Source organism: Thamnophis elegans, chromosome Z, assembly GCF_009769535.1.
Source record: "Thamnophis elegans isolate rThaEle1 chromosome Z, rThaEle1.pri, whole genome shotgun sequence".
Classification (NCBI taxonomy): domain Eukaryota; kingdom Metazoa; phylum Chordata; class Lepidosauria; order Squamata; family Colubridae; genus Thamnophis; species Thamnophis elegans.
The window spans coordinates 13,190,271-13,262,359 of NC_045558.1; the positions used below are offsets into that span (position 1 = coordinate 13,190,271).

General features: G+C 40.2%; 2 protein-coding genes across 4 annotated transcripts in view; one reads left to right on the forward strand and one right to left on the reverse strand.

Annotated features, from left to right (window-relative positions):
- Positions 1-4,295, reverse strand: part of ESYT2 (extended synaptotagmin 2) — a 67,205-nt gene extending 62,910 nt beyond the window's left edge. Inside the window, exon 1 of the mRNA XM_032237989.1 lies at positions 3,870-4,295. Coding sequence (XP_032093880.1) covers positions 3,870-4,199 — 330 coding nt within the window. The 5' untranslated portion in view covers positions 4,200-4,295. The remainder of the gene's footprint in view (positions 1-3,869) is intronic.
- A 6,693-nt stretch (positions 4,296-10,988) lies between these two features.
- Positions 10,989-49,258, forward strand: WDR60 (WD repeat domain 60). 3 transcript variants are annotated; one of them, XM_032237528.1, is made up of 25 exons: positions 10,989-11,207; positions 13,604-13,657; positions 15,557-15,998; positions 16,471-16,526; positions 18,266-18,583; positions 18,955-19,016; positions 25,045-25,105; positions 26,103-26,171; positions 26,291-26,356; positions 27,526-27,763; positions 29,893-29,995; positions 31,106-31,235; positions 32,091-32,202; positions 32,830-32,915; positions 33,756-33,885; positions 34,609-34,781; positions 35,139-35,301; positions 36,778-36,891; positions 39,682-39,743; positions 41,016-41,067; positions 42,060-42,120; positions 43,371-43,470; positions 43,705-43,836; positions 46,336-46,559; positions 48,784-49,258. In XM_032237528.1, the coding sequence occupies exons 1-25, from the start codon at positions 11,193-11,195 to the stop codon at positions 48,953-48,955; spliced, it is 3,195 nt and encodes a 1,064-aa protein (XP_032093419.1). In that variant the 5' UTR covers positions 10,989-11,192; the 3' UTR covers positions 48,956-49,258. The 3 variants fall into 3 exon arrangements, with proteins under 3 accessions (XP_032093419.1, XP_032093420.1, XP_032093421.1); XM_032237529.1 differs by lacking the exon at positions 13,604-13,657; XM_032237530.1 differs by lacking the exons at positions 10,989-11,207; positions 13,604-13,657; positions 15,557-15,998; positions 16,471-16,526 and having other exon boundaries at positions 18,498-18,583; positions 18,955-19,020.
- Positions 49,259-72,089: the final 22,831 nt, after the last annotated feature.

Here is a 72,089-nt window from a genome sequence, read left to right on the forward strand (position 1 = left end):
CCCCTTCAGAGCCATGTAAAGTAAGTTGTGAACACCTGGAGAAAATCACTCAGATTGGAACCCAGGTGTAGTGCAGGTCCATGTGAGATGCCTGGGGAAACCTTCTGCCCGGTTACTGGCAAGTTTGGTCCTTTGGACCTGATGAAAGGAAGAGTCTTCAGTACTATCAATGCACCATCCTGGTGGGTGAAAGACTTCATGGCAACCAGGCGAGTTTAGGCCAGTGAACCTTTTCAGCATTGAGTGCCCAAACCAAATCATGTGTGCGCACATTGCACCAGAAACCCAAACACCATCTGCCCGGTGCATATGCATACAGCGACCATCTGCTCTTCTGGTTTCCGTCATGTGCATGCTAACTACCCAGCATGTGCATGGTATCCGCGCATGCCAGAGCACCAGAAACCCGAAGACCAAGTGGTCTTAGGGTTTCTGGCACTCCAGCACACATGAAGACCAACTGGGCAGCACGCACGCACATTCCAGAAACTAGAAGAGCAGGTGGCCAATGTGCGTGCCCACAGAGGGCTCTGAATGCCACCTCTGGCACGCGTGCCATAGAATCGCCATCATGGGTTTAGACAATGATACATTCTTTACTGCAGGATGAGACATTTTCAAGATCTTTTAAGGAGGACCTGGTTTGCCCCCTCCTTAAAAAAAAAAAAAACTCTTTACCCCAGCAATTTTCATCCAATCTCCCATATTCCCTTTTTAGCCATATTCCAGGCCGAGTTATAGGTCAGAAACAGCATTGGTCACACTTGTGAATGAAATCCATATCCCCATTTTGGTCTTCCAAAAGGCCTTGAAGACATGGCTGCGCCAACTAGTCTAGGGCCCCAATGAGAATGTGGCACTTTAGAAGTGGTTAACGGAATACACGTAGTCCTCGACTTATTCATTCAGTTCATTTAGTGACCATCTGAAGTTAAACAACACTGAAAAAAGTGATTTACGACTGTTTTTCCCATCTACCTACTGCAGCATCCTCATGATCAAAATTTGGATGCTTGTTGGCAACTAGTTCATATTTATGATGGTTGCAGTCTTCTGGGGTCATTTGATCACCTTTGGCAACCTTCTAACAAGCAACGTCAATGGGAAAGAAGATACACTTAACTATGGAACAAAGGGTTGTAAAATGGGACAAAATGTACTTAAAATGTCTCACTTAGCAACAGAAATTTTGGGCTCAATTATGGTCACAAGTTGAGGACTATCTGTAAATAATACCCTACACCTCCTTCCAATGTGCCCTTTACTCCCTCCCTTGCCATCATGTTTAGTTTTATTTTAAATGAATTTTAAATGTATTATCCTTATTTATCATTTTAATCTTTTAATTTTAATTGAATGTCTGTAATCCATCCAAAATAGTCTCTGGCAAGATAGGTGGTGTACAAGTTTAATAAATAAATAATAAAATCAATCGTTTATGTTTGATTTTTCTTAGAAAGCTTTTTGTAAGATATAGAGACCAGACCTCAGATCAAGGAGAACATGAACCACTCATAAAATTCTAATACTGAGTAAAAAGACTAGCTTTGTTCCACTTCCAAATAAATTGACACAATGAGAGCAAAAAAATGACTCAGCTCTCCAAAGAACCTCATCCAATCAGACAGGTCTGGAACCAATGTTGAATTGATATAAGGACCTCTTATGGAGGGATATGGTATCTATTGTTCTCAACCAGAACTGCTAACCAAATATTATTTCCCTGTTTATACACTCTGTAAAACAGAGGTCTCAAATTCACGGCCTGGGGGCCAGGTGCGTTTCTTGCTGGCCACGCTCACCCCCGTTTTAGTGAAGGGGGGGGGGAGTCATGATATGTCACACAATGTGACGATGCGAGTTTGGCACCCCTGCTGTAAAATATAAAAGATTAATATCTACACAAAACCAGCTATGCATTCCTTTTTTACAGAGATAATCTTCTACTGCTTATCACATTTGACTCTATCTTCTTCATCTCTTTTCTTGACAAGATATGTTTCAAAGAGAAAGTAGTTGCTCTGAACATTAGAATTTCATTTCATGGGGCTACAGTTTGAGAATGTCATTAGTTCACTTGTGAGCGAACAATTTTTTCAAACAAACAGCAAACAGCCCTAACTGTAAACAATTCCCAAATGTTTAATGATAGCATGAAAAACCTATGTGTCATATTTAAGTTGTATTAATCTTTTATAATCTTTTAATATTAAAAAAGTGAAAGCAGTTCTTGAATTTTTTCTTGCACAATAATGTTCCTAGTGTCTGTTAGGGAAGGCACACCCACTAATTACTCACATCTCATGCAGCAACTAAAAGAATGGGGAAAGGAAGAGTCTGGAATAAAAACAGTTATTCAGAAAACTTATGAACTTCATGCTAATGTGCAGATAAACAGCCAGGTAGCTGAGATCAAACAGGTGTCATCCAAAGAATGTGGTGCATTTTCTTTTTCCACAATTTCAGAGGCAACATCTCTTTGGCATGGCTGGCTAACAGGACAAAGTTTAAACGTTATTTATGCATTTATTTATTCAATTTCTATAGCCCATCTCAGCCAACTGATTCTGGGTGGCTTATAATTGTATATTGTACAGTGTGTAGAAAAAACCTCAAGACACCCCCCCCCCGCCCAAGACAAATTTCACATCCTATGACATACATGAGGCAATAGTTCGAAGTTGCCTCAGTGCTCTTAACAAGAGACTCAAAATAAATATTGTGTTGTATCTGACCTGAAAACAAAGACAACCAGTGAAAAGTTATTTATCAGGAAGGAAATAAATACTGCCAAAATCATGAGCAACAGCACATGGTATGTATGATCCTCATCTCTAAATATATTGAAAACCAAATATGTTGTCGTGGGTCAGGCGCCTGCATGATTTCAATCACCTAATGATTGTTTCATGGACAGTAGGAAAAAAAGCATACATACATCCATTTCCTCTTACCTCTGCAACCCCCGACAGCACCTAGTTGGCATGGTACTTAATCAATATAGAGCTGGAAGGGACCTTGGAGGTCTTCTAGTCCAGGCCCCCTGCTCAAGCAGGGGACCCTATAACAGTGTTTCTCAACCTTGGCAACTTGAAGATGTCCGGGAGTTCAACTCCCAGAATTCCCCAGCCAGCGAATGCTGGCTGGGGAATTCTGGGAGTTGAAGTCCGGACATCTTCAAGTTGCCAAGGTTGAGAAACACTGCCCTATAACATTCAGACAGGTGGCTGTCCAGTCTTTTCTTTTTAAATAAAAAAACCCTCTTCCCAGAAAACTTAGGACCACCCACCCAACCTCTCCACAGGGGGTTGAAACAGTTGATGACAGGGAAGACTTTTTCAAGAGGCAGATTAATTTCCAGAAAGGCCAAGAAGGTGGGTCTAGTAACCCAGTTTAACCCTGGTTTAACTTCAACCAGCCTTTTCCTAAATTTCAAACCCTCCAGACATGTTGAAATATAGTCAGGAAACAAATTCCAAGGCAGGCTCAGGAATTCAAGAGGTGGGGAAAAGGGAGCAACTCTCAACCTCTTGGCACAAAACAGCCACCCTGCTTAAAAGCGAGGAAAAAGCCTGGCTGCGCCTCCACCGCGGGAGGCTCCTGTTGCTGGGTCAGCCGCGTTTTTTAGCCAATGCTCCCAACTTTCTGCGTCCTGACCAGCGAGGCTCAAAAACTAAGGCTGGCTTTTCCTGTGGCCTCGGCCCGACCGTTGCTCAAGCCCGACCCTCAAACATTCCCGCGGGGTGACCTAAGGGGAACAGGAGACCCTCGAGCCAGGACCCGCTTTCCGTCCGGGAAGCCTCACAAAACGGAAGGCGAGGAAGCGCTAACTTCCCTTCACAGACAACCCGGCGGAGACTTTCACTCACCCAGGCGGGAAGGTCTCCGGTGGAGACGGAGAGCCGCACCGCCCGCTCCTCGTTTTCTAGGAAGGCGAGAGCCCGGCCCAAGCGGGAGCTCTTTCCGCCCCGGTGCCGCTGCACCCAGAAGAGGCACAACAAGGCGACCAGGACCCAGCTGAAGCTCAGCCCCAGGTAACCCAGTAGGTAGATGGGGAAGACCAGCGCGAAGCTCCGCGCGAACTGCGACAGGAGCCCCGGCAGGTCGACGCTGAGCAGCGGCGGCGGAGGCGGCGGCGGAGACTCGGGTCCCGGGCTGGCCCCAGGGGCCGCGGCAGGCTGAGCCCCTGCGCCACTCATGTTCTCCCCGCGGCGGCGGCGGCTCCTCTTCGTGGAGCGGCTGCCGCTGAGGCGCTGTCGGAGGGCGGGAAGCGAGAGAGGGCGCGGTCCTGGCTAGCAGAGGCGTTTCCACAGAGCTCCCTCCCTGCGCCCGCCTCTCAGTTGCTGAGGGACATCCCCGCCCCAACCCCGCCCCCTTGCCTTTCCTTCGGATACGCCCTTCCGGCTTCTGAGGGAGGCGGAGCTTGACGGGCTCGGAGCGAACCATTCTCAACAGAGGGGGGGACGGGGAGGGGCTGGCAAGGATAGAAGGGAGAACCCGACCTCTCTACTGGGAAGGTAGGCATTTCCTACTGGGTCAGTTCCCCCCACCCCCGCCTTTCCCTAAAGCGGCTATGCATTTAGTCCCAGGAGTTTAATTGATCTGGGATAATTAGATCGTTGCTCAACACGGTCTCATTCTCTTTGGGTCGGCCCACTGTTTTTCAAACTTGGCAACTTTTCAGATGGGTGGACTTGGCTGGTGAATTCTGGGTGTTGAAGTCCACAGATCTTAAAATTTTACAAGTTTGAAAATCACTGGCCCCAGTCCTTGCCTATACAGCAGAGGTGGTATTATTCAGCAGGTTCTGGCCAATTCTGGAGAACCAGGAGCGGAAATTTTGAGTAGTCCAGACAACCGGTAAATACCACCTCTGACTGACCCTGCCTCCATCTATTCTCTGCCTCCCGAGTCCCAGTTGATTGGAACGAAATGAGGATTTTGAAGTAACCTTCCCCTGGAGTGGGGTGGGAATGCAGATGTCACATTATCCTTTCCCTGCCCCAGCCACCAAGCCTAAAGTGACCAGATTTTCAGATTGGTAAAGAGAGACACCTTTGACCGGGGCGGGGGGGGGCGGGGGGGGGGGAGAGGGGATTAAAATTTTTATATGGAGCAACAAAAATTTTCATACAACGCAAAAATAGTATTGTAGTATTTTTTTTATTTCAACATAATTACAAATTATAAATATAAATTGTAACTGTTGCCAAACATCAAAATTTTGATCGCGTGACCATGAGGATGCTGCAACGGTTGCTAAGTGTGAAAATGGTCGCTAAGTGTGAAAAATGGTCATCAGTCACTTTTTTCAATGCCACTGTAACTTTGGTCACTAAGCCCATTATACCACCTTTCTTGCCACATTTCTTAAGTGAATAACTGCAACTGGTATTTTGTATTTTGGATAGAATCTTTTTTTAAATAGCCTAAGACAATTTAAAAAAAGAATCCACACAGAATAAATTGAAGTAAAACATTTCAAACTATTCTTTCTATGCACAATATATTTCAAAGTATTGTGCATAGAATTTTTAAACATGGTTTCACTTCAATTTATTTTGGATAGAATCTTTTTTTAAATAGTCTAAGACAATTTAAAAAAGAATCCACACAGAATTTTAAAAAATCCTATGCACAATAAATAAAATATTATTTTAAAATACATTAAAAAATAAAAGAAAAAACCAATCTCACTTACCAGCAGGCTTGCATTCCAAGTCAACCCAGAATGATGTAGATGTTAATACAAAGAACTGAGCAAATTGAAATGGTGAAATTAATCAGGGAAATATTTTTCAAAGAAAAGTTTTTTGTACACGAGCAGACCTCCAACCTCTGTGCCCCTCCCTTCCGGAAAATCCAGGAATTAACACTAGCGACCTCTATAGCTAAGTGTTTCCTGCAGCTCTATGGTACTTGGTCATTTTTTCTTATAAAATGAGGTAAAAGGGGCATGGGGGGGTGTCCGTTTTCTTGCTTTAATGTTTTAATTATATCTTCAATGAAAGTACTGAGACAGAGAGAGAGGTTAGACAGGGTGTCTTTTGTCTTGCCCCGGTTAGGATTTCTTAAGCAAATCCACTGGGCTTTCAACATGAAGCCAGAAAATCTGGACTTTTTAAAAACGGCTTGGGACATGGGACAAATTGTTATAAAGCGTGATTGTCCTGCTGAAATTGGGACGTCTGGTCACCTTAACCAAGCCACACTGCCCACCAAGCCATGCCCACAGAACCGGTGGTAAAAAAAATTGAATCCCACCACTGCTATAAAGTACCCACCACTGGACCCGCATATTTATCTAGTGTGAAGTTTTTTAAAAAGTAGATTCTCATCCATGCATCATGCTTTTTTCAATTATAATGTAATTCGCTTGGGGATTACCATTTTAATTGGAATATCTAAAAGTAATACGACCTATTTTTCTCTCAGAATAATCACCCTATAAAAGGAGATTGTTTATTATATCTATTATATTTAATCTCTATCAAATTTTTGCATCATCCATCTCACACAAGTGACTATGGGTAGTTTACAACAACATAATAAAACAATATAAAACAAGTGGACACTTTAAAACAACAAAGTTAAAATTTTACACATTAAACGTGAAAAATGAACATTTAAAAATTAGATTGAGAAGGAACAACTGGCTCAAAATCACTGGGTGAGCGTTCATGGAGGACACTAGTAATTGGGTCTCCTAGTGGTTCTTAGTATTCCATTAATCTTGGCTTGCTAACATTTTGGTCCAATATGGGGGGTTTCCTACAATTACAATTATCTATAATTGCACAATAGATTTGCTAGATTAAGCTAATTTTCTGCTTTCAGAGGATGCAATCAAAAAAATCTAGACAAAAAGGAACTGGTTAGCAATGTGAACTTGCAATGTGTAGCAGAATTATCATTTTTTTGCTTAATCTTATAAAGATAAAAATAATTGGTTGCATGGGTAATAAGACTGTGGTAAATCAGTTCCATATTATTTCCAAGAAATATGAAATGCTCACAATAAAGTCAATTCAATTTGATGAACGCTTATTCATGAAGTGTTGTATGAGCTAATCATTGCTGGTTGTAAGCAATATTAGTTTGGGGTACAAAGACAGCCAATTCAGTTTATATGACTTAATTTGTTTTTACCCAGCTACTCTGATTTATATCCAAACTATGATAAACAAACTGTGACTTACAAGAAAGAGGAAATCCATTCATTATTTGATCCTCCCAGATATCTTGAGACTACTGTTCCCAGATCCAGCAGCAAGCAAATATTTCCCACATATTTGGAGGGCCCCAACTGAGGAAAATCAAAATATTCAAAAGACGATGATAAATAGTTGTCTAATTAATTAATGTAGCCTTTTTTTCCCTTGTGGATCTGCATACAAATTACATTTGTCAACTTATTTTTATTCAACATATTCTTAAATCCACATTAATCCTTGGGTTTTACTTAGAACAATTCTCTTCTCTGAAGGTTTATAATCTCAAATAATTTGGTGCAGGAAATTAATTTACAAACTAATTAATTTGTAATTTATATGGCAAATTCATAAAGTGGATGTATGAAGTTTACAGTGTGTTACACTGCTTTTAATACCACTGCCTAGATTTAAATAATCTCTTAGTAGCTGTGTTAACATGAATTTAAAAACAGATTAAAAAGGCACATGTATTCATAAAGGAAAATAAAAATGTTCTTAGTCAGAAATTACTTTATTGAAATCTTATGGATATGTTCAAACAACACAGTCGTGTTTTATTTAACTGTTGGCAGGATTCTCGCAAGGCAAAATATGTACAAATGCATTTTAAAACATAACCATCATTGCAAGCAAGTAAAAACAGTGAAAATGGAATTATATTTTTAAAACTACTCAGTCAATATATGTTGTGAATCCTAGCCTAGCCAATGTCATTACTGGTACGGGTAATCCTTGATTTGTTACTACAATACTATCTCTGTTCCAAGATCAACAAATGGTGTGGAACCTGTTGTAGGAAAACTACACTACATCATCAATTGTCAATGGGCACCAAGCAGTTCCTGAAATAAATTTAAGCAATTGAAAGCATAATCAGGACATTGCAAAAGCAGTTCTCCCAAGAGGGCACTTCATCTGTACATTATTGTCAAAATGTTCTCAGGTTACTAATTCCAGGAATGATTGTTTTTCTCATTTTTTCCCTGTCAATTTCTTCAGTACCTAAGCTGGTGTTTTCAATTTTAACAAATTTAAGATATGTGAATAACAACTCCCAGAATTCTAGCATGGCGGACAAGGGAATTCTGGGAATTGAAATCCATTTATCTTAAAGTTGCTAAGGTTGAAAAATGCTTACTTAGGCATTTAGTTTTCTCTAAATGAAAAGGATATTAAAACTCAGTTTATTGAATCAATATTTTTTTTCTGCCACAATCTTACATAAGTAGCAATAGCAATAGCACTTAGTCTTATGTACCACTTCTCTAAGCAGTTTAGAGTATCAGCATATTTTCCCCAATAATCTGTATCCTTATTTTACCGACCTCAGAAGGATGGAAGTCTGAGTCAACTTTCTGCCTATCAGGATAGAACTCCTGGCAGTGAGTAGAATCAGCCTGAAATACTACATTCTAACCACTGTGCCACCATGGTTACAAAGATTAGAATTAATGCATTATTTTAGCATTCGCCATATGACTTTAAAAAAAGTTAAACATCATGACTTGTAAACGAAATATTTCTTTCCTTCGAAATATGACAACCAATTGTTCCAATTATAACGATATTTTTGACCCTCCCGTATAAATTCAGACAGCTTTATTTGAATCCACAATCTCATTAGTATTTGCTATAGGATATTTCCATCTCTAACCTTTGCCACTGTAATTAACAATGATGTTTTTGTGCACAAAATGTAAACAATATTTTCAGCAAAAATCTGTCAGGGAATCAGGTGTAAGGAATATATCAGACTATACCCCCCCCCACCCCAAACCCCTTGTTTTATGAAATGCAAAAAGCTGGGGCTCACAATTATACACTTAATATGCGCCTTGAAATTGTTTTTGACTCTGTATTCTCCTAGCTCTCTTTTCTCACCATGTTCTTAGCATACCCTGGACCACTGACCATCTACTTTCATTACTGTTGGTATTGTTTTTTCCTTCCATCTTTTCCATGAATATAGATTTCCCTAGAGAATGGTCTTCACATAATGTATCCAAAATTGAATCTATAAAGTCACTGTGTGAGTAAGATGGACAATTTCTAAATTAGATACATAAATAAATGAAATAAAATCTGTATTAACTACCCCAAAGGTGCTTTTTCAAAAAGCAACTGGGCTTTCTTATTTTTATTGAAAAGTTTTGAAAGAAAAAAGGCTTTTACAAATATTTACCTCCCCTCCCCCACCCTCCCCCAATCCCCCCCAATCTCCCCCCCCCAAACTTCCCAGAGCAAATACAGGGTATAAATCTTTAACAAAGATGTTCTAAAATAAACTTTTAAAAAGTTAGTATCATCTTTCATTTGAGCTTTAACTCCTCTTTTGTTAGGCTAACTCTAAACAGATTATATCATTCCTTGCTTCTTCAGTCATAAACTATCTGGAATTTCTTAGTCTTGTATTTATTTTGAATATAATCAATCCATCTTCTCCACTCTAGTTTATATTTCTCATTTGAGTGGTCTTTGAGATATGCTGATATTTTAGCCATCTCTGCTAAGTTTATAACTTTTAATGTCCATTCTTGAATAGTAGGCAAATCTTCCTTCTTTCAGTATTGCGCCACCAACAGTCTTGCTGCCGCTTTTAAATGCAAAATCAAGTTAGTCTCTATAACAGTACAATCAGTAGTTATACCTAACAGGAATAACTGAGGGGTAAACTTTATCCTTTTTAAGAACATTTTGCATAATCCACCATATTTTTATCCAAAATGCTTTAACCTGGGCTTTCTTATTGGTTTTTTTGGAGATGTTTCACTAAAGCTTCTTGGATGGGAAGTGAAACATCTTCAAAGAAAAGCAGGAAAGTCCAGTTGCCTCTTGAAAAAGCACCTTTGGGACAACTGTGACCCAGATGACTGAGAATCTCCTTATACTTGCATTAACTAGTTGTCCTAGTTAAATTTCTGGGATTATTATGCACTAAATTGTTCAAATGTGAATTGATAATGAAATTGCATCCTACATTAGGTTAAAAACTCGTTTGTTATTTTGTGGGCCAGTATAATGTGTAAACAGGATGGCAGTTTAGCCTTATGAGAGGTCCTTGCTGCTCTTCAGCCTCACTTCATTGAGGAATTTGTGAAATGTAAATGGCTTCATCAGTATACATGGAAAGTGAGACCCTGTAGCTTCTGGGTTATACAGATTCTTTTCAAGATAATTGCCATATTCTCTGGACTAGATTTTAATGGCACAAGATGTATTAAATAAATGTATTAGCACTTAAGCACGTTCCAGTTGAATTTATTTCAGTGGTTATAACAGTAGTATGCTAAATTTGGGAGTTGGAACCAAATTTCCGAATCTGGGAAATTACACCTGAGAGACTTATGAAAGAATCTCTTTGTAGACATTAATTGTGATAAAAGAGATTGTGTCCTATAGTTAAGAGTAACACTGTTCAAACTATGTATCTTTTCTTTTATGTACACAGAGCATATGCACCAAAGACAAACTCCTTACGTGTTCAATCACACTTGGCCAATAAGGAATTCTCTTCTCTTCTCTTACATCTTGATATGGTATTTCCTCCATATTCATATATATATGAAAAAACCTCATTGCTTTAAGCACCAGAAGGATCCATGTCCCCCTCCCCTGAATAACTATCAGAGCATTCCTTTTCGAATTTTTAGCCATGCCATTTATTTTCCCCCACTCTTTTATCTTAAAGCTCCAAAAACCATCCTAGAAGAGGCAAAGAGAGCCACTACTTCATTTCCCCGAATCCTTTGCGGCCGACGATCTCGTTTGTGTCCGTCCCGTCCCCCCCGTTGCTCATTCTATTGGTTCCCGGGATCGACTCGACCTATCGGCTATGATCTTGCTTTGACTTGTTGCCAAGGAAAACTGCAACAGGGTTGCCTAGGTTTCCTAACGCAGCTGCGGCCTGCAGATTTTTCCGAGCCCGAAAGCCTGGCAGGCATCGGGTATGCTTGCGACCCGCGACCGTGAAGGGCTGCGATGGAAAGCGATAAGGTGAGCGGCGGTTCTTATGCAAAGGCGGGAAAGGAGGCGGCGGGGGAGGAGAGGAGCTTCTTTGCAGCTTGCTCGTGAAGGGCTCCATTTGCCTGGCCTGGGGAGAGGAAGCTGCCTGGTTTTCGCCCCGCAGGTTAGGCAAGGCTAAACAAAAAATAAACATTGCTGTCCCGCGGCGCATCTCTTGCACGTAGTACGTAGCTTGTCCAGCTCCCACCGCGATTCACTTTTTACTAGGTGGGAGTATCGTGTGAATCGCCCTAAGACCTCTGCTGAACCGTGCATCCTAATCTGTATGTTTGTTTTGATAAACTAGTAATTCCCACAACAATGTGAACTTATTTGCTAAGACTGTACTTCTGTTGTTCTCATCCTTCCTAGTATCTCTTCCCACTTATGACTATAACCATGTTGCTTGTATCTTTAACATTTATCTTGTTTTATTTGTTTCCTAGTATGATTTGATTGCTTATTAGTAACCCATCACTAAGAGTTGTTGTATCTTATGATTCTTGATGAATGTATTGTATTTTATCTTTCTTTATGTATACTGAGAGCATATGCACCAAAGGCAAATTCCGTGTGTGTCCAATCACACTTGGCCAATAAAGAATCCTATCCTATCCTATTCCTATTCCTATTCTAGTTCTATTCCTATTTCTATTGTTAAGCATACTGTGGCTTAGTATAATGCATGAACTAGATCTCTGTCCAGCTGCATAGACTTATCCAAAGTTACGCCAATCCTCCTGATTGATTTCTGAGCAAGTGTGAATGGGATTCAGCTGCATGCAATCTGTTCACATCACTGCCAAACTTACAGGTAGTTGACTTACAACTATTCATTTCATGACTGCTCAGAGTTACAATGGCACTGGAAAAAAAGGTGATTTATGTCCATATTTCACACTTCCCCATGGTTATATGATCAATTCAGAAGCTTGGCAACTGCTGTTATGTATGTATGACAATTGCATTGTCCTGGGGTCTTGTGATCACCATTTATGATCTTCTGACAAGCGAAGTCAATGTGGAAACAAGATTCACTTAACAACTGCAGTGATTCACTTAACAACTGCGGTAAGAAAGGCTGTAAAATGGGGCAAAACTCAATAAGTGCCTTGATTAACAACTGGAATTTTGGCTTTAATTGTGGTTGTAAGCTGAGGACTACCTATAGCTTGGGCCGAATATGGTAAATGAATTTAGGAACCCTACAAAGCTGTGTGTTTTGCAAAACGTCTTTTTTTGTTTAAGAAAGTCTAGCTTCCTTTTTCATTGCTATAAACAAACCCAATACAGTAGTGTTTCTCACACTTGGCTACTTTCAGATGTGTGAACTTCAACTCCCATAATTCCACAGCCCCTGCTGGCTTGGAAATTCTGGAAATTTAAGTCCACATAGCTTAAAGTTACCAAGTGCAAGAAACACTAATTTATAATACTGTGTGTACACTATACAAAATCAATTGCGATCTATGCAAAAGTTAATAATTTAGTGTTAATTGCAGTTTAGCATCATAGATTCAAAAGTGAATTTCATTGAGTTGGTTTTCCTAAATCGCTGATAATATAATGATAAGATGCCAATTTTAGATCCAACTAGACCTTTCTAAAAGGGACACTGTGGCTCAGTGGCTAAGACACTGAGCTTGTCGATCAGAAAGGTCGGCAGTTTGGTGGTTCAAATCCCTAGTGCCGCATAATGGAGTGAGCTCCTGTTCCTTGTCCCAGCTTCTGCCAACAAGTTCGAAAACATGTAAAAATGCAAGTAGAAAAAATAGGAACCACCTTTGGTAGGAAGGTAACAGCGTTCTGTGCGCCTTCTGCATTTAGTCATGCCGGCCACATGACCATGGAGACATATTTGGACAGCGCTGGCCCTTTGGCTTTGAAATGGAGATGAGCACTGCCCCCTAGAGTCGGGAACGACTAGCACATATGTGCGTGACCTTTCTAAAGCATACTCAGATATTTCCTTCTACTCATGTTTCTACTCATGCAATACTATTAGCAAGGAGTGCTGGCTGACTGGCCCTTGAAGAGAGCCTTTTCTGCCATGGCACCTTCCATCAATTTTTTTTTCTGAGTGTGAACTTTGTTTCAAATTTCCAGTCCTTCAGAATTCAAAAATTGCATGTTCTGAAGCACCTTTAATAAAATTAAAAAGCTATTTAATAAAACAACTCTATAACTACCAGTATCTATTGTCTTGAGGTCTTGCTATTAATCTCTTCAGCTTAAGTGAGTTTTTTGGCTTTTCTAGGTTTCTATCACTTGGCGTGCTGATAACAAAAATTAAAAGGAAACTGAACTGCTTTTATAGTTTCAGGTACTGTTAATCTATTTTCCAAGAAAGGTACACATTTTCTTCAATTTTTCCCTTCTTTTTTTAGAAAAGAACTAAAGATGATACTTGGAAATCAGATGAACTAAAAAAGCATCTTAAGGTGAACAATAATTCTACCTTAACTTTTTATTAAGTACTTGGTAGAAATACATTAAGAAATGAGGCATGCCCAAGAGCTCGGATATCATAGTAGGATTTACTTCCTTGTTTCTATGAGTATCAGCTTTGTGTCAGATTACAAATTTCTTTTGAAAGATCATACACATGTAAATTATTCAAAATTAATATTTGCATATATTTGCTATTTCTTTTTACCTCCAGCAATCAAGCCTACTGTAAAGGCAGCAAAGATAAAAGAGTAATAACCGAACAAGATGAGCATGATGTTTAAAAACAGTTTGTTTTGGCTTTCTGAAAAAATCTGAATTGAAAATGATATTCAACATTATTTATTTGAGAATAAATATATTCCATAGTATAACAGAGGATAGCTAAGGATGGAAGAGAAGGCTTTTCCTCAGTTTGAGCAACTCTTATGTTAACATATATACCAAATCATGTTTTGCTTGAACATGATTTGTTAAGTTTATATATGCTTTAGTGCTTTATGTGAATTCAGCTAATGTACATGTGTATGTACATATGCGTTATATCCAGTTTGTGTGTTATTACCTTTTTTACTATTAATCATTATATTAATTGTTGTGTGAGAAGTGAAAGGAAGGATGAGTAAAAAAAATTCTAGTCTCAGAGTTTATTTCTTAAGAGAAATCCATAGCATAGTACATTATATCTCAAAATTTGTCTATAAGTATATCATTACTTTCTTGCATGTATGCTGGAAGGATAAATATTAATATTGTGTAAATTGTTTATTGAGCGGTTACAGTAATTCTGAAAATGTCATTATCATTATTTCTTGTCATTATTCCATTTACAGTAGATGTGCAGACCCTGACTCTGCTCCCCAGATCCCAGGAAATTTCCTAAAATTGTTTTAAATTTTAACATAATGAAAAAGGAAGGGTATTAAATATAATAGAGACAAGAAAATATAGATTTAAAATTTATTCAAAAAAATCTAAATAAATTAAAATGAGGCTTAATTTTATTGTCCTGACTTGATCCATTTTGTTTTTTTCACTTTCATGCTAGTGAAAACCAAGTATGCTTTCTGGCCCAAGGAGCGGGGGAGTGCTTTCTTCTTTTTTATTATCTTTGTGTATTTCTTCTGTAATTGTGCCAAACCAAACTTTTTACAATATTGATCTTGACTCAGTGGTATAGGAATTTCTAAATTTAGGACCAGTCATTTAACTATTGTTCAAAGTTAGGATGGGCTTGACTCAGCAAAGCTACTTATAATCCATCCTAAAAATTATGACTCGTACATCCCCTTAGTCACCTGATCACATTTCAGGGGCTTGGCAACTGGCTGGCATTTACAATGGTTCCAGAGCTCTCTGCTCATATAAACATAATTTGGAACATTTTTTGCAAATTTCGGGCAAAAAAAAAAAAAGTACCTATTCAGGAGAATGGATTTGCTTAATGACCATCTGCCTTGTTTACCTACTGCTGTGACTCACTTTATCGCTTGTAAAAATGGTTGTAAAATCAAGTTTGATCACATATTGTCTCAATTTATGACTGCAATCACTTCATGATAACATCTTATAGCTGAAATCCTGTGCTGCATCGTAGTTGTAAATCAAGAACTATCTTTACTAGAATTATACTACTTGGACTTGTCTACAGTATCTGAAAAAATAATATCCAATAAATCAATCCTTGTTATAGCTACTTGAGAACTTGTGTAAGGGGAGGAAAATTAGAGGGATATCCATGCTGATTCTTATCACAATTACCATAAGGATTACCATTTTTAACACAATCAGTTGCATATAGAATTTTCCTGTTTGCAGATCTTTTCCAGAATAGAGAAGAGATACAACTTGATTGGCTGAAACTGATGTATACAAATATTTCCTTTTTTCAGGTCTCTCGATCCAATAGTCAGTCTGAAGACAAGAGGCATCATCAGCGAAAACCACGAGACAGTGGCAGAAATGATAATGAAGATCATGACGGCAACAAAGTGGCTTCAGAGGCAGATCCAGAGAAGGACAGAGTTAAAGTAAAAGAAAAATTAGGAGAAAGAATAAGATTTAAATCAAGTGAAAGACACAGAGAGGAAAGGAGGGACAAAGGAAGAGAGAAAGATCAAGCTAGAGATCACGAGAGAGAGATTAGAGCAAATCATGATGTCAAAGAAGAAAAATATGTCTCTGGAAGAAGTGGTGAAAGACACAGTGGTAAAGAGAAGGACAGGAAACCTAAGAAAGATGAACACAACCAAACATTGCCACGAAATAGTGTAGAGAGGGAAAGAGATAAAGAACATGAGAGGAGGAGGAGGAGAATTAGCAGGGATTACTCTGGTGAGTTGGTTTGCTTATGTGCTTGTTTTACAATGATTTGACTCTCCTTATTTTGTAAATGAAAATGAATTGGGGCCACTTTCAGTCAGTTATCTATTTTCTTTTCATAAAGAGTAGTTTTTCCGTAGTAGACGGAAAAGATGAAGAGTTAGTAGTGTAGTCTAATGCTTTTCGGAGGTTTAGATTACAGTTCCAGCATCTCTTACTATTGACCATGATGCTTTGGATTAATATTGGGGTGTGTGTGTAAAAATGCATTTGAAGGACTTCAGGTTGCCAGTCCTGAAGAGGAAGTTGTCACAGTTAGGTAAAGTTAGATATTTTCAGGTGGGTTTTTTTTCTGTTTTTTGTTTTTGGAATAAACTTCAGGTACTTCTTGGGAAGTTATAATGTACATTTTGTCTATCAAATAGAATAGAGTTTGTACGATTCAAGACAATCTTCTAAATTTTGGAGGTGTTATTATTTTTAGATCATTCAAAACTAAAAGATGAAGAAAGAGTGAGAAAACATCATTCAGAGAGAAAGGTAAGACAAATAAAAGCAATGTATTGTACCATCAGGTAAAATTGAAAAAATAGCTCTGTTTATAGACACTCCCTCCAGAAATCACATTGGACACAATATATTTGGGATTTTCCTTTATATAGACTTAACATCCATTTGACTTGTCATAACTTCTTATCCCTGGAAATGAAAGAAAAAATTCGGAACAGCTTCCTAAAAAATGTGGCATTTGGTCTTAACCCTAAGAAATGATGGAAAATCATTCATATTCTCTCTTTCTCTTTCTCTCTCTCTCTCTCTCTCTCTCTCTCTCTCTCTCTCTCTCTCTCTCTCTCTCTCATTCACACACACACACACACACACACACTCTCACACTCACAGACTCACTCACTCACTGTGTGTTATAAAAATATTCTGGTTATATATATGAGTATGGTTGTGATAACCAGTTTGGTGTGCTGGTTAAGATTCTGGACTAGATACTAGGAGATTTTAGGCCAGTCACTACTGTTTTCCAGTTTCTACTGGGAATAATCAAAGGGAAATATACAAAGAAAATTAAGTACATATTAACACATCTGCTAACTACAGCTAGAATAGCATTTGCCCAATGCTGGAAACAAAATAATACCCCCTCTGATGAATTAGTGATAAAGAAAACTTTGGATTGTGCAGAGATGGACAAATTAACACTGAAAAGATAAAGAAACCTCGGAATATTATGAAATTTGGAACAATTGGTACAAATGGCTGCAAAACAGGAACAAAATTAATTAAGCCAAAAAACAATATATATAAATATATATAGAACTGTGTATAAAGTGTGTAAGTATAGAAGCAAAATATTATATACATGTACAGGTATGATGACATAACAATGTTGATGTAATGACTGTAAGGTGTTGTAGAAGGGTAAAAATAATAAAAAAATCTGTCAGGGAAAAAATATAAATAATAAAAAATATTATTTCTAATCTTAAAATTTAGGAATGTTAATGATATAAATAACAATCTTCATTAACTTAATTTTAGTTTTACATACAACAGTCCTGATTCTGCATCAAAATATATTTCATTTATAAAAATATAAATGAATTCAATTTTTCTAAAGATATGCATCTTCCTCTGAGAATCAGTAAATATAGACACACTTTAGGAAAGGATACCAGTACCACCCTCATGCTGACTTTGTGCCAGGGAAAGGAGGACTTTTTAAAAATATGTCTAAGATGACTTTTTTAGACTTTACAAGCCAATACCAAGCTCAGTCTCAGAAAATGAATTTTTGTGTGGCCAAAGAAGTCGGATCTGCATATGAGAGAGATATTTATGTAGTTAGTTTATTAGAAAATGTATAAGATGATTCTGGATAAATTATAGCAACAAAACCCCAAAAACCAAACCTAACAAACACCCAGCCTTTGGCAACAACAGTCAGGTTTTCTAGCAAATTACAAGCCAGGAGGAATCCCATGGTTGCAAATTTGTAATAAATAAATATCAAAGAAAAATTTAAGGAAAGAGACTACAAAATCAGCATAATGAAGAGTCTGAACAATGTGAACAAAATGATGGTTCTAATGGAAAGTTTGGCAAAACATGAGACGGGCATAGAAATAATGAGCATATGAAAAAGTTTAATAAGTAAATGAAATAAGTTGATCTCAATGTCTCAGGTTCCAAAGTCTTGCTGAATCTGTATCCATTCAAATGTACTTGAAAATGTTTTTGAATATTTTGTTGTTGTTTTTGGCCTTTAGAAAGAAACTAGTTCAGGGGAGTTTTCAGCAAACAGAAGTGAAGAACATGAACAGAGATACAAATCATACAAGGATGAAGAATCAGATAAGGAGAAGAGAAGGCGGCACAGGGAGAGGAAAAAGCACAGATCCTTTGCAGTGGAAGAAAAGGAGAAACCTTTGAAATTAAGAAATTCCATGTCTTCTACAGAGGGGGAAGAAGATCATACACCTAAGAGACATAGAGAGAGATCCCACCACCGCGACGACAGATATCACAAAGAGAACAGGAAAAAAAGAGAGGAAGAGGAGAGTGAAAAAAAGAAGAGAGACCACAAGGTTTACTGATTATTAAGATTGTTTGCTAGTTTTACTAGAGCCAAGGTGGCGCAGTGGTTAAATGCAGCACTGCAGGCTACTGCTAGATCAGCAGGTCAGCGGTTCAAATCTCACTGGCTCAGGGTTGACTCAGCCTTCCATCCTTCCGAGGTGGGTAAAATGAGGACCCAGATTGTTGGGGGCAATATGCTGACTCTCTGTAAAACCGCTTAGAGAGGCCTGAAAGGCCTATGAAGCGGTATATAAGTTTACTGCTATTTACTGAACGGGGCTTTAAAATAACAGAGGATAAAAATAATAAGGAAAGAAATACCCCATAATACAGAATTTTATAAGTTAATGCCATTTTGTACTGTTTTTCTTATTTACAGCACAGAGAACACAGGAATGAAAGGAAAAGGGATGAAGAGGACTTACATTATCCACGTGAAAGGCATGTAAGCTGTTTAAATATCAGAGGTGCTCTGGCTGAAAATGGTGTGTCCTTCCTATGAAGTAAAGTCCACTGAACAGCCAAACTTATTTCCCAATAAGAGCCCTTAGAATTGTGCAACTTGAATTTTTATTTCCCAATTTCCTTTGCTTTCCAAAGTCTTTCCAATAATATTCAAAGGCAGGCATTTCAGTACAACATGGGCATTTTAGTGGGTTCTATCTTATTTTGGTTGATGATCCATAAAGTGAAAGATCCTAAAAAAATTATTATGGTGGTTGCTTAATTGATCAGATGTTTAGACTGGATTTGGTATTTTTATCTACCTATCAAGTCCTTCTCAAGGACTTGAGATAAGATTTTGCAATTTAATTGTCAGCGTTCCAAATATCATCCAAAATTAAATCAGAGTCCAAGGCAAAGTATTGCTCTTAAGTTCCAATTTATTAAGAGAGGCATGTTGGCACATCTATGGAAAACCCGAATCTGAAAGCTTCCTGGGTTTTCTACCCAGTTGAAAGTTCATGATCTTGCCCCCCACCCACAAGTCCATCACATGGTCCAATCTTCCACTGACATGCTGACAATTCCACCTATCCAGTTCCGGTCAGGTGCAGAGGTGCAGAGACAAAGAATGATCTTGGGCTTCTAGAAAGGGATTTTTTATTTTGACAACAACACAGTCTACTCCTTACTATTCCCCCTCCCAATTCCCCAGTAATGAAACAGGTTAGTAAAATAAGAGAGAGCGTGGCAAGCCAAAGATCCTAAAAGGAACCGACTGCAGGCCTGACATTAATAATATTAAAATGATCATAGAATATTATAGAATTCTTTATTGTCCAAATGTGATTGAACACACAAGAAATTTGTCTTTGGTGCATATGCTCTCAGTGTACATAAGGAGAATAAAATACATTCATCAAGAATAAAAAGATACAACACTTAGTGATAGTTAAGGTTACTAATAAGCTATCAAATCATACTAGGAAACAAATAAAAACAATATAAATTAAAAGATACAACCAAATATTATAGTCATAAATGGAAAGAGATAGATACTAGGAAGGAAGAGAATAATAATAATAATACATTCTAAGTAATTCTCCTGTGCGCTGCTTGGGGAATCCAAGCATGGGTTAACTTTGTCCACTAGCCTAGAGACTGAGTTATGTAAATTGAGGGCCACACCTTCTCTGACTGGACTAGTTCAGTTTTTTAATTCAGTCCAGCCTAAAGAGACCCAAAAACTTTTCCCTCTAGGTTTTTAGACAAAAGTAATCATCATTATTATTATTATTCAACTTGGATTCCCTTGGAACTCCGTTGTATGACAGCTTCTGAGCCTCTTTCACGGTAGTGTCAACCTTTCCTGCATATGGGTTTGTTCCATTTCGTTTATGGTTGCAATTGACTAGTTGACATTCCTAAAGCCTTTGGGGCGAGGGAACCTTTTGTTGATGGCGTTACCGCCTACAGCGCTATTTACTGGGAAGGTCGGTTCGCCGCCTTCGTTTGCCTTGCCGCGGTTGGGGGTCGGTTCGCTACCCCGCGTTGGCCACTTTATCTGCTACCCGCCATCGCCCCGGTCTCTTCCTTTTGCAACACGCGGAGTCTAAACGCCCCGTTGCCAGATCGCTGGAATCGCTGACCTTACCTTTGGCATCACGTACCGCCAAGAGCTGTGGCTGCGGTCGCTAGCTGCTTGCGAGGCTATTCTTCTCCATTCTGTCGGTGGCCATTTTCTTAGCAAATTTGAATTTCCCACCGCCACTGTAAGTTGCGGTGGCCATTTTGGAGCCAATTTTGCGCTCAAAACTAATGGTCTGGGCGTGGTTTTCTACTTTCCACTCACAGTGATGTAGATTTACCAGTTATCTTGCTCCACGAAGGTCGGTTCGCCACCATTCTGCTGGAGCACTCGCATGATCTCTTGCTGCCTCCGTTTCGATTGCGATCGGCATTTGCCATATCTTTCAATGTGAGCTTGAGCCTTTTCAATCCTAGTATTACCATGGCAGATCATTCTACTACCAGGGGCAGTGCTGGGACTTCCGCCTCCCCTTAGCTGTCCTCCGATGCCACTGGGGCCTCTTCCGGAGTGGGTAGGACCACCCCCAGGGCCGCTAGCCACAGATCCTGCGCTCCTTCAGCGGCGCCTGACAGGGCCACTAAGCATGCTCGTAAGGCTAAGAATGGGTCTAAGAATCCCACAACCCCCAAGCCGCCTCCCATCCTACTGCCTGAGGAACCTTCTACCTCCAGCTTAACTGGGATTCAAGGTTGGTCCCCAGACCTCCCTGTCTCTCAAGGCTTAACCACTGAAGGACCTGAATCAAGCCTTCAGGGCTCATCTGACCATTCTAAATCCAGCCCAGGCCCAGGCCCAGTTCCTTCCCATTCAGGGGCCTTGGCTACCTTTATTCCCACTGCTGCTGGCATTAGACCGGAGAACACTTCTGAATTTACCTCTCCGCTGGCCTCAGGGACATGATTGCCACTGCCATTTCTAGGGGAGTAAATTCAGAATTGCAGTGTAGGAGTCAACGATCCAGAAATTTAATTTCTACTAAAGATTTATCCACCTCTCAGGCTCATCCCCCTTCTTCCTTGCCTTCCATCTACAGCGAAGGCTCTGTTCTGGGGGAAAAAGGGGAAATTTTGGATCTAGAGCTATCAGATGATGAAGGCCTGGTCCAGGATAAAGTTCCCTTCTCAGGCCTCTTCAGGCCGGCCTGATTTAAATCCTTACTTTATAAGGCCAAGGCCACCTCCAATTTGGGGGGAGCAACCACCCAAGCTAACACCGAAGTGGGGCTTGATCCCATGGAATGCTTGTTCCCCGAACAGGTGCAGGAGGCTATTCCATTACCCAAATTGTTTTTGGACGTGATCCAAAAACAATAGTCCCAGCCCACCGCGGTCACACCACCTAGCAACAGTGACAGGAAGCTTTACGCTTCCACACCGGAATTAGTCACCATCCTACAGTTTCCTACTGTCGATCCTCCGATAGCGGCTTTGGCTTCCCCAGCCCTCATTCCATCCAAGATTTCGGAGGGCTTGAAGGCTGAGGACTGCAGGGCAGAGCTAGTTATTCGCAAAACGCACCAGGCGGCTGCCTGGGTAATGCGTGCCACTACAGCGGCCTCGTTTTTTAATAGAATTTCTTTAGTCTGGTTAGCTACAGGAGAGATTAGCTCCAGAGGATTTGAGCCTTCATCAGGATGTCAAACTGGTGGCGGCATTAGAATTTTCCTCTGATGCCACACTCAATGCGGCCAAGTTCGCATTCCGAGCAGTATCCAACATAGCTTCTCGTCGTCTCTTATGCCATTGGCAAGCAGATGGGGATTAGTTGTTAAGCAGAGTGATAGCATTCAGGGAAAAACTCTCTTTGTGTCTAGTTGTGGTGTGCAGTGCCCTATAGTCTCGTTTTGAGGGAAGGAGTTGAAACAATTTGTAACTTGTTTGTCCTTCCCTCCCCCTGAATTGTGAGCCGCCCTGAGTCCCCTCAGGGAAAAGGGCGGCATACAAATAAAGTAAAGTAAATAAAGTAAAGTAAGTAAATTTATGTCCAGTATTTGAGGGGTCTGTAAATATTTTCACAGCCCCCTTTTTGACTCGTACAGTGTACCGGTCCTCAATGGAAGGCAGGTTGGTAGTAATTGTTTTTTCTGCAGTTCTAATTATCCATTGAAGTCTGTGTTTGTCTTCTTCGGTTGCAAAGCCAAACCACTTATGGAAATGCAGGTGACAGACTCAATAATTTGTCTGTAGAACTGAATCATCAGCTGTTTTTGTCATCACAAAATACTGACTTAAGAGAGAGTGACTGGCCCAAAATCACCCATCCAGCTTTCATGCCTGAAGGAGGACTAGAACTTGTGGCTTTTAGGCCAGCACCTTAACCACTATAGAACCTTTGTAGCTAAAATTCATGCTTTGGAAATACTTTATATATTTGGAATAAATTTTGTATAGATTGATATAAAACCACTTTGATCTAGCGGTTAAGGTTTTGCTTAGAAAGCAAGGGACAGTGAGTTTTAGTCCCATTTTGGACAGTGAATTTTAGTCCCATTTTGGACATGAAGGCCAGTTAGATGATAGGAGGAAACAGTTTTAAATATATTTGCTGCCTTATTTATTAAAATACTAAAGATGGAATTTAAATAAATAAATAAGTATATAAGTAAATAAATAAATAAAATTTTATATGAGTGTGTATATATATCTGTGTGTGTGTGTGCGCGCGCGCGTATTTGTATATATATATATTCATTCTTCTGGATAAAGGCCTCTTTTATTTAAATATTTTGATTATCATATTTTAGTTGTCTTTTTTTTAGCATTTGAAGTCAATATAGCAATTTGTAATATAAAATATTTGCTTCACTTGATTCTCTGTTTAAAAGAAATGAAATCTTACACACAATTACTTGCATAATATTTTTTTTTAATTTCCATTTCATTCTATACAATCACATGTTTACTGTGCATAACCGGGGCATATAATATTGGATAATAAACACAGCCCTCACTTATATAGAAAATGCCCCCTACAATACAAACCGAATATACCCCCTTGACCCACCATACACCCTCTTTCAACCCCCTCCAACTTTCATTCTTCCTTCTCACATACCCCTCTACACCTACTTCCCCTCCCCCTCTATCTAACCCTAACCCTATCACTCCCTCTCTTAATCCATTCCCTCCCTTCCTTCTCCTCCTCCTCTCTCTCACCCTCTCCACCCTCCTTCTTCTTTCACTCAACTCCTCCCTTCGGTATACTTCTATTACCTCCAATATATTCGGTTTGTTCTGTTTTAACACTAACATTAAAAAGCCACAGTATACAAGTGCAATCATGTACTTTAGAATTTAACACATATTATGTTTCCCCCCCTCCCCCTAGATCCCCACCTCCCTTCCCTCCCCCCGACTTCCCAGAGCCCATACATGGTATAACTTTTTGACAATCACAGTCTAAAATATCTCTACATTGAACTCAGCTTCTTACTGTTACCCAAATTTTAAACAGTTTAAGTTATTACTAATACTAAGCATAAGCTATCTGGAGTTTCTTAATCCCATATTTACTTTGTGTATAATCAATCCATTTTTTCCAGTCTCATTTATATCTCTCGTTTGAATGTTCTTTGAGATATGGTGAAATTTTTGCCATTTCGGCTAAGTTTATAACTTTCAAAGTCCATTCTTGAATTGTAGGCAAGTCTTCTTCCAATATTGCGCCACCAAGAATCTTACACACAATTACATATTGCTGCTCTTTTAACCTTCTCTCTCTCTCTCTCTCTCTCTCTCTCTCTCTCTCTCTCTCTCTCTCTCTCCTCTCTCTCTCTCCTCCCTCCCTCCCTCCCTCCCTCCCTCCCTCCCTCCCTCCCTCTCTCTCTCTCTCTCTCTCTCTCTCTTTGCTGTGTCTAACTTGGTCTAAGATTAGACTAAGTAGGGATATTTTGAATAGTGTTTTTTTAATTGTGAGATAATCTGTTTGATATAAATCTTGCAATAAAATTATGAGTTGCTTTTGGTTACAAACACTAAGCATATTTTTAATCTTAAAAAAATTGTTTGAAAAATATTAGTTAAAAATGAAATAAAAAAGATCGAAGCATGTTATTTTTGAAGTGATTGTAAAGGTGATCTGTCACACCTATTGGAAACTATCTAAAATTATAGATCCTAATTTTCCTTTATTTCTTCTGCTAAACAGTAAAGTACTATTAATACTCTTTAAAATATTTGAACATGAAAAATTATGTTTTTTGTATTTGTATTAAAATGCGAACCACATATTTATGCTGAAAAATAGTTTGATGTTATTCTGGTATTTCTCACAATATAAAAGAGTCATAAATAGCAAGTTTTGTGCTATAACAATTGATAAATCCCTTATCCATATTCCATTCCTATTTTTCTTTTAAATATGTAAAGCACATATATTTTCTATAAGAACCATACTTGCTTGATGATTGTCAATATAATTCTTTTTTTTCTTTAGAAATTCAAAAGAAAAAATGAAGAAGCATGGCAAGAGTGAAAAAGAGAATGGAAAACGAGAGGTAAGAAAATTTTATTTGGCATTTGAAATGATGGAATGATATTGGAAGAACTACAAAGCAGAAACAGAAGAAAAAGAATTAGGAAAAGAGAATATAATTATCAATCAAAATAAAAGCATGGCAGAAGTTACACATTTTAAATATAATTATCAATCAAAATAAAAGCATGGCAGAAGTTACACATTTTAAAAATCCAAATAATTTCATTAACATTTTCATGAAAAATGAATTCTGTTTATTTCTTCTGCTAATGTGTGTCTTTAGAGTTTGATTAATTTAATTTTGAAAAAATAGTATTCTGAAAATTTAGGTTTATAATTGGAGAGTCAAAATTTTGCTGAAAAAAAAAAAATTTACTGTAATCCTTCTGATGTTGTAGCCAAATAAATTGGGATGTAAATACCCTGAGAACAAAATACTTTTATTGAATGTAAGGTAAAGGTTCCCCCGCACATGCATGCTAGTCGTTTCCTGTTCTAGGGGGTGGTGCTCATCTCCATTTCTAAGCCGAAGAACCAGCACTGTCCGGAGACGTTCTCCATGATAATGTGGCTGGCATGACTAAACGACGAAGGCGTATGGAGCACTTTTAATTTCCCACTAAAGGTGGTCCCTATTTTTCTACTTGCATTTTTTTACATGCTTTTGAACTGCTAGGTTGGCAGAAGCTGAGACAAGTAACCGGAGCTCACTCTGTTATATGGTGCTAGGAATTCGAACCACTGAACTGCCAACTTTCTGATTGACAAGCTCAGTGTCTTCGCCACAGAGCTACCGCATCCCTTATTGAATGTAGTTTACCTTAATTTCAAGTAAATTACTTTCAGAAAAGGATGTTTAAATATAGAATGTTATAATATTAAAGATATAATATCTCTAATAATTTTAAAGATTAGGGATTAAAAACATAGGTACGAAGATCTAACTCATTATTCAAGTTCATTGTCACATTTCAATGCTTTTCTCTTAATAGTTGTTTTGTATATTGATACATTAGCACCACAAAACTGATGGTTCATCAGCACCACGTCTCAAAAGGCAAGGAAATGAAGACGGTGGACAAAATGTGAGCATTTCATTACTGTTCTACTTTTTTTTATGCAAATGTTCCAAAAAAAATCTCATTTTTATGTTACTGCTACTTCATGAGTTAATACTACTCTTTTTTATTATTATTACTTTAAGGAACCGAAAAAGGAAAGCCTTTGTGAAGATTATAATGATTCTGTAAATTATGAAGATGATTTTGAGGTGAGTGTGAAGAAGAACATTTGAAGTGACTAAAAACAAATCATTCAAATGGGATAGGAATGGGGTAATTTCCATTCCAGATGACATCATTTCTGGTTTTAATAATTTAGGAATGTCTGAGGCAGCATTCTACGAACTAGGCGACTGTGACTTCTAATTCTGCCTCCAGGACCAAACCATCCTGCATAATTCTTTTTACAGATTTCCACATTAAATTACTTGCCAGTAATGAAACTTTCTGAGAATACACTTCAAAATATTTTGCAGTTCTAATTGGGGTTCTTGTTAATCTAGAATTTTCATCTACCTGAAAGTATAAGACAGAATTTTTTTTAGAAGAATTTATAATTGTTATTGGTGATGAATAATGAACAGTCATTCTTTTAAATCTCATTCTGAGACAAAGAGAACAGTGAGAAGGCATAGCACTATGGAATAGTGGCCCTGTAGTTTAGGTTCAAAATATATGATGGTCCACATAATATCGTTTGTAGGGATTCCTACTTTGGGCATCAACATTACTATCTTTAAAATAGCACCTTACCCAAACAAGAGTTTATCGTTGCTTGAAATCTCACAAGGCTTTGACATTCCCCACCCCCACCCCACTCATCAATTTTGCAAGATTTCTAGAGAAATTCCCTGTTGATTTCTATTGGAGTTGTTTATATTAAGATACAATGGGATTATATAGTGACCCCCAAAACCTTTAACATTAATATACTGATCAACATAAAGAAAACAATAGGGCTGCTGCTGTTGAAAACATACAGGTGGTCCTCAACTTACAACAGTTCATTTAGTGACCGTTAAAAGTTACAATGGCACTGAAAAAAAGTGAGTTATGACCATTTTTCACACTAAATTGCAGCATCTCTGTGGTCATATGATTTACATTTAGATGCTTGACAACTGACCCACATTTATGATGATTGCAGTGTCCCAGAATCATGTGAGCAATGGTGTAACCAGATTCACTTAACAACCATGTTACTTAGTTAAGAACTGCAGTGATTTGGTTAACAAATGCGGCAAGAAGAGTCGTAAAATGGGCAAAACTCACTTAACAAATTTCTCATTTAACAAGATAAACTTTGGGCTCAATTGTGGTCATAGGTTGAGGACTACCTGTACTCTAAAAAAAAGTGATCACCATTATCTTTTTGAAGGACTATGAAGATGATTTTGATGACTTTGATGATGAAGATGATGAAAGTAGCCAGAATGCAAAAAGTGAAAAAGAAGGAGCAGAAGCAGGATTACAGAAAGTTACTGTAGCTAAGAACTCAGAAGTAGAAGAAATTCAGAAAGCAATTAATGCGGAAAATGAAAAGATTAAGGCCTTCCTTCCCAACTCAAGAAAGAATGAACATCTTCCAAAAGATCATGAAAAATACCCAAGAATAGGTATGTGATTAGGTAATAGTTTAAGGTAGAAACTATTTCTTTACTTCGACTTATTTATTGCTGCTGTTGTGAAACATCCTCAATAAAGAGGAACCGCACTGTTTAAAACAAGTTTCCAATCTCTGAGAACCATGCTATGTGATTAGGTAATAGTTTAAGGTAGAAACTATTTCTTTACTTCTACTTATTTATTGCTGCTGTTGTGAAACATCCTCAATAAAGAGGAACCGCACTGTTTAAAACAAGTTTCCAATCTCTGAGAACCATGCTGGCCTTTATGGGGTAGCCCGAAAGAGAGACAAGGGCATGCCAAAAGCTTAAAATTTCCTTTCCATTGACTGAACAAAGTTTATGTCATCATTTTCCAAATACTTAAAATTTCTTCGTCCATCCCATTGAAAATTAAGATTCAGCAACAACTTGGTGTTCTGTGGGTAGCATTTAAACACGTTGGTAGGATGCATGCTTGCCACACACCAAAGATTTAACCTGGCATCTCCTAATCTGTTTCCTTTTATTGGATCTCAGATAACTTCTTCATACAGGGTCAATTCAGAATATTTCGCACTTGCAAAAGCTGAAGACTCCAATTTGAGAAAGGCTGATATAATGCTATCGCTTCTCCGATAAACAAGTTAGTTGTTCACATAACAACAGTCAGATTTCAACACCAATCACAATATTATTTAGTTAATTAATTCAATCTCATGTGTCATATTCTATATTGATTATTATTTTTAAGACACATAAACCCTTTTACCACATATCCCACTTTTTGTAGTTCAGGCTCAGATGCAAATACTAGGACTGTTGTAAATTTTTAGCAGGAGAGATTTTAGAGAAAGGATCCTCTAGCTATTAAAGAAATGAAGTTGTAGGGAATATGCATCAAAGCCTTGATTACCAATTAGTTTCCTAAATTAGCCCATTGATAAGCAGATGAAATTGCTGCCATAATTCTTTACTTAGGCTATATAATAGCAATAGCAGTAGACTTATATACCGCTTCATAGGCCTTTCAGGCCTCTCTAAGCGGTTTACAGAGAGTCAGCATATTGCCCCCAACAATCTGGGTCCTCATTTTACCCACCTCGGAAGGATGGAAGGCTGAGTCAACCCTGAGCCGGTGAGATTTGAACCGCTGACCTGCTGATCTAGCAGTAGCCTGCAGTGCTGCATTTAACCACTGCGCCACCTGTTGTTCTATATCCTGACTTTTCCTATTGTGTTCTCTTGATAAATGTCACATGTATTAATGTCTGTTCTTTTTCCTTTGTCTTCCATAGCATCATTGCACCTGTCTTTTATTTATCTTAGAACAGTGTTTCTCAGCCTTAGCAATTTGAAAATGTGGACTTCCACTCTAGCTACCCATGTTGGCTGGGAATTTCTGAGAGCTGAAGTATGCACATCTTCAAATTGCCAAAGTTGAGAAACACTGAACTAGAGATATAGCATTACATATTTTATATTCAGTAATTCCCAGCATGGGGAAACAGCATAACATGGGTCAGATTAGGCTAAAAAAAATATGGGTGGAAAGATGCCACACTTGCCAATTTGTGGCTTTTCAGACCAGTAACAAACCCTGCTTTACAGACATGAACTGATCCTAATTTAACAAAGCATTGTTATGTTTTTTTTTCATATAATAAATTTAGCAGTCACATACTAGATTTATTCAATCTAATTTGATGATTTATTTTGATTTTCTATCTGTAAATGTATATAAGTCTCTGCGTGAATAACCCGACCCGCACATTTTTAACCAAAATATCATGAAAATAAACCACCTATGGATAATCCAGACCACATTTTTTCATTTTAGTTTGGTTAAAAATTCAGGAGCCAGTTATCTGTGGATAAGTTTCTCTGCAAATGCGGAAGGGCAGGTATTTTTTAAAAATATTACCTTATATACTCTTGGAGAAGCTTCTATAGAGAAGGCAAATCTGGTTTTTAGCTGCATTTTGGCACCTAAAATTCTCAGTTTATTTGTGAGTTTACATGGTATATCAGTTTCCCTCCTAACAGAAGCACAAGCCATTTAATGGAGATAATGTGTAATAGTAAATTTGTGTAATTACACAACAATATGTACTATATTCATATACGTTGTTATGTTACAGAAAAGCAAGTTTCACTGGCTCAGTGTCCCACATCTGGAAAATTCATTGATTTCCAAATGGCCCAACAACGGCAAAATATCAGAAAAGTTGCCAATCAACAGAAGTAGGTGGCATTAATATAGATCACTACCTGTAACTATTGGGTTGTGTGTGACATCTTAATATGTTTTTGTAACATTACAATTGCTGTACATTGGACAAAGTTCAATAAAGTATTTTGTCATACATACTGTATCCAAATTGATTGAATGCAACCTATCAAAATGGTTCAAAATAAAGGAATGTTTTCATGGTTCTGGGACTTAATGATATAATAATTTTTAAAAAGCCACTGTGTGTATAGAAAAAAATTGTATTGTTTCCTAGTTCAATGATTTTTTGCTACTCTTTCCTTTCCTTATTTGCTTTGAGTATCCCCCCCTATTAAGAGAGAAAGCTGTATTTTTCTTAGTATCTAATGATTCTTGCACATCTTCATTTCACTATCAGTCATTTCTAGGACTATTTTGGGCTGTGGTATAAGATTTCATGCCTGAATAGGGGATTGGACTAGAAGATCTCCAAAGTCCCTTCTAACTCTGTTATTCTGCTATTTCAAAATCTATTTTAGAAGTGAAAAATATATCAGGTTTTTCTTTTCTAATTTTAGCTTTTTTTTACTATCTTCTGTTGCCCACATTGTTACACAGTTTCCTTTCTACAATATGTATCTATTATTAGTCCATTGCAACTTTAATATTCAGGAATATTAACTCTGACTTTTTATTGCAAAAGTACTAGAGAACCATCATTATCATATATAAAAAAGATTGTTTATACACTCATCTGCATACACACACACACAAATGCCTTAAAATGTTAAGCATTAGTGTTACAAACTTTGCACATATCTGCTATGCGGATATTCAAACCTAAATCTCTCTCTGTGCAGTGTGTGAAACGGCATAATTATGAAGAGTACTATGTAGTTCCACTCTGAAAGATGCAGAAAGCGCTTAGAAAGGAAACATTTTATATCCAGAAAGCATTTAATCAAGTCAACATTTTCATTTTGTCAAAAATATAGTGGATCGTAATAACCAACATGAAACATTTTTTGGTATAGATCCTTGATGCTGTATGCTTCTTACTTTCAGAGAAAGAATATTTCTAACCAGTGAAAGTTTATTTCTGTTTAATAGACATTTTGCTGTCTTGTGACATATTTTTCAAGGAAACGTAGCTTTGAACTTCTTCGTCTCATTGACCTGGATTTTTCAGTCAGCTTCTGTTTGTTGGATTTGCCTCCAGTAAATGAATATGATATGTACATTCGAAACTTTGGGAAAATAAACACCAAACAGGTATGAAATAAAATAATACCCCAATTATTCACATTTATTCCATTTTATTTTATTAAGAGGTGTTCATATCAACAGATTTTTAAGGTGAATAAGGGAATAGACAGATTATGAGATGACAAAATAAGAGAAAAATAGCAATACAATTCAAGAGTTGTAGATCACAGCTGGGAATAAATCTGACAACTGGTAAACACAGGGTCAAGGTGGTACAGCAATGATACAATGTTAACTCCACCCATTTTTATTTTATAGGCAACTCTGTCTGACACAAAGGACTCTGCAAGATTTCAGACCTGTCTGTCTGTCTGTGTCAAAAATGTGTGATCTATGTTGCCACTTTCTGTGATGCTTTAATACTAATGAAAAGTACAAAAAGGATTCCTGTAAATATTCCTTTAGATGTTACAAAATAATTCTCAAATGATAGCCCTTATTAGACAGCAGTTTTTATTTAGCTTTCCAAAGAAAAGGAGGCTGCCTTAAGTATATACAAAAAGGCAGCATAAAAATAGAATACAGAAATAATAAAAAGCCATTCATTCCAGTCCTGCTAGGCATCAGCATGATAGAATCCTCCATGAATCAGCATGACAGAATCAAAATTAACACGTTAAACTCTCCGTAATTCCAAACAATAACACTCCATTTCAACAATAAACAACTGTGTGCAATATCAATATTCCTGCTCATGTTAAAGAAGCATGTTATTAGTTTTGTCTTCTTAATGTTTTATCTGTAGATAATAATACATTTTAGTAACAAAATGTTTGTCTATAAAGTAAAATACCCTGGAATATGGTAATAAATACAGATAATGAGGACATTTCTTGACAGTAATTTCAATTTCTGTTTTAGGCTTATGTGCAGTGGAATGAGGATAATCTGGACAGAGATATTCAGACAGAGGAAATAGAAACTCAAGAAAAATGGACACAGCATCCTGGAGAAACCGCCCTTGTATCTGGAGGTGATTAGAAAATAATGTTTTTTAAGTCTCTTTTGCCTTGATTTATTTTAGCCAACATTTGTGGCCCACATTTGTAGTAAAATCTTTCCAGGACAGTTAAAGAGAGAAAGAGAGAGAAAATCTGTTTAAAATAAAATTAGAACTTGAACATAACCCCTGAGAAATACATGTAAACAAGAGGTTTGTTTAACATTGCAACTGGTGGACATGGTGGAAGCTTGTACCAGAGAATTGTCCCATTATTCAGAAGAAGAAGAAAAGAGCCTTAAGCTAGCCAGTTCTTTGCCGTAATATTGGTTAGTTTAAGACTAAACAGGCAGGCAGATAGATGAGAACTCTGTTGAAATTCTTAAAGCAGGGGTCTCCAAATTTGGCGACTAAGACTTGTGAACTTCAACTCCCAGAATTCCTCAGCCAGCCATAGTTGGAGGAGGAATTCTGGGAGTTGAAGTCCACAAGTCTTAAAGTCGCCAAGTTTGGAGACTCCTGTCTTAGAGAATCTCCAAGCATTGGAAATTCTAGATCTCTGTCACTGTTTTCTCCAGCATGGGTAAAATGGTACGAAAGTTTCCAAGTAAGTAGATACAGTTCTTTATTTCCTTCTTATGACCTCATGTCTCATTTTAGGTCCCAAAAGCAGTCACGATGTAACTGCCATTACACCAAAGATTGATTCCCAGAGACTAGCAAACTTCCTACGATCTGCTTGTCAGGTATAATTTATATGCATATGATCCATTATTCAAATTATTATGAATTATCAATAATATTAGTTAATGATAGTACATACATGGTGATGGTAATTTTATTCATTTATTATTTTTTTATCCTGCCTTTATTACTTTATAAATAATGTGAGGCAGTGAAACATATCTAACACTCCTTTCACCTATTTTCCCCACTGCAAAAATCCTATGAGATGGTTTGGACTAAGAGAGAAAGTGTGTGGCCCAAATTCACCCAGCTGGCTTTCATGCCTAAGTCAGAACTAGAACTCACAGTCTCCTGGTGCTTGTCTCAGAGTCACTCATGCAACAAGAACTCTCAGTCTTTCAGTGACTCAAAGTCACCATCTGGCTTTTATGCCTAAGACAGGGCTAGAATTCAGAGTCTCCTGGTGATTGACTCAAAGTCATCCAATTGGTTTCCATGACTAACGTGGGACTAGAACTCACAGTCTCCTGGTTTCTAGACCAGCAGTTTAACTACTTCACCAAACTGGCTGTGGTAATTTTAAAAAATAGTAATATTGAAGTTAACTTGGTAAACTATATTATCATATAGACGTGACCCAATGATAATTTGAAACAATTTCCTTATGCTTGTTTTTTCTCCTTTGGGTTCTCTTGTATGGGATAGTTTTCTGTTGTTAGGCAATGATGTGAGCTCAAAAAACCCAGACACCACTATGGACATTCCACAGATTGTTTTCTTGCAATCCTTAAAAGCATCTCTGAAACTGGGCTGCTTTATCAATTGTGTGCCATAATTAGCTTGGAAGTTTCTGTAATCTATATGAATAGAAAGTTCCCAACTGTTTTTTTTTTTGGAAGGTGATCGAAGTTTTACTTGAGGAAGATCAAGTAGCAACACAGCCTAGGCGGAATCTAAGATCACGGCCATCCAGTCTATCTATTAGCGATAGGTGCTTCCAGTTAAATACAAATCTTCCCTTCCTGGATGGTAAGAATATTTTCTTTCTATCATGTGATGTAAGAAAATAAGATCTTAAATAGTACAATATGTAATTTTTCACAGGCAACTAGATGAAAACAATAAAGGCAGGTTATCAATCTAATAGTAAAAAATAAAGAAACAAATAAATAAAATAGTATTTCTCATTTCAGCTCCTATCTTCTTTTTCAGCTACTTTGGACAATAATTCATTTTGGTATCCATCAGAATTTTGCTGGGTGTAAAAATAAATGTTGTTTTGGGGTTGGACTGAGAGAAACTGACTGGCTCAAAGTCACCCAGCATGCCTTCATAGCTAAGGCGGGACTAGAACTCAAAGTCTCCTGATGATTGGTCTAAAGTTTACCCAGTTGGCTTTCCTGGCTAAGGCAGGACCAGATCTCATAGTCTCATAGTTTACATCTTGGGGCATTCACCACTACACTGATTCTTATGCTTGGTTATAGGCATTATCATCCCCCTCCCCCCCCCCCCTGCGTATTTCTAGGGAATTTTTGCACATAGAGCTCCAAAGCATCTTCAGAAGAATTAGCTTTGGAGGATGATAAAGGTTTAAAAAGAAGTTATTTTTTTCATTCTTCAAACATCAATAATCTGTACTGAAAAGAAAAGCATTGAGCCAAATTCTTCCTGCATTTGGACTTAGGCTTCCCCCCACCTCCTCTCCCAACAGTGCAAATAATACCAGCTTCATTCCACTCTTCCCTTTAGGCCGCAGGATATCCTGTCTGCATATCTCACAGGCTCAGAGACAGGCTTTGCTTTCAGTCCATGGACTTCCAGAAACATCCAATGACCTATCACTGGATAGCAAATACATCATCTGTGTGTGGAATGTTTGGCAGCCTTCTAGTCCTCAGAAATTACTGCTTTGTGAATCTCAGGTATGCTTCCTCAGAATTTGAAATTTTGGGAGTTTGCTCTAAGTGCTTCTAAAGTGATGACCTTGAGGAAAGTAGATTGCTTACCCACAAAACTGAAGCTGAAAATCAAATACTTCTGCCACCAAATACGTTATGTATAAGTCAGATGTGGCAAGGGACCTTGCAAACCAGAAGAAATGTAGCCATTGAGAAATGCCCATGGATGGCATGCTGGGGAGTAAAATTGATCATGCATCAAATACTGGATGAAGCATTGACATTTTTTTTCTGAACACAAACCTATTAGATTATGGATTGAGAATAAATGGTTAAAATAAGATATTATTCTGTACTGAGATACGTTCTTCTGCCTTGTAGGTGACCTGTTGCTGCTTTAGTCCTTGTAAAGCTACTTTGGTGTTTGCTGGAACAGTTGATGGTTCAGTCCTGGTGTGGGATCTCAGAGAAGACTCAAGGATGCACCAGTGCATGAAAGTTAATGAAACAGATTGGACGTTTAGATCTCCTACGTTTTCTACTGGTTAGTGTGCCTTGAGTAATTACACTTGATTGGGCAGCATCTGTTTGTAGAAACAGTTTTCACTTCCACCTTAGTTTCTTAATTCTTTCTTCCATTAAAAAAGAGATGCATTATAAATAGTAAAAAAGCTAAGCCAAAGGATGACCCAGAAGAGAAAAACAAAGTGCATTAAGGTAGCAATCCTGTTTTACTAGTAGTCCTCAATTTATGACCACAGTTGGAACCAGTTTCTGTTGTTAAGTATTAACTATTTCATTGGTTAAGTCAGTTGCAGCCGATTTTATGACCTTTTTACCAGGGAGGTTAAGTAAATCACTGCAATTGATAAATGAATAATGTGGATATTAAGCAAATCTGGATTCTCCCATTGATATTTCTTGTCAGAAATCATCTGGGAAGGTGACAAAAAGTGATCATTTAATCTGGGACACTGCAACCGTCATAAATACATGCCAGTTGCAAAGAACCCGAATTTTGATTATATTACCGTGAGGTTGCTGCAATGGTTGTAGGTGTCAGGACAGGTCATACGTCATTTTTTTTTAGTGCTGTTGTAACTTTGAACAGTTACTAAACGAATGGTTGTAAGTCGAGGATTACCTGTACTATTTACCTAAGAGTCTGGCAGAGTTTTTTTGTTTGCAGCAGTACTTCCAGCAAGCACACAAATAAATGAACTTCAGCAGGATTCAATTTAATATAAGAAACTTCTTTATATACAATACCAAACAGCAGAATTCAGATACAATATCAGGAACACAGAAACAATATTCATAGAAGCAAGTCATTGACAGAATAGAGAGATACAGAAGCCTACATTGTATAGAAGACTGAGGAGAATTACAGAGGCCTAACCAACTCTTATATACAGTTCAGCAAGTCTAAGTCACACCCAGATTCCAAATTGTCTCTTATGGCCTCATACAAACAAATACTATGTTTCACTCTTCAAGCAGACCCCATTGGCTGACCTGTTGCCATGTCTATTCCAGTCTTTGAACATACTCTGACAGAGTCTCAATCTAATGAATAGGAGAACATACTGATATATACACAGCCAGTGAGTGTCAACTTTTTTTAAGGGATACAAAGATAAATCACTGACTAAAACACCTACCTGATGGTTCATGGCAGTTGCAATTCCATTGGGACCATCATCTTAATTTTTGCAGTTGATTCTTGAAGAGGATCTGGACTGGCCAGGTTTTTTTCCCCCAGAACTTTTTGTTTTCTGACAGAAATCCAGTGACTGTTGGGTTAGAACAAGAATCCTTCAAAATTGTCTTTTGGGCACATCCCTCCAAAAGGGCTAAATGCACACATACACACACACACACACACAAATCCTACCCTGCCATAATGACACAAGAGTAGCACAGTTTTGTACAATATTGAAAATCACTGAGCTTTGGGCTGAGGGGGTAAGACTTAGTTAATAACTACTATATTGTACCTTCGCTTCTTCCTTAAACTCAGATGGAGTGTTTACCGCAATAAATCACGCTTGTACTGTATTGACCATTGAACCTGTTTCCACCTCTGTCTTCAAGGAGCAGAACTGTGGGTTCTCCTATCTCTCTGTTCAGGAAGGTATGTAGAGTACTAGGTACTGAGCAGCTCATATTTTTTCAAAAGATTAGTTGCTCCATTCTGAATTATGTAGAAATCCAAGTCTGCAGGCTGCATTTTCAGTACGAATTCAGTTACACAGTTGGGGAAAGACCTTGAATTCTTGGAGAAAAGGGTAAATGAATAAAATGGGGTTTTTGTTGCCTCAGTTTGATGTCTGATATTTTATGGCATGATATCTTATGACATGTTCAATTGCTTTGGCTTGAAGATACTTAATTAGGAAAGCTGTCGTATATATTTAACAATCTAATATATGATGAGTATTGTTGCATGTCCCACCTGCGTAGCTTTAGGAAAGCCAAGGGCATTTACAGACCAGGACTCCCCACCAATTTGGAATCATTTCATGTTTCTATGTTCTCACAGCATCATGTTGGTGACGTTCAAAGTCATGATGTACCCCCCAAAAAGTACCTTTGGATCCAGTTCCAAAGTTCTGACAACCAGCCCCTCCCGCAGTCACATGGCTGTATTTTGAGTGCTTGCCAATTGGTCTGTCTTTTCCGCTGTTTAGAACAGAATAGAAAAACAGAGTTGGAAGGGACCTTGGAGGCCTTCTAGTCCAACTCCCTACTTAGGCAGGAAACCAGCATCCTATGGTTGCACCACTGTTATTTATATTTTTTTTTTGATGAAAACGGGCATTTAGTTCTAATTTTTGCCCCCCCCCCCCTCCAAAAGCCTTGTAGCAAATAGTTTAAGGACCTTGAATTCACTTAACAACCATAGTGGTCCACTTAACAACTGCCACAGAAAGTGAGAAAGTCGGGTTGCTCACATGATGATCCACTTACAACCACCAGGGGCAGGCTCCGTTACAGTCACAATTCAAAGTCCACCTGTACTTTGATCTAGTGCATACCACCCCAGGAATCCCAAATGATCCACTTAGATATAATAGAGCATTGCAATTTAGAAGTGCTTTTGAAGCTATTTGTTCACTGGAACTGATGCAGGACTTCCTGCCTTCCGATACATTTCTCAGGGACCTTATCAGCCATGGATCTTAATCCTTCTAGTCAGTTACAAATTTCCGTGGAGGGCTTAATTTTCCTCTTATATAAGCAGCCCTTATCAGCCAATACACTCTTAATCCTTCCAGTCAGTTGCTCAGCAGTGTAACAATCTCTGTAAAAGCTCCTTCTCTTCATTATCCATTCTTCCATAAAAAAAATCTTCTGACTGGAGTCCTGCTGCAGCTGTTAGGAAAAAGGACCTCAATCAGAGCCATTAAAGCTACTTTCAGCTGGAATTTATAGGGAGGATGGTTCCACCACAAAACCGCGGACGACAAAATCGCGGTCGACGAAAGCGCGCATTTGATGTCATCACTGCGCGACGAAAACATCGCGCTGTGATCGAAAAATGTAAAAATAAAGCGAAAACCTTACCCTAACCCCCCCAAACCTAACCCTAAACCTAACCCTAAACCTAACCCTTAACCTAAGCCTAAATCTAACCCTAACCCTAAACCTAACCCTTAACCTAACGCTAAACCTAACGCTAACCTTTAACGTAACGCTAAACGTAACCCTAATGCTCTAAACCTAACCCTTAACCTAACCCTAACCTTAAACCTAACCCTTACCTTTATGTGAATCGGCTTGCTTTAATTTTTATTTCAATTTTTAATTTTTTTCGTCGCGCTGTGATGACGTCAAATGCGCGCTTTCATCGATTGCGCTTTTGTGGACCGCGGTTTTGACGGGTCACGGGGAGGATGACATCTGTTTCGATGGCCAGATAGCTTTCTCCTCACTCCAGTGCCGTGACGCCAAATCTATGGCATGCTTGCCAGAGGTGGCACACAAAGCTCTCTGTGGGCACACATGCTGGCCACCTGGACTTTGGGTTTCTGGTGCATGCATGCATGCCGACCAGCTGATCTTCGTGTGTGCTGGAGCCCTGGAAACCCAAAAACCAGTTGGCCAGTGCACATGCACATGCACACGCCGGCCACCTGGTCTTCGGGTTTCCGGCACTCTGATGTACAGGAAGACCAGCTGCCGGCGTGCATGTGTGTGCCAGAAACCAAAAGACCAGGTGGTCAGGGCGCGCATGCGCATAGGCCAGCTGGTCTTCAAGTTTCTGGGGCTCCGACAAGCGCAGGTATTCCGTTTGGGGCACTCAGTGCCAAAAAGGTTTGCCATCACTGCTCCAGTGGTCCAGATTTGGAAGAAAATGGCCAAATGCAGAAATACCTTTCTTGGCAATATCTGTAGAGGATATTGGGATTCTGTAGAGTAGTGGGATTCAATTTTTTTTACCACAGGTTCTGTGGGTGTGACTTTGTGGGCGTGGCAGGAGAAGGATCCTGCAAAATCCCCATTCCCTCCCGATCATCTGGGACCCGGGAGGCAGAGAATAGATGGGGGCGGGGTCAGTCAGAGCTGGTATTTACCGGTTCTCCGAACTACTCAAAATTTCCTCTGTCTCCAGAACTGGTCAGAACCTGCTGAATACCATCTCTGGATAGCAGCATGTGATTGGCCTTTTTCTGCAGGACTGGCTCATGCTATTATTCTTTGCCTCCTCTTAGTGGTTTTGGATCAACAAGATCCAAAACCACTAAGTATGCCGTACAAGAACACTTCCGGCTTTAAAATGTTTTAGAAAAATTGGGGAGTATTAACAGTGCCATGCAGAAATGTCCCTAATTTTCAGAGGTTAGATGTAGGTGGAAAGTTTTTAAAGTTTATCTCTGAATTCCTGTAAATATATTTACTTATATACCCTTTTTCCCAACAGAAATGCTTGGACTTTCATTTCAGATTGCTTCGATGGATGAAAATGGGACTCTTAATCTATGGGTAAATTGAGATATTTTTATTTTATTTATTTATTCAATTTCTATAGCCTCCCATCTCAATCATTGACTCCGAACGGTTTATAATTCCAAAAGGATAAAAACAATTAAATAATGAAGCATTTAGAATACAATTTTTAAAAAGTATCCAAATAAATTTACACAAGAGCCAAGATATTTAGCCAGTTAACAGGAAAGCTAGAAAATGGGCCCCTTACCATATTCAGCATCCCAGGCTCAGGAAAACAGCCAGGCTTTTAAAGACTTACAAGAGACAGGGCTGGGGCAGTTCTAATCTCCAAAAGAAGGATCTTCCACTGAGCAGAAAAAAAGGCAAATTTTCTGGTCCTCACCAGCCAGCACTCTAATAGGATCTGCAGCATGACCAATCCTGAGTTAATATGTCATAATACTCAGGCAGGGTTTTTATTGCAGGGCAAATCACATTTTCCTGCAGCCTGATCCCCTTTGCTCTTTTTAAGGACAACTTTCCAGATTATCACTATAGATTTGGTTTTTAATTTGGGACAAATTCTTTTCCAGCCAGTTAAGGCATCCATTACAATTGAAAGTGCGTTCTTAAATGTCATGAATATAATTCTTAATTACTGTGTTTCTGAATCTTAATTTGTAAATCTTAATTTATAAGCAAAAGTTTATGCAGTTTCTTATGCCTGCCATGCTTTCCTGTCATTGCAAGCGTCATGCTTCTGCTATTTGAACAAATTTGTTCTCAAGTGTTTTAAAACCTTTTTCCATTGCGTCATTACAGCCAACAGTACATGTAGTTCTTAACATCTGTTTTATTGGAATACCTCTAACTTTACTAGAACTACATATGATTGGTTGCTTTATGACTATCCAATGTTCCGACAATCTTGCTTGGGGGGTACTTACAACCACCACCACCACCACCCATCATGTGACATATTTCAAGTGTTCGGCAACCAGAGTGTATTTTGCAGCATCCTGCAGTTACATGATTGTGTTTTCCAGTGGTTTTGCAAAGGAAAAAAAATGGCATTCACTTCCACTTTTCTGCAAAACTGCATCCATAGTGAACCATTACTTTACTTAACAACCACAACATTCACTTAAGAACTGCAACATTAATTTAATGACCACTGCAAAAAAGGCTGTAAAATCAGGTCATCACATGGTGGTTTTATGAGTTATGATTATGATGGACAGGCTCAATTACAGTTGTAACTTGAGGACTATCTGTATCTACTTTGTCACTTTATCTTCTTTGAGGGTAATTTTTGACCTTTCCTAGGTGGTTGTTGAACTTCAAAAAGGAGATTTGTCTGGCTCACAAAATGATTTAGGTAAGTAAATTTAATGAAAGAGAGCCAATTGGGCAAGATTTCCTAAACTCTTTGCTATTTATGCCTCTCTATAGTATAATGTGAATATATCCACCTCCCTAAGAATTGAAACACCAACATGAACTCAAATAAACAATCTGTAGAGATTCTCAAGTCATCCAGGTAATGGTTGCCCCAAAGGTGCTTTTTCAGGAGGCAACTGGACTTTCTTGGTTTTTTTTTCTTTCTGAAGATGTGCTTCTTCCTTCTCATCCAAGAAGCTTCTTCAGCTCTGAAGCTTCCTCACTATCCTGTCAGAGCTGAAGAAGCTTCTTGGATGAGAAGGAAGAAATGTCTTCAAAAGAAAAGAAAAACAAGGAAGTCCAGTTGCCTCCTGAAAAAGCACATTTGGATCAAATAAACAATGAAGGTCAGCAGTTCAGCGGTTTGAATCCCTAGCATTACGTAAAGGAGCTCCCGTTACTTGCCCCAGCTTCTGCCAACCTAGTAGTTCGAAAGCATGTAAAAAATGCAAGTAGAAATATAGGAACTACCTTTAGTGGAAAGATAACAGCGTGCGTCTTCATCGTTTAGTCATGCCAGCCACACGACCATGGAGTCGTCTTCAGACAATGCTGGCTCTTTGGCTTTGAAATGAAGATGAGCACCGCTCCCTAAAATCGGGGACGACTAGCACATATGTGCAAAGGGAACCTTTACCGTTATCTTATTCATGGGCTGAAAGGGAATTTCACTGGTGGAAGAGTATTGCTGACAAGCAATAGGAGGATTGGAGCTGTATTGGCTAATTAACAGCTTTTTTGTGTTAATATGTATGCCATATTGAATAAGAATACATATTTATTTTTCTGCCTAGTTAAATTTGTGAACAGAACTTATGGACATAAATTGATAAGTCACAGTTGGATTTAAAATTGCCCTTCCATTTAATTATATCAGTGCTAATAAATTGTTGCTATTATAATTATCATAATGCATTTTATTACTTTCAGGATTAATTCCTGGGGGGAAAATTAAATTGGTTCATAGCTCTACCGTTCAGCTGAATTGCAGGTAAAATATGTAGAACACATCTTCTTAATGGGATTATCCTTGAAAGCACATATGTCACTGTTGGCAGATTTCCAAAGAGGGGATAGTAGTTCCTTAGTAGCAGATCACATCAGTAGGGCAGAAAGTGGAAGAAAGCTTGAATAATGATGCTTCAGGTGCAAAGCCCTGTTCCAAATGCTCCATGGACAAAAAGTTTGCTTGGTCATGTTAGAGCATTAGAGCAGGGGTGTCAAACTTGATCACCTCACGTGATGTATCGCAATGTGGTGGGTTTTTTTTGCGTTTGCAGAGCTGAAGGGAGTATGGCTCGTGCGTGATGCATCTGGCCTGTGGGCCACCAGTTTGACACCCCTGTGTAGAGCATCAGTACAAGCCAAGCTACATGATCGATTGAGTCAGTATTTCTCAGCCTTGGCCACTTTAAAACCTGGACTTCAACTCCTAGAATTCTCCAGCCAACAAAAGGAATTCTGGGAATTGACGTCCACACATCTTAAAAGTTTAAGAAACACTAGAATGTGTAGTAGTTGGATGGTGCTGGAGAAAGTTCAGCTTTATGGTCAGCAAAAGAATCTCCCTGAACGAGGTGGGAACCAACCTCTCCAAACTCAACCTACCAAATAAGGCTTTTCTGGGAAGAAATAGAAGAAAGGAGGGGTTCTTTGATGGTGGTGGGATATACCCTGTTTCCCTGAAAATAAGACCTCCACGGATAATAAGCCCAATCGGGCTTTTGAGTACATGCACTAAAGTAATCCATCCCCTGAAAATAAGCCCTCCTCCAAAATATTGCAACACAGCAGCAGCCATGAGGTGACCACGCTCGCTGCCTCCTGCACCTCAAAAATAATAAGACCTCCCTGAAAATAAGGCCAAGTGCTTATTTCAAAAGAAAATAAGACCCTGTCTTATTTTTTTGGGAAACACAGTACATCTAACCAATATGTACACATGAATGCATATCCAAATGGCAATTTCTATCTGAATTCCTTCTGCTCAGGTTTGTTGAAGGAATAACAAATATGCTTTGAGAGAGAAATGTCCATTTGTCACTCTGTCTAAAAAATTAACCTCATTCTGAACAAGATTATTATATCTAAAATCACTAGGAAAATATAGAAACAAGATGGGGAATTTAATGGAAGATCTAGACTTAGATTCTGCTGGTTAATAAATCTAAGATATTCACTCTGTGCTTCAATATTTGTTGCAGTTTCACTTGTTAATATATATGTTTCTTTTATATTCAGTATTTCTCCAAAAGATTACACATTTCTGGGGGTGCCCCAGACACTGAACATTAAATTTCTGCCTTCAAATCCTAATCACTTTGTTGTTGGAACCGATGCTGTGAGTAATATTCTTAATCTAATTTTATTCTTGCCAACTTTTCTTAGTGTAATAGATTTTTAGAGTGGTATAGTGAGCCTGGGGATTGCTATCACTAATAGCTAATAGCTAATATTACTAATGGCTGCATTGTCAGAATCTGGACAAAGCCCGCAATTCCCTCTGAACTATTCTTTGTGCAATTTCACCAAATGTAGCCATGACTTTTCTTTTTTCCTTTTCAAAACTTCACAGGGTTTTGTGAGCCACGGCACAAGGCATGAGCTGAAAGTCCCTCCCAAGTGGTTCAAACCCCAGCAGGGGGGACCAAGAGCAACCCAAGTTAATGCAATAGATTTTTCGCCTTTTGGAAAGCCGATCTTTTTGGTAAGGATGCTCTACATTCTTCTGTTAAACATTTTTTATTGTTTTATATCATACATTCCATTTCTATGTTGATCAGTTTGTTCTCGAGGTGTCCAAGGTGTTAACAAACAAACATCATCATCGTCATTATAATCATATGTATATAAACAAATATACGGTAATGTATAAACAAATATGCAATAATATCAATCATTTTTGCAACATATACTATCTTCCATTACAGTATTCATTGTATAGCCATCAAAATATTTACTTATCAGTTTTTCTTTCTCATGTAGACCATATTTCACCTAATTCCACTCCTCTAACCTCAGTATTTGTCATTTAACCATTTGTAGAATAGTTCTCATGTTGTAAAATAATCCAAATCTTCTTTTCCTTTAATTTTTAGGGTTAACCTATCCACCTCTGCATATTCCAGAATTTTTTTATTATAATATCATCTGCAGGGGTTTCTGGGCTTTTCCAACATTGTGCATATACAATCCTGGCTGCTGTTAGGATATGTAAAACCAAATGTGTGTTACCTTTATTATAGTTTCCTGCTCTACGTTCTTGATTGGAATCATTCAGGTGGTGTCATATCAGTGAATGCCTGAAAGTTAGTGTGCATACTATGGATAACTTATCTGTGGAGCAGTAGCCATTACAGTTCTGGGCTAGGCTTTGCAAACTTTATTCACATTGTCAGACAGAGCACCATCAGCAATTAGGCTCAGGTGTTAATCCCTTCTTCTTGGAGTTCCTAATTCCCCATATTGGTTTGAAGTCCACAGATTTTAAAGTTGCTAACATTAAGAGACACTGCTCTACTTCCATAAAGCCTCCGTAGGAAATCCGTACTACACAGCCTGAACAACTCATCAAAATAGTCAAGTGTGAATAGCTGTCATGTCCCAGATCAAACATACATAAGCACACATAGAGGTAGTTGCACACTTTAATAAATAAATTGCTTTTGCAAAGTAAGTAAATGAACAAGTGCAAACATATGCATATGTAGTGGAGAGACAAATGCCACCCTTGACCAAATTTTATAAGTTTGCTTTAAAAGAGTTCCAGTCCAAAACAGTGGGCAGTAGAGTTTCAAGGTCAAAACTTTGTAGACGTTTCATCAGCTAGTCCAGTTACAGAGTCAAAGTTGTGAGATTCACAAGTCAGGAGTTAAAGTGTGTGGGAGGGGGATCAACAGGCAGTTGTCATCAATAGAAGCCGAGGTGGCGCAGTGGTTAAATGCAGCACTGCAGGCTACTTCAGCTGACTGCAGTTCTGCAGTTTGTCTCTTCAAATCTCACCGGCTCAGAGTTGACTCAGCCTTCCATCCTTCCGAGGTGGGTAAAATGAGGACCCGGATTGTTGTTGGGGGCAATATGCTGACTCTGTAAACCGCTTAGAGAGGGCTGAAAGCGCTATGAAGCGGTATATAAGTCTAACTGCTACTGCTATTGCTATAAAAACTTAAGTTTGCTGCTCATCTTAAATAAAAGGAGCTCTGGTGTTGTTCATTTGGAAGGGCGACACTCCTGAGCAACCTCGCATCCATGACAGCATTTTCTCTGCTCTCTTCATCACACATCAAGTCCTTGTGTTGAGCAGTGGTAGCAACTCAGCCTCTTTATCTTTAGAGACCAGCCATGGCTGGATCTGGTGGTTACTGGACTGCCCTCTTCTGCCTGCTTGGACAGCTCCAATAACTCTGGAGCTCGCTGTTCATTATCAGTCTCCTCCTCTATGAATCTGAGCTCACTTTGACAGTAACTTGGTCTTTTTTCATCTTGAAGCATAAGGGTTCTGAATGCTTCTCGCACAACTGCCAGAATATAGTGCTAGAAACCGGGACACACAGAGGTGCTCAATAAATTGTAGCAAAGTGATTGCAAGCATGAGGGTGCATTTGTAATAAGTGGCAAGTGGAGGTGTGAAAAGCACCTCCACCTGCCTGGGGTTCTGGGGTTCTGATGTGGTCTGAATTCTTGCAATATGCATCGCATAAGGAACAAGTAAAGAAAGACAGTTTCCGTCTTATTTCATGTGCCACAGCTTTGTCAATGACACTTTTTGAATGTCAGGGTCAGGCAGTGAAATACTGTATGTCTGTGGTCTTCAAGACTTACGCGACATTCTTCACCTGATGGGTGTCCTTAGGATCTCAAATAATAAATACAGTAATAATCCACTTCTAATAGTAATCCAGTAATAATCACTGAAATTCACAGGAAGAGGTTCTTTTTCAGCTGAAGAAAGCTAACGCCATGCATAATTTGGTGATATTTCTAATGATCAGCCATTTAATGTTATGCATTTTATTGGATATCCATGCTTTTGACTTTACATCATACTTTTGGACCACCAGAGGTTCAGTAAATTGGGAAACCTTGCCTTAAAACAATACATTAAACAATACATTGGAAAACCTTGCCTTAAAACAATTCATTAATCAGAAAAAAAGTATGATATATTTTTTTTTAAAAAAAATTGTGTGTGTTTTTATGCTTTCAGGTGGGCTGTTCAGATGGGAGCATTAGACTTCACCAAATGGCTTCAGAGCTTCCACTTATGCAATGGAACAACAGCACAGCGGGACAGTCAGTAGTCACCCTCCAGTGGGCTCTAACCAGGCCAGCTGTGTTTTTTGTTTTGGATGCCACATCTGTAGTTTATATTTGGGATCTCTTGGAAAATGATTTGTCACCTGTAGCCAAACAGCCAGTCTGGTCCGATAAGTAAGTTTACAGGATGTTCTTTGGTTTGCAATTGTACAAATTGGGCAGAAATGAAAACAAGCAGGTCTGTTGGGCTTTAATCTTCATAGATACCAGTCTCTATTCAGGTGTTCAGTTACATGGATGAAGGGCGTAAAATAGTAAAGAACGATGCCTGCATGCAGGCCTTGTTTCTTTCTCTCCCCGTGCTCCAGTCATTCAGGAGAAGATGAGAAGCAAAACCGAATTTGCATTTGCAAGGACAGAAATATGATTCCCTGGACCAACAGGGTCACACTGGTATCCTTCCTCTTTCGACGTCTGTAGAGATTGTCAGTCATCCAGATCATGGTTGTCCTAAAGGTGCTTTTTCAGGAGGCAACTGGACTTTCTTATTTTTTCTTTTGAAGACATTTCACTTCTCATCCAAGAAGCTTCTTCAGCTCTTGACAAGATAGTGGGGAAAGGAAGGATTTATATTCCTTGCAGACAGCCGGTCATTTGCATCCTTTTAGAAGGTCATTGAAGCACTTGGAGGTTTATCTGTGTTCTCAGGGTCACCTGAATAATGATCCTGATTCTTGTAGTCTTCAGTTTTTTAGCTATACAATTTTGGATGCACACCCTTTGAATGGTGTGGAAGTAGGAATGGATTGCCAGAGAAAAAAACTGCAGACTACAGGAACCAGGAACATTTCTCAGGTAACCCTGAGGCAAAATGTCTTCAAAGAAAAACAAGAAGAAACTCCAGTTGCTTCATGAAAAAGCACCTTTGGGATTTCTCTTTTGAACTTGCATTCATGTCTTAAGGGATGAGCTTCTATAATGATGCTCCATCTGCCATGTTGCTGATATTTACCTCATGGTGCAGTTGCTGCTGTTTGGGCCTCCGCTTTTTAAAAAGCCTTATCCCATAGAAATGAGTTCAAACAAAAGCCAGGCAATTATTTTTCAGGCTTCAAACCTGAAGGCAACAGGCAAGAGGATAGGACCATCACTTGTGCCCTATTTTCCATTCATTTTGGAGAATTTATCTGAATGCTGAGAGAAAATTTTGTTTCTTTAACCCAGAGCCATATGTCTGTGGTTCAGGTAATTCTCCTAATTGGAGCAAGAAAGGAAAATGTTCATATTACCCAATCTTAGCAACTTAAAGAGTGTGTTAAAATCTATTCATCCCAAAGTTGCCAAGATTAAGAGACCATGTTTTCATATTATTCTCACCAACGAGTTTGAAGTGAGTATCATGACAATGTGCCGTTTTGATTCCTAATTGTTTCTCACTTGATTCTGGCTAGTCGTCAAATGCTCTTAAATAAGATGCTGGGAACAGTGGTGGGATTCAAATAATTTAACAACCGGTGCTCTGTCCTAATGACCAGCTGGGTAGGCGTGGCTCGGTGGTCATGTGACCATGTGGGCTTGGCCAACTCAACATCACTCAGGTCGATGGGCGCTTGGCCTTAGTTGTTACAATGGAATAAGGGTTAACCAGAGAGTCAGTTTCTGTAAGCAGGGCAATAAAGATTAAGCTAGACACAACACCAGAATGTTTCCTTCCTGCCTTCCTTACAAGATTGTAAGTGAAAAAACAAAACAAAACAAGATTTCTTCCAACAACCGGTTCTCCAAACTGCTTAGAAAGTTAACAACCGTTTCTCCCGAATTGGTGAGAACTGGCTGAATCCCACCACTGGCTGGGAATGTTTGAAAATCAGACCAACATAACATTTGAGAGACTTAGGTATAAATCTGGTAGCCCCAGACAGTGGTCTCAATCATTAACTCAGTGATTCTCCCCATCTAAAATTTGGCCCCAGTCAGACAGTAGAAAGGGCTGGTTCTCCTCTGTCAAGGAATTGTGTTCTCAGATATGGAGATAGAATATAGAAATGTTGGATCGTCCATTTCAGTGTTTCTCAACCTTGGCTTTAAGAATTCCCCAGCAAGCAGTTGAACTCCGCACGTTTGAAAATTGCCAAGGTTGAGAATCACTGATCTAGTCCAGTCCTCCTCGGTATGAAAGGTAGTTGCCCACTCTCTTCTTAAAGACTGCAAGAGATGATGATCAAGAGAGGAAGATCCACATGGAGTTAGTCTAACCTGAGTAGTGTCATGGTCCTATCCAGTGAGAAGGTATTTTAATCTATTCTGCAAAGCAAGGAAGAAAGCAAATGCCACTGAAGCTCTTTACTCTCTTTTCCTCTGCTTATTAAACAAAAAGTTGTTATTTCTTTGTCTTCAGGATTACAACAATGGCTGTACTGGGTGAACCTGAGAAACCAAGTGGCGTTCTGGGCATAGCACTTGCTAAAGAATCTGGAATAATAGACATTAAGTATGTCAAGAAGATATGGGCCCTGCCTCAGCCAGACGAGGCGGAGAAATTAAACCTGCTTTTGCAGCAGGCCTTATAAAATGCAAACAGGCCTGTATCTGAATGCACAAATATGGCCTCATGGTTTGAAATGAATTTGTTAATGTGTGGGATTTAGCAGAATATTGCATGGCTGAAATATTTTTTTAAATTCCTATTTGTAAATAGTATTTATATGTTTTAAGATGTATCAACACAGTATTTGGACTTGAGCTAGAGAACATTTTTATGAAACACAGAATAAATATTTATGAAAGCATCCCTTTAAAAGAAATATATTTGTTTCAAATACGCTATGTACTGTAAATCTTTATACTTATTTTTGGAATAAAACTGAACATATAGTCCCATGAACTTTGAATATTTGGTTTTTAATTTTCTAATTGAAAATGACTGTGGTTTATTTTCCATGTAAAGTTAAAGAGCCCTTGCTGGCATTTGCAGAATTAGGCAAATTCAACTTACTTTTCATAAATTCAAATGTGCCACAATCCAAAATTCACTTGTCCACAAGGGGCCCCCAAATCCTTCTTAGTAAATCCTGGCATTTGTGTCAAATAACCCCAAGACAAGAAAGAGTTCATAGTTACATTTAAATGCTGCACACAAGTGACTTTCAATCTCTTATGCAAAGAACAAAATAGCTGCTTGCTTATATACCTTTGGAAAAGGTAAAAAGTTCAAAACCATGACAATGCCATTTAAAGTATTCAGGATACAACATAAGCCATAAGGGTAATTTACAGATAAGGAAGTTGATGTAATATTTTTGCAAGGATGTTAAAATCAGAATGTGGTCTGGTCTGCAGCCTTTTTTTCCCCTAAGGCAATATGGGCTCAATTTTATAAATATGCCTTTGCTGCAGTGATATTGTACCCTGTTTCCCTGAAAATAAGACTTCCCTGGATTATATGCCCAATCAGGCTTTTGAGCGCATCTGCTAAAATAAGTCCTCCCTGAAAATATTGCAACGCAGCAGCAGCCATGAGGTGACCACACGCTGCCTGCCTCCTGCACCTCAAAAATAATAAGACCTCCCCGAAAATAAGGCCAAGCGCTTATTTCGGAGGGTCAAAAGAAAATACTTTTCGGGGAAACATAGTAGAGTGAAATCTGTTGGTGTTAACAGATATCGTCACCGAATGGAAGCTGTTTTGAGTAAAGTCACCTTTTGCAATTGACTGATACCAAATTTGTCAATGCTGATGGCATTCATATGGTACTGTAGCTGTTTTGGGATTGTGTCCAAGGGCCCCTATTACTGTTGGTACTACCTTCGCTTGCTTTTGCCACAATCGTTCTATTTCTATTTGTAGGTCTTTGTATTTTGCTATCTTCTCTGGTTCTTTCTCTTCTCTTCTGCTGTCCCCAGGTACTGCCACATCCACCATGCAGACTTTATTGTCTGTCTTATTGACAATTGTTAAGTCTGGAGCGTTATGCTGTAGGTACCTGTCTGTTTGACTTCTAAAGCCCCAGAGCAATTTACCTTCTTCATTTTCTCTATTTTATGATCCCACCAGTTCTTGCCGGCAGGCACATGATATTCCTTCAGGTGTTCCAGTGCACCATTGTTGTTACTTTGTCATGCCTTTGCTTATAGTCAGTCTGTGCGATCTTCTTGCAGCAGCTTACCAGGTGGTTCACTGTTTCTTCAGCTTCTTTGCATAGGTGGCACTTATTGTCTGTTGCTGTCTTCTCAATTCTGGCTTTGTATGCATTTGTTCTTAAGCTTGGTCTTGTGCAGCCAGAATTAGTCTCTCAGTCTCTTTCTTCAATTTTCCTGCTCTCAGCCATTGTCAGGCCTTATAATTATCTAGGCTCCCTGTTATTTTTTAATGTAGTGCTTTGTCTTCTCATGCCTCCATTCTGTCCTTCATTCTTTCTTTCTTGCAGGCCTGTTTGGTCTCTCCAGTAGTCAGTAAGCCTTTCTGGTATACTAACTTCAGTGCCGCTTCTTCAGATATACTTCCCTTTTCTTGTTCAACCATCTGATGTACTTTCAGCATTCCATGCTCAACCTATCTACCTTGGTAGGTAGAGTCTGCCTGTGTTGCTGCGAGGAGGAAGGGCATGTCATTATTTTTCAGGTCTTCCATTGCTTTTAATTCTACTTCAATCTAGTCAACTATTCCAGCTGTGTATATAATTTCCCACTTTCCATCTGCTACTTTCTTGAACTCCAGTTCATAGAACTATCGTATTTTTCGGAGTATAAGATGCACCAGAGTATAAGATGCACCAGGATTTTGAAGAGATAATTTTTTAAAAAAGGTTTTTGCACTCTGCAGACCTCCCAAACCCTCTGCACTTCTCATTTTTTGTGAAAAATGGGGCATGCAGAGAGTTTGAGAGGCCTGCAAAGTGCTCCTGGGGGCTGTGGGGGGCAAAAACAAGCAAAAATGGCCCATTTTTGTGAAAATGGGCCCGTTTTTGCCAAAAAAAAGAGGGCACGCATAGCCTTTTGGGAGGCTTGTAGAATGTTCCTGGGGGCTGGAGCAAAAAATGAGCAAAAAAATGGCACATTTTCCGCTTCTTTTTGCCCTTTCCAGCCCCCAGGAGCACTTTGCAGGCCTCCCAAACCCTCTGCACATCCATTTTTGTGAAAGGGGTGAGGTTTCGGGAGGCCAAAAATGCTGTATTCAGTGTGTAAAACACACCCAGATTATCGCCCTCTTTTTTTGTGGAAAAAGGTCCATCTTATACTCCGAAAAATACGGTAGCTATCCAAATTGTAAGTTAGAAGGGATTTCTGGGGTAATCTAGCACAACCATTCTTTCTGTGCAGGATCTGCTAAACCATTTCAAAAGAGTGACCTGCCAATTTCTCCTGTGTGCTGCTCCGGGAATCCAATCATGGGTTAACTTAGCCCTCTAGCCTTGAGACTGAGTATGCAAATTTCAAAGTCACGCCTCCTCTGACTGGACTTCCGTTTCCATTCAGTTTCTCTTACTCAGTCCAAGCCTACAGACCTATTTCAATTCTCTCTTGACTAATTGATAATTTCTCAGGATTAATACTGGATTTCCTTGGTTTTCATTGTGGATTTCTTGCTGGTTGGAGGTAAAGCGGCAGTTTTCTGCCAGCCGATTCCTCTCTCACTACTCCCTTTGCAGGGATATCGGATTACTGCAGCTGGAGCGTGGGGCAATCTTGCCGTTCCCAAACGGCTTCTCCGCCTGTCCTCCCTTTAAGTTCGGCGCGCAGGGAAGCTGAGTCTCTCCAGCGCCGCCTTCCCACACCGGATAGCACCCGCCTACGGGCGCGGTCAGATCCGAAGCTGTGGCTTATCGGGGCTGTTCCTCTCCTCCCCCCTGCCTCCCTCCCTTCTGCCCTCGCTGGAGCGGCTGCCGGAGGATTGCATGGATCGGCTGTTTGGGATTTCTCCCTGCCGTTTCTTTTAAATTTCGCGCCTTTGATGCCGGCTGCCTTATTTGGAAGCAACTTCACGCATGCGTGATAATGTCTGGGGATGAGAAGGCAGAATTTATTCGCGCGCTTGAGTCTGCGCACTGCTTTCGCCCCTCCCTTTTCCCTCACTCGAGGTTGCTGACTCAGGAAGGAGGTCGCTTCTCTCCTTGTCTCTGCTTCCACGTGGCGTTCTTGGCGAGTGCTTTGCAATTGCATTCCTTTGTTTCGCTGATTGAGCTCTTTCAAATTCATACTATGCTGATCAATCGGTAGTGCAAGGTACTGTCGGGCCAGTTTCTGAGCCCCGTTCCCCTGGCGAGGGGGGGATAACCCTGGGCCTAGCAAGGCCACGACCAGGGCTTCCAGTAGCAGGCCTCGAGCCTCATCTACTGTTCGGGATAAGTCGCACAAGCGCAAAGATAAGGCCAAGGCTCCCCCCAAGGCATCTGGGGCTCCCATTTGTTCCCCTCCGGTTCTGATTCAGCAGCCTGTTTCTCCGGTGCGAGTCGTTGAGCAGGGTTGGTCCCCTGATATTCAGCTTCCCCAGGCCCCTCTTCCTGAGGTAGGGGTTTTCGGGCCTCAATCTCCCCCAATTATTTCTGAGGCTAGTGGGGCTTCTCTTCGTTCGCCTCCACGCGCTGGGCCTTCTGCCACATTCACCCCCACAGCTGCAGGCCTCAGGCCTCTGGAGGGCCAGGATTTGGGCCTTCCTGCTGATTTTTACAGCATGATCTCAGAGGCTATTTCCAGAGGGGTGGATGCGGAATTAATGCGTAGATCCCAGGCCTCCAGGCCTACTATGGCCTACTCGGGCCTAGCTCCTCAGGCACTGCAAGGGGATTCTTCCATCCTGCAAACGGATCCTCCTTCCCCTTTCCCCTCTGTGTTTAGTGCACAATCTCCTTTAGTGGAGGAAGGTGAAATCCCGGATAGGGATTTTTCTGGTGATGAGGGCCTACCTATGGATCAGCCTACTGCCCCTGGGCTCTTCAGGCACACTCTTTTCAAGTCTCTGCTGTATAAGGCCAAGACTACCGCCCACATGGGGGAGGCGGTTTCTGGAGAAAGTGCTGCTGTGGGCCTGGATGCCACCGAGCGGCTCTTTGCTGAGCAGGTGGCTCTGCAGGATTTTATTCCATCCCCCAAGCTTTTTCTTGATTTAATCCAGAAGCAGTGGGATGAGCCGACCGCAGTTAAGCCTCCAGGGTCCGGAGATAGGAAACTTTACACATCTTCCCCAGAGTTGGAGGCACTCCTCCAGTTTCCCACGGTGGATGCTCCCATTGCTGCTCTTGCTTCACCGGCATTAATTCCTTCTGAAATTTCAGAAGGTTTGAAGGCCGAGGACTGCAAGGCCGAATCGGTCATTCGTAAAACTCATCAGGCAGCGGCGTGGGCCTTACGTTCCGCTACTGCAGCTTCCTTCTTTAATAGGACTTCCTTAGTTTGGCTGAGACAACTACAGGAAAGGCTGGACCCGGAGGAACTGCGCCTCCATCAGGATGTCACCAAGCTGATAGCGGCCTTAGAGTATTCTGCAGATGCCACCCTTAGCGCGGCAAAATTTGCATCCCGAGCCGTGGTTTCCAATGTGGCCTCTCGACGCTTGCTCTGGCTCCGCCACTGGCAAGCTGATGTCAAATCTAAGTGGCGCCTAGCATCCACGCCCTTCAAGGGCGGGGCCTTGTTTGGTGCAGTGCTGGATCCCATTCTCATTGAGACTCGGGACAAACGCAAGGTGCTTCCCTCCACCAGCGCCCGTGTACTTAGGAGGCCACAGCCTTATAGTAGGCGACAGCCCTTTCGGTCTGGGGACTCGGGGTTTACTTCCGCCCCCTATGTCCCCAACTACACCAGGGGGTTCTCCCAGGCACAGGACCGTGGCCAGGACCGAGCTGGGGCCAGAGACAGGGGGCGCCAGCAGGGTCAGGCGCAGAGTAGACGGTCCTCCCGAGGAGTGGGCAACCGTTCCTTTCGTAGATACCGCTGACTCGCAGGAGGTAGGGGCCATAGGAGGACGTCTCTTGGCCTTCGCCCACCAATGGGCGGAGCTCACATCAGACGCCTGGGCCCTTCAAGTGGTGAGCTTGGGTCTCACTCTAGAATTTCTATCCATCCCCCCGAGGAGGTTCATCAGGTGCCCTGTGCCCAGGTGCCCGTCGAAACGGCGCCTTATGGACGCCGAGATATTCCATCTTCTCACCATCAGGGCCATAGAACAGGTACCCAAGGGGCAGGAAGGCCTAGGGTTTTATTCCATCTTGTTCCTGGTACCAAAGAACTCCGGGGGATGGAGGGCAATCCTAGATTTGAAACAGCTCAATCAGCATATCAAATACCAAAAATTCAAAATGCAGTCTCTAAAGAGCATATTGGCTTCCATCCGCCAAGGCGACATGATGACTTCCATAGACATCAAAGAAGCATACCTCCATGTGCCCATTCATCCGGCACATCGGAAGTTCCTGCGGTTTCACTTCAACGGCCGCCATTATCAATACCGGGCCTTGCCATTCGGCCTCTCCTCGGCCCCGCGCACGTTCACCAAACTTCTGGCAGTGTTGGCAGCTTCCCTTCGCTCAATTCCAATACGCATCAATTGTTATTTAGACGACGTGTTGGTGTTGTCGCCTTCTCGAGATCAGGCTCTCCGAGACCTACAGGTCACGATGGACTCATTGCGAAACCATGGGTTTGTCCTCAACCGGCCCAAGAGCCATCTGCGTCCAACCACGTCCCTCCTTCATCTGGGAACCACCATCAACTCGATGTCGTGCGAGGTTTTCCTGTCCCCGGAAAGGAGGCAGAGCATATACCATCTGGCGCATCATGTGCTATCTCAACGGCGAGTACCACTGCTGTCGCTGTCCAAACTGCTAGGAAAGATGATCTCCTGCATCGGCGTGGTGCCCTGGGCCAGGTTCCATGCGCGCCCTCTCCAGTGGTTTCTGCTGCCCTTCCAGAGAGCGCATACCAGTCATTCCCACATCAAGGTGCAGCTTCCGGGCAAGGCCAGGTGGTCCCTGCATTGGTGGATGTTGTCCAGGCTCCTCCGGGGATGTCCATTCAAGGAGCCGGACCGCGTTCAAGTTACAACGGACGCCAGTTTATTTGGATGGGGGGCCCATGCCCTGGACAGAGTGGCCCAAGGTCGCTGGTCAGATCAGGAGCTGATGAACAGCATAAACTGGCTGGAGTTGCGGGCCATCCGTCTAGCTCTCCTGGAGTTTCGGGACATTGTATCTCATTGCCATGTGTTAATTTTGACCGACAATGTGGCCTCCAAGGCCCACATCAACCGCCAAGGGGGAACACAGTCCAGAGCTCTGATGCTGGAAGCGGAAAGGTTGTTCCATTGGGCGGAGCCCAGACTCTCATCGATTCGGGCGGAGCACATCTCGGGCGAAGCCAACACTCAGGCGGACTGGCTGAGCAGAGCGACTGTGGATCAGGGGGAGTGGCAGCTCCACCCCATTCTCTTCCAGGAACTCTCTCGCCGCTTCGGCCTACCCGAGGTGGATCTGTTTGCTCACCCGCACAACGCGCAGCTTCCCCGGTTTTACTCCCGATACCAGACTCCGGGGGCGGAGGGAGTAGACGCTCTACGCAGTCGGTGGCCGGCCGGCCTTCTTTATGCCTTTCCTCCTCTCCCGATCCTTCCGTCGGTCATTCAGAAGATCTTGACGGAACAGGCGGAAGTACTGCTGGTCGCTCCGATGTGGCCCAGACGTCCCTGGTACGCAGACCTCGTCCATCTGTCCATTTCGCGTCCTTGGAGGATTCCAGACGACCAGATTCAGCTCAACCAAGGGGCTCTCCTGCACCCGAGCCCTCAGCTGTTGCAGTTAGCCGTGTGGCACGTGAGCGGGCGATGCTAGCGGCCCTTCACTATTCGGATGAAGTAATTTCTACCATTCAAGCGGCCCGTCGCCCGTCAACTACCCGTATTTACGAGGCTACCTGGCAGGCCTTCTGTCGGTGGTGCCGGCGCACCGGGGTCGATCCCATCAGGGCCTCAGTGCCCCAAGTTCTGGATTTCTTGCAGTCCAGCCTCAACAAAGGGTTGGGGCCAAACACGCTTCGCCGTCAGGTCACAGCCTTGTCGACGGTGGTCGGGTGTGGCCAAGGCCGCTCCTTATCTCAGCACTCGCGGGTTCGGACCTTCCTTAAGGGTGCTTCCAACTTACGACCGCCGACGGTACACCGTTATCCCACGTGGGATTTGGCCTTGGTTCTCAGGGCCCTAACAGCTGCCCCCTTTGAACCTCTCCATTCCATCAGCCTCCGATTATTGACGCTCAAGACGGCTTTTCTGGTGGCCATAACATCGGCCAGGAGGGTGTCAGAGCTAGCAGCCCTTTCTGTTCGTGCAGATCTTTGCATCTTCCACCCGAACAAGGTGGTGCTTCGTTTGGATCCGACCTTTCTTCCAAAGATAAACTCGTTGTTTCACAGAACTCAGGAACTTGTCCTGCCGGACTTTTGTCCTCACCCGTCTCATCCGCAGGAACGCCAGTGGCACCATCTGGATGTTCGCAGGGCTCTTCGTCGCTATGTGAAACGTACTGCGTCGTTCCGACGATCAGAGGCTCTGTTCGTCTCCTTCCAGCCGTCTTCAATGGGACAGAAGGTGTCCTCCCACACCATCGGCCGATGGTTGAAAGCTTGCATTGCGTTGGCGTATGACACCCACTCCAGACCGGTTCCAAGGCGGATCACTCCTCATTCCACCAGGAGTGCGGCCACCACAGCGGCCTGGGCGACGCAAGCGTCCATAGAAGAGATTTGCAGGGCGGCCACCTGGGCGTCGCCCTCACCTTTTATTCGCCACTACAAGATTGATGTCTTTGCCTCGGCTGAGGCGTCCTTTGGGCGGAGAGTGTTGCAAAGGGTCCTTCCGTCTGCGGAGGAGCCTGACCAGCCTAGCTCCCGCCCTGGGACTTAATTGCTTTGGCATATCCCATGATTGGATTCCCGGAGCAGCACACAGGAGAATGACCGTTGTCTTACCTGAACGGTCCTTCTATGGGTGCTGCGAAGGGAATCCAAACCCGCCCGCAGTTCGGCTGGTCAGGGCTCCATTTTGATCGTGACTCTGTGACTTTCTTATTCTGACTGGACTCGACTAGGTAGTGCCGGATGGCCTGCGGCTTGATTGACAATTGACATATTGTTCCTTCGGTGGACTTCGTACGAGAACTGAATGGAAACGGAAGTCCAGTCAGAGGAGGCGTGACTTTGAAATTTGCATACTCAGTCTCAAGGCTAGAGGGCTAAGTTAACCCATGATTGGATTCCCTTCGCAGCACCCATAGAAGGACCGTTCAGGTAAGACAACGGGCATTTTGTGAAAGAGAACATAGCACTTCAAGAGGTCACCTGAACATGGCCCAGGTAATTTCCCACCTGTTGTTGACCTATGATTCCAGCATTCCTAACCATTAATCATACTTGCCAGGCTGCTAAGAGTGTAGTTCAGCAAACATAGGGGCTCCTGTTATAGGATATTTTGTTAAAGAGCTGGCAATTAGAACAATAAAAACTTCTGGATGAGCAAACACTTTTTAAGTCATTGATTTATCTGTTCCAATGTGGACATTGGGGATTCACTGCTTTTCCTTTAGTCAAGAAAATGGAAGACAGGAAAATTGCAAAAAGACTTCTCGAAATGGAAACTGGCCAGATCACTGTGACTTGTGCTTTAGCAGGCTCCTATTTCAGGAACACAAGCTTAATTCCTACAAACTTCGGGCCAAGCAATAAATTCATCTTTTGTGTTGTTTTCTGCCAAAGCAAATATTGTAAAGCCTTTCATCTCAGGCAGGAGAAGTAACATATTTTCCACATTTTATTTGGCAAATTAAAAGAATACATGATGGGGCTTGCAACACAATTAGCAGCAGGACAGAAAGGTGAGTGGCAGAAATGGGAGCGGTCCTTTATGAGAAGGTATGAAGAGCTGAACATCCTGGCATTGGGGCCAATCAAAAAACAGGACAGACCAGAGGAAATGTTTTCTTACACAATGCATTGTTCAACTTTGGAATTCGCTACCATGAGACACAGTGCTGGCTACCAGGCTCACTGGCTTCAAAAGGGTTGTTTTATTTTATAGAGGTCATGGGAATTAGTGGCTGTTAGCCCAGATGGAAGTGAGACTGTGAACTAGTGGGCTGTTTTGGATGGTTGGCCAGTGGAAAATAGCCATCTGGACTAGATGGGTGTAGGGTCTGAGTCCCCTTCGGGGAAAAGGGTGGCATATAAAAGCAATAAATTCAATTCAATTCAATCAGGGCACAGCTTATTTTTCACATTAAAAAAGGGCGAGGTTTTGACCGCATTGTTATCACCATCATCTTGAATTCTTTGACACTCCTTCCTTTTGCAGAAATCCCTGCAGATAGTACACACTTGTTATATTTTAAGTTCAGGAAAAGTGGGTGAAATTAACCAAAGAATTTGTTCTGAGCTGACCATAGTGTCATCAGGGTTAGTGAAAAAAGAAAAGAAAAGATAAATGTAAATTTTATTTGATGCAATTACAGATGGCAAATCCTATGTCTATTTCCCCTTCAAATCAAGGTTTGCTATGATTGCATTAGCTTCTTAAGAGGCTCCAAGTACATGGTTATACAAGAAGCAGAATTCGATGAAGCCAGAATTATATTCAGAGTAAAAGAAAGAACTAGAGGAAGATTGTCAAGTTATTGGAAATTACTAGCAATGCACCCTATCATTCCTGGAAACTATTTTTTTTTATTTCTGGGGGGAAAAAAAACCAGATTGAAAAAGGAGAGTGCCAAAGGAGGCAGTATGAAAGAGGGAAAATTGGGCCCCCGGTCCTTGAATCTTTTTTTTTTTTAAAGGGTTTTGAAAATGGATGACATAGTAGGCACTGTTCCAGAAGCAGAATTTGACAGTGAGTGTTTTGTTTTAATTTTGAAGCAAAGATTTTCCATGTGTTCTGCATCGTGTTTAGACATCATGGGGTAAATTTCACGATTTATACAAAAAAAAAATGGCTAATGCTTTGCCATACTATTTAAAGTTTATGTATTTGTTTTATATGCCATAATACATGCCTTATATTAGGCCCGCGCCATTCTTTTTAAGTACATTAAAATACTTGGCCCGTTACATTTGGAGAAGGTAAAAAAAATGCAACAGACATGATAAGAAAGCCTCTATAATAGACAAAATTCAGATTTTTAATTTTCTTCCCCAGTTTGGGGATCCCCCCCCCCTTTCACTTGCCTCTTTCAAGACTGACTTTACTTACTTGCCTGCTTCAAAAAAGTGCACATTTTTTATTCACAATTCAAATTGGACGAGTCTGTCAAAATAGTCAAAACTTTGCCCTTTATATGTGATTTTTCCATTATTATTTCTTTGAGGACCAGATGGTTTACATCCCAGCGTTCTGAAGAAGCTAGCAGATCTCTTTCAAAGTCTAGTTCTGAGATAACATAATCTTTCAAAGATTCTGGTGCATCGGGGAACTATCAGAACACTGGAAAAATAAAACAGAAAGAAGACACAGAATATTATCAAATATGGAATTTATTTTACTAATGTTGGCAAAGAGGGACGGAGAGTAAGAATTGCACTTGTATTATTACGCAAATTAAATACCCAGACAACACAATGTTTATTAAGCACTAAATAATGTAACTAATAATAAATGAATAAAATTGATTAAAAATATAAAATAAAAACCCTGGAAAAGAGCTGATGTGATTCAAATCTTCAAAAAGGGAAAAAAATGATTCAGGGAAACTACACCCCAATCAAGTCTGAAATCAACACCTGGGAAAATCCTGGAAAAGTTAATCAAGCAGAATATTTGTGAATACTGTATATACTCGAGTATAAGCCTAGTTTTTCAGCCCACTTTTTGGGCTGAAAAAAGCCGCCTCGGCTTATACTCGAGTCAGTGAAAAATTTGCCCGAAATGGAGGAGAAAAAGGGGCGGGGCCATGCCGCTGGGTGACACTCGTGAATGGCCCAGTGCCCCTGTGAGTTTCCCCTCCCTCTGTGTCAGTTTGCCGCACAGCGCGCACCGCACCATCCCCCCTCCTCACGTTCTAATGTAATGCAGGGCTGTCTTACGATTCCCCTTCCTCCCCCTCCTGCCGCTCTGCAACAATGTCCCACCTCCTCCTTGTTATGGCAAGCAGCCACATAGCGATGTCCCACCTCCTCTGGTACAGTGATCCAATGATAGGAATCACTGTGCTGTGTGTCATAGGAGGCGGGACATCGCTCCCGCGGCTGCACGGGACATCATCATCACAGCGGGACATCAGCATCATGAGGTGAGTGAAGTATTTCATTGAATACACCGCTAGTTTACTGTTTTTCTTTGAAATAAATATTCAAAAACATTATTGGTATCTATTTTTATTTTTGAAATTTACCGGTAGCTGCTGCATTTCCCACCCTAGGCTTATACTCGAGTCAATAACTTTTCCAGTTTTTTTGTGGTAAAATTAGGTGCCTCGGCTTATATTCGGGTCGGCCTATACTCGAGTATATACGGTACCTAGAAATAAGTGGTTACTAGAAACCAGCATGGGTTTATTAAAACAAACCATAACAGACAAACCTTATAGTCTTCTTTGACAAAGTGAATAAATTAATGGATCAGGGAAATGCTGTGGACATGGTTTGCTTAGACCTCAGTAAGACGTTTGACAGACTATAATCTACTCCTTGATAAGATAAAAAAATGTGAGATAGACCATTTTCGCTGCCAGATGGATTCACAGTTGGCTGATCAACTGCACTCTTATGTGTAATGCAACTTAATGGAATTGCATCTACATGGGAGGAAGCATGCAGTGAGGCTCCCCAAGGTTCTTCAACAATTTCATAAAGGATGTAGACAAGGGATAGAAGAAGAATTCATCAAATTTGCAGATGACACCAAGCTGGGGGGAATAGCCAACATCTTAAAAGGAAGACTCAAGATCCAGAAGGACTCTGACAGATTTGAATATTGGGCCAACTGTCCAAGAAAATGAAATTCAGTGGTGAGAAACGTAGTTTTACACTTAGGAAGGAAAAACAAGACACACAAGTATAGAATAGGTGGTACCTGGCCCAATAGGAGTGATTATGAGAGGGATCTAGGTATCCTAGTGAACAAAAACTTAACTATGAAACAGCGGTGTGAGGCAGCTGTTCAAAACAACCAGTGCAGTCCTAGGTTGCCTCAAGAGAGGGATAGTACCAAGATAATGTGAAATGATAGTACAGATAATCCTCCAACAGTTCTTTTAATGATGGTTTGAAGTTACAATAGCACTGATCAAAGTGACTTATGACTGTTTTTCACTGTTGCAGCCCCATGACATGGTCATGCGATCAAAATATCAGTTCTTGGCAACTGACTCATATTTATGATGGTTGCAGTGTCCCAGGATCATGTGATCATCTTTTGCAACTTACTGATGAACAAAGTCAATGGGGAAGCCAGATTTGCTTAACAACTATGTTACTAAGTTAATAACTGCAGGGACTCACTTAACAACTGTGGCAAGAAAGATCGTAAAATGGGGCAAAACCCCCTTAACAACTATCTTGCTTAGCCACATAAATTTTGGACTCATTAGTGGTCATAAGTCAAGGACTACCTATACATTTGGAATACTGCATACGTTTCTAACCACCATGATGTAAAAAAGATGCTGAGACTCTAGAAAAAGAACAAGAACAAAGATGATTAGAGGAATAGAAACTGAATGGTATGATGAATGGGAACTAGGTATGTAGAATCTAATAAAGAGAAGGATTAGAGCAGTGTTTCTCAACCTTGGCAACTTGAAGATGTCCGGACTTCAACTCCCAGAATTCCCCAGCCAGCGAATGCGAATGCTGGCTGGGGAATTCTGGGAGTTGAAGTCCGGACATCTTCAAGTTGCCAAGGTTGAGAAACACTGGACTAGAGGTAACCTGATAGCAATGCTCCAATTCTTGAGGACCTGTAACAGAGAAGAGTGGTGAACCCATTCTCCAGAGCACTTGAGGGCAAGTTAAGAAGTAATAGATGGAAGACTATTAAAGAGAGAGCCAACCTAGAATTAAGGAGAGATTTCCTGATAGTGATAACAATCAGTGGAATGGCTTACCTCCAGAAATTGTGGGTGCTTCTTCACTGGAGTTTTTCAAAAAGAGGTTGGACAATCATTTGTTCAAAATGGTATAAAGCAGTGGTCTGATTCAATTTTTTTTACTACCAGTTCTGCAGACATGGCTTGGTGGGCATGGCAGGGGAAGGATACTGTAAAATCTCCATTCCCTCCCAATCACTGGAACTCGGGAAAGAATAGACGGGGGTGGGGCTAATCAGAGGTGATATTTACCAGTATTTATCTGAACTACTCAAAATTTCTGTTACCAGTTCTCCAGAACTGGTCAGAATCTGCTGAATACCACCTCTGGCATAAAGTCTCCTGCTTGAACAGAGGATTGGACCTCCAACCCTGTTGTAGATAGTCCTTGATTTACTATTAATTTAGTGATCACTTGAAGTTACAACAGCACTAAAAAGCTGTCCTGTCCTCCCTTTCTCCCTGCCCCTCCCTCAAAAACGAAGAGTAAAATATTGTCTAGAACTCCCCCCCCTTAAAATAATTCTTTCTATTTGGAAGAATCTGAGATGATTGACATTAGTTCAGCTGTCATAAATTCTTATTAGAATAATAAGAACACTTTTCTTAGCAGTGGATTTTCAAGTAATACACTTTTCAGAAAGGAATTACTTAAAGCTGTGTAATGGATTATGGTGGTGAATTTAATACTAGCTTAGAAGTTCTGGCTGTCTACCCAGGAGTCATTTAAATTCCTTTCTTTATTTCAGACTTATTTAATTGAAAACCCTTCTTTCCATGACAAACAATACGTGACCTCGTCTATCAGAATCTGGAGATTGGATTCATCAGTAATATTAAATCCCATTTTTTAACTGTGCTTTGTTAAATTAACAGTAATTGATGGGTGCTTGTAAAACACACTCAACTGTAAACAATGGTTTATGAAGCTCGTGAGTGGACTGATCAGTGAGCTGCTGAGATAAACAGCATGGATTTTAGTTTACTCTATTGCACAAACTACAGTAGGTTAGTATCAGATAGTTTGGTCCTCAAACAATAAAAATTAAAAAAAGAGAGAAATCTCAGCTTATGGAATTCTTTCTTTCACCCCTTCTTTCTTCTTCCTTCACACCAAATTTGGTCCTGTTTTGTTCCATTTTAAGGTCATTACTGTGCTGATGGACAGACACATTTGAAGAGGACTGATTCACTTTACATGATTTATTTCTAACGTTCTGTTGGGTTGGAAAGGATTAAAAGGGTTTTTTGTGTGATTTGCTTCATACATTGAAAAGATATCTAGTACGTAGGAGTCAGGCCTGTATCTGACTGTCTGGCTTCAGGGAGAGGCTAGATGGGGCAGAAGTAGAACAGAGATTTCTGAAAGATTATTCATTTAATGGAGAAAAGCCAGTGCCCTGTCACTGAATACATCCATAATTCAGAACTATGTGCTCTACTCAACCTAAAAAAAGGCCACAAGAGCAAAAAAAATCTTAATTACTTATGTAACATGGTTTTGTTTTGCATTTATTAGAAATGTTCAGCCAGGTGCAGATCTATTTGACCTTGAAAAAGCTCACCAGCAATGTCCCCTCTAAGCTGCGCGGATGAGCGGATGCGCAGATAATAGGAGAGGAGAGCCAGCTTGGAGAAAGCAATCAGTTCTAGGTCCACAAGGCAGAAAGTAGCTGAGAGAAGGGGTGTGGGGGTTGGGAGAAGGCATGGGACGGGCTCCCAGCAGCGTGGATGCTCGGATTTGCCATTTGCGAGAGGGGGGGGGATAGCGCGAGCGTGTGTATCTCTCCTTCCTTCAGCCCAACATTCTCGCTGGCATCCTGGCCAGATGAGAGGGACTGCAGAGGGTCTCCTCGAGTCTAGGGCAGCGAGTCATTCGATGGGAAAGTTGCCTCTTGGAAGGAATGACCCGGCTTGGATCCTGCTTCGTCTCTCCTGCCTCGACTCTCCTGCCTCTTCGTTTCTCCATTCGGTCGTTGGGCGGCAGATTGAAAGCGAGAGCCAAGCCAGGTCATTCCTTCCAAGAGGCAAGTTTCCCATCGAATGACTCGCTGCCCTAGACTTGGGGAGACCCTTTGCAGTCCCTCTTGTCTGGCTGGGATGCCACCGAAAGTGTTGGGCTGAAGGAAGGAGGGATACACATGCTCTCTTCCTCTCTCTCTTCCTCTCTCTCTCTCTAGCATTGAGAGAGAGGGGGGGAGAGATAGTGTTAGTTGGTGGGCAGACTTTTTTGTTTCTCTGTGTGTTGTGTATATATATGCATGTCTCCATGGATGCAATTGTGCAAGCATTTTTTTTCCTCTTTAAAAGAATTTTTGGATTTCTCCTCACCAAACCTTTAAGACTGAAAGAGTTAGAGTTGAAATATAAAGAGATTGCCATACTGTTAGATTGATAGGCAATTATGGACTATCTTGATTATATCCTCCTTAGAAAGAATATGCTACTGTATGGTTGAGAAAAAGATCAAACTTCATTCCATGGAAACCCAACAAAGTTCACAGGGAGGGTTTCTTTCTACGATGGGCTTCTTGGGTCAACAGTGAATACCAGTTATCAAAAATGTAGATAGAAAATTAAGCAGACAATTACAAAAAGGGAAGCCAACTTTCTGAATTCTGTTTCATTGCACTTAGTGACATAAATAGACTAATATTCTGAAAACCTGACTTAAATTACTATATATTTTAAATAGCTGTAAAGCTATGCTGAAAAAGATGTTCTCAAGGTACGTGACCCGACAAAAGCTCGCACGACAAAAGCGCACCAACAAAACCGCGTCGCTAAAACTGTGACATCATCAACTCACTGACAACAGCGCCGAGACAGAAGGGCGCTTTACAACAGCACTGCGACAGAAAGCCGATTTAACTTAAGGTAAGGGTTAGGTTTAAGGTTAGGTTTAGCGTTACGTTTAGGGTTAGGGTTAGGGTTACGTTTAGGGTTAGCGTTACGTTTAGGGTTAGGGTTAGCGTTAGGTTTAGTTTTACAGCACGCTTCTGTCGCTGCGCTGTTATCGGCGGGATTCAGCGCTCATTTGTTGGAGCGCTTTAGAACACGCGGTTTTGTCACCACGGTTTAGTCGGGCGCCCTTTTGTCGGTGAACCCTCAAGGTATTGTGATAAATTCAATAAAAAGAAGGGAATTCTTGACGAACTGAAGGAGAAATGAGAGTATTGGATAGTAAATGGACAAATAAAACTACCAATCAAAGAGAATATTTGCACCTCAGGGTTGAAATGAGATGTTCTCTCTTACTCTTTCCTCTTCCTGTCTTCTCTCTCTGTCTCTCTCACCCTCTTTCTCTTTGTCTCTCTTCTCTTTCTCTCTCCTTCTTTTCCATTCTTCTGTCACTTTCTCTCTCCTTCTCCCTTCTCTCTCCTCTTCGTCTCTTTCTATCTCTCTCACTATTTTTCTCTTTGTCTCTTTCTCTCTCCTTCTTTCCTACTCTTCTGTCACTTTCTCTCTCCTTCTCTGTCTCTTTCTATCTCTCTCCCCTCTTTTTTCTTCCTCTCTTCCTCTCTCCCATTCTTTTATCACTTTCTCTCTAACGCCCAACCTGTCCCCATACTTATCTTCGACTGATCATGTTTGCAATAATTTACCTTTTCTAAATAGGTGCAGTTCCCTTACCGGATCCCTCGCTCACTCAAACACACACACACACACACACACACACACACACACACACACACACAAACAAACACACACACACAAAAAACCATTTTCCTCCATTCCAATTCAGATCCTATAAATCAATTGCTCTGTGAAACATCTGTGAAAAAAATTCAGGTGCTCAGGCATGAAAATGTGCCGCTTAAACACTATACTTTTCCACACACACTGAAAAAAAAATTAGATGGAACATTGCTCACCAGGTCAGACCTTTTTAGTTCTTGGACAGGACAAGCACTCAGGACATCCAAGCACTTTAGGCTGCATTTCAAATTGAAAATAAAAAAAATATATATATTTTTTCAATTGTTGTCTAGAATACAGTGTGAAAGTGCCAGTAAATCCCTTCACTCAAGGGAGACTACTTTAAAAAAAAAAACAGAAATACCATCCAGTAATATTTTGGCATTTTATATGAGTATGAATCTTTATGGCAGTATTTCTCAACTTTGGCAACTATAAATTATGTGAACTTCAATTCCCAGAAGCTGCTGGGGAATTATGGGAGTTGAAGTCCAGACAACTTAAAAGTATGATTGCGAAAGAGCAAAAAGCACTGTTCTATACTGTATATTCATGTGCCCTTTTATTTCAACACTATTGCATCAAAATCTCACCCAGACCATTACGATCCTAGAACATCAACACAAAATCTGAGGGCTGATTCAAGTAGTTCCTAACAGGGGTGAAATGCTAACAGTTTGGAACTGTAGTAAAAAAATGCTACCAGTTCGGGCGAACCATTATTTCCAATGATCAGTGTGATGTACAATTTAGATTAGCTACAAAGCAGGATTTCCTGCTATCTAGCTAATCTAAATCGTGTGGGACCGCGGATTCCCCCTCCTCGCTGTTCTACTTACCTTTGAGGCGCGCTCGGTAACAGGCTTGAACTTTCGTTTCTGAACTTCCGGTTGGCCCATTGGGCCTGTTTTTTGCCCTCTCCCGTTCTGGAGGCTTTCCCGAAGCCTAGGGAGGGTGAAAACAGCCTTCCTGGCCCTCTGGAGGCCGGCTGGGGGAAGGCCTTTCATGAAAGCCTTCGGAGTCTGGGGAGGGCAAAAATTCCACCACCCCATGCAGGGTTTGCTCACACATGTGCAGGGGGGTTTACTCGCCATCACTGAGCTAAGACAAAGCACCCATTGGCGTGAGTGATGTTGAGTTCGCCACGTCCACCCAGTCACATGACCACTGAGCCATGCCTACCCAGCTGATAATTAGGGCAGAGAACCGGTTGTTAAATTATCTGAATCCCACAACTGCATCTATCTGTTTATCATCATCATATATCTTTATCTATACAGATCTGTCATCCAAAATCTCTCTCTTAAGATCTCTTTCTATTTTGCTATAAACAACACTGTGAATAAGTCACATGGATGGTCCTAAGAGTGGGTTAGTCTAGCATTAACCCTTTACATGCATAGTAGTAGCAGAATGGAGATGGAAAACAGGACACCAGGTAATACTTCCTGCAACAATCGTAAGTGTGAAAAACAATCATAAGTCCCTTTATTTTTAGTACTGTTGTAACTTTGAATGGTCACTAAATGAATGGTTGTAAGTTAAGGACTACCTGTATTTGTAGCTCAGGATTGAATTATTGATAGAATCAATGTTTTCTGAGCTTTGGTTGTTTCCTTGCAGATGTTTCATTACTCAACTAGGTAACATCATCAGTGCTGGAAGGAATTGAGATTTGCTCTTTGATGATGGAATTTTCATGATTGTTAATAATAATAATCATTATTTTTGGTATTCCTTTTATGTTTTAGATATACCGTAAGAACTTGAAGTTGAACATTGTTGTTATCATTGTTGACTGTCAGGGATTCTTTTTAGTTCCAATGGTCCAGCAATATTTTAAAAATAGAAACAACACAGAGAACATTAAAAATATATTGAAGGTTTTTTAAAATAAATGTCAGCCACAGAAGACCTTTCAGCTATGTATTTTATTCTGCATTTTCTCCACCCAAACAAGTAATTCTCTCATCTTTGGGGCTTTATAGGTATCCAATTCCAAAGGTGAAGAGATTAAGGAGAAATGGCTCACTTTCAGAAATTCTGGGATTTTCCTCTTGTTTTCCCACAAAGATGAAAAACTGACTTTAGGTAAAGATCATGCCGTGGAAGGAGATACGAAATTGGTAATGAAGGGCTTTATGATGTATTCAGATCCTGTTGAATGTTTAATGAATTTTTTTGAAGGGCGTATTATGGAATGGAGGCCAAGTTTTCATAATGTTATCTTTTCATTAAGATTTATTTATGTAAGCCAATTTGAAGTGGGAAAAACCCAGATTATTTCTATTAATACTGATTGGAGTACCTTTTATACCCGGGAAAGGCATATCTTCTGCAACTGTTCTATTTATACATCACATTTATACATTTATACACTATATGCAGAAATCCCAGTGAAGTAAACTGCACACTTAAGGGATATAAAAACATCTGGAATTGTTGTGAAGAAGCAGAGGACTGTGAAGAACTATTAGGAAGAGTTCAGCCCACATATGTTAATATTGTTCTATCTCTGAAAGAAGGATCTCATTTTCAATATCAGTGACTAGAATGAGATCCCAAACAGAACAAGGGAAGAGGAATATGCAGTGGGAATGGCTTAGCCCTCATAAGAGGCACAGAGTGAGAAAGTTTACCATTTTGCAAGAATGTCCAACTTTAAGGAGTTCAAGTGATTCACTGAATCTGTGTCTTAATCTTTCTAATTTTCTCTGAAGCAACAGACATATCGCTGAACTGAAATAATGGAAATGTGATCAGACATTTGGGAGAAAAAGACCTCAGATCAAGCTCAACCTATGACAAACCCATTGTCTTCTTTCAGGTTGTTCTAGAACCATGATGGTGAACTTATGGCACACATGCCTCCATGACACGCGGAGCCATTTCTGAGGGTATGCGAGGCATTGCACGCTGGCCAGCTGATTTTCAGCCTTAATTTTCGGCCATTTTTCGTCCTCCCCAGGTTCCAAGAAAGCTGTGTCCACATGCGAGGGACAGAGGTGGGGGATCACACGTGCATGTGCAGGGGACATAGCGTGGGAGGGGCATTAAATTATGGGGGTGGGCATATGTGCATGTGTGATAGCGCACATGTGTATGCTTTTGCCCCCAATGTGAAAAAGGTTCGCCATCACTGTTCTAGCCTAAAGCTAGGAGAACAGACATTCTACCAATTAAAAAGTCTTGAAGATGCGTGAATGTTTTTTTTTCATATCATGACATGCATCTCTTCTATAATTAGCTGTTTCATCACTACCAAACAATTAGAAGTCATAAAAAACTCTAGCTTCCTAATGTAACTTTCTGATGTTTAGGTTGAGGAGTTATGTGGATTCTGACTTGGAAAAAGCTCAAGGATTTCATTATTGCATAATGCTTGCACCTTAAATTAGTTGTAATTTCTTGGGGCTTGTCTTTACAGGATGACTGGACAGTTTGTAAGGTTAAGCAATAGTTAAAACAGTATTAAGGAAGACTCATGGGTTAGCTAATGGACTGTAGAAGATTGCAGGGGCTAGATGGGGACATGGATAGATCTACAGAAAGCCAAATCTACCCATATTTAAATTAATACTGCTTTCTATAGCTCTAGTTCAATGATTAAAAAAAAAAGAACTTCAGGGCTATTTAAAATTGGCAAAACAAACTTTGGGACAGATTTCTTATAACTAATTCTAGCAATGAGTAAAGTTAAATCTATTTTTGTTTTGGGCCACTATTTTCATCCAAGACTGACTTCCACCATTTTCTTAATGAGTTTTCTGTCAAGAACAATAGGAACAACTCCAGCTAGTATTGAACTTGCCCCAAAACGATTTGTAGTGTGATGGGGGGAATCCTTGTAAAAAAAAAAAAAAAACCACCATGCAATAAATATAGTATTCGCAACAGTAGTCCAGAAATGTTGAGCTACACAATACAAATGTTTTAATTTTAAATTTTAAAAAGTTTTAAGGATTCAACTAAAAAAAACTAATTGGGCTATTTTCATTCTCATCTTGATATTTTATAGAATGGCAGTGATAGGTTTTGATCTGTTGACGGACATAGAAGAGTGCCAATGTTAAAAAAAAACTTATTAAAATAATTAGCTGCCTATTTAGAAAGAAACAGGAATGTGAATATTTTGAGGAAAAACTGAGTAGGTGAAACATTTTTAGATAGCAACCCTGATTTTCTCTTCCAGAATTTCATATTAAATTCCCCTTAACTCCCTCTCCTGGTGATACATAGTATGTGAAGGCAATCGTGCACAATAAATAAAGATGGAAAAGGACTTATAGCACTATTCTTTTCCTTTTGCTAACTTAACCTTAATTATTGGGTTTATAAATACTATTTTTACAATAGTCTTATTTATTTCTTATATCATTTTAAAAGAGGCTTTAAAAACTTTAGGTAGGAGAGTTTGCCCCAAGTTTCCACTGCCTGTTAGAAAAATCAGGATATAAATGAGAATATAAGCAAATAAATAAAACTGAAACTTGATGTTCATAGCATAATAAACAGTTATCTAAGAAACACATTTCTATTTATCATATTTCACATTACTACACATTAATCAACATCCCAAAGTTGATTATAGAAGTAAATTAAAAATCACTTCTCATAAGCTGGTGTCTAAAAATTCATCACTTCTAGAGATCCATCTGAATAGCTCTATTAAATGTTGTGAATAGCCCTTAATTGCATGGGTTTAGGCTACTTGTGGGACTGTCTCACCCCACTGGGATTGGCCCATATTGCAAGTCCTGTCAGCCCGAGTATTCCGGCTGGCGGGATCCAAGAGGAGCGCCTTCTCTGCTGTTGTTCCTGCCCTATGGAACATCTCCGGCCCCTCCATTGTGAGGTTGGCCCTAACCCTCTTATCTTTTCACAAGGCCTAAAGAAGTGACTGCGCCAGTCGGTTTAGGGTCCCAGCGCAATGGAGGTAGTTGATTGAGTAATAACTGCCCCTACCTCTGTTCTCCCCATGTGTCTTTGGTTTTAAGGTTTGATTTTAACATTTCTGTTTTAACTAAGATGTAACTATAAGCCGCCCAGAGTTATCCTATGATCAGATAGGTGCCCAATAAATTTTATAAATAAATAAATATCCATAATTCTGTAAAGTCAAAGTTCCAAAAGAGCAAAATTAACCTTAGTTTCGATGATGGTGTTATTTATCTTGCTCCTACACATAAACCTATCAGTATTATTAAATATGACTATCATCTTATCAATACTTACATAAATTACAATGGAAGTTTTAGGACAATGTACCTTATTATTAGCTGAATGTTATATATAATGTTCTACAGCATGATTGAAATTAATCAATCTCTCTCTCTCTCTCTCTCTCTCACACACACACACACAGACACACAGACACACAGACACACAGACACACACACACACACACAGACACACACAGACACACACACACACACACACACACACACACACACACACACACACACACACACACATATATATATATATATATATATATATATATATATATATATATATATATATATATATAATTGAATTATGGCTTGTACAGTTGTAATCATCCCAAAGATGTTTTTCAAAAGTCAACTGGATTTTCTTGTTTTTTTTTCTTTAAAAACATTTTGCTTCTCATCCAAGAAGCTTCTTTGGTAGACAGCAACCCTGGTTTTTTTCTTCCAGAATTTCATATTAAATTCCCCTTAACTTCCTCTCCTGGTCATACATAGTATATGAAGGCAATTGTTCATAATAAATACAAAGTGTCTGGCAAATAAGTGCAGATGTTAAAAAACCAAAAGATAAGTGAACCTTGAAAAGATGAGACCTCTAATGCTGGAAAATAAAGCAAAGAAGGAATGGTTTAAAGCTTCTGTAGGCAATCTCAAAACCAAAAATCCAAAAAACTAGGCAGAATATACTGGGACAACTTCTCTAAAAATATCTGAAAAGC

Bases quoted from the DNA above. Each gene is read 5' to 3' on its own strand.
- WDR60 (XM_032237528.1), top strand. The intron at 13,658-15,556 runs GTGAACAATAAT...TCCTTTTTTCAG, and splicing joins AACTAAAAAAGCATCTTAAG to GTCTCTCGATCCAATAGTCA. The intron at 39,744-41,015 runs GTAAATTGAGAT...GACCTTTCCTAG, and splicing joins ATGGGACTCTTAATCTATGG to GTGGTTGTTGAACTTCAAAA.